The sequence below is a fragment of the Acanthochromis polyacanthus genome, chromosome 2, assembly GCF_021347895.1.
Source record: "Acanthochromis polyacanthus isolate Apoly-LR-REF ecotype Palm Island chromosome 2, KAUST_Apoly_ChrSc, whole genome shotgun sequence".
Taxonomy (NCBI): Eukaryota; Metazoa; Chordata; class Actinopteri; family Pomacentridae; genus Acanthochromis; species Acanthochromis polyacanthus.
The window spans coordinates 45,263,781-45,335,869 of record NC_067114.1 but is presented as its reverse complement, the minus strand read 5'-3'; the positions used below and the strand labels follow the sequence as shown (position 1 = coordinate 45,335,869).

General features: G+C 35.0%; 1 protein-coding gene across 1 annotated transcript; it reads left to right on the top strand.

The window, feature by feature from the left end:
• Positions 1-24,165: 24,165 nt before the first annotated feature.
• Positions 24,166-47,286, top strand: muc15 (mucin 15, cell surface associated). The gene is made up of 4 exons (XM_022198278.2): positions 24,166-24,343; positions 30,604-31,444; positions 36,916-37,086; positions 45,262-47,286. The coding sequence occupies exons 2-4, from the start codon at positions 30,622-30,624 to the stop codon at positions 45,375-45,377; spliced, it is 1,110 nt and encodes a 369-aa protein (XP_022053970.2). The 5' UTR covers positions 24,166-24,343; positions 30,604-30,621; the 3' UTR covers positions 45,378-47,286.
• The last annotated feature ends 24,803 nt before the right edge of the window (positions 47,287-72,089 follow it).

Here is a 72,089-nt window from a genome sequence, read left to right as displayed (position 1 = left end):
CTTCAGAACCTCTAAACCTCCAGAACCTCCAAACCTTCAGAACCTCTAAAGCTCCAGAACCTCTAAAGCTCCAGAACCTCCAAACCTTCAGAACCTCTAAACCTTCAGAACCTCTAAACCTTCAGAACCTCTAAAGCTCCAGAACCTCCAAACCTTCAGAACCTCCAAACCTCCAGAACCTCTAAAGCTCCAGTTCCATCTACAATCTTTAATGACGTTTTAAGGAAACAATCAAATTCAAAAACAGTCTTAAAGATATTTGTCATTTTAAAAATTAAGTATTATTCCTTCACTGTAAAAAAAAAGACGACAATTTTAATGGCGATTTTATGAAAAATGTAGTATTTTTTTTTACATATTTTCCCTGTCAAAATGACCGTAAAATACAGTAAAATTCTACAAATAAGTATTAATTTGCAAATAAACTATTTCATGATATATATACATAATTATATAACAAAACAAAAATAAAAATAAAAAACAGGCCAAAACTGCAAATAATGTCCAGAACAAAAATCAGCATTTACGTTAATTTTATTTTATTTTATTTTGCAAAGCTTGACTGTGATCTCCCAAAACTTTCACTGTATTTAAATCAGCAAAACTATTATTACTGAATCCTGTGCTATTATTAGTATAACTACTGTTGTTGTTGTGCATATTTATTATAAGAATTAATATGATAATAATTCTTATAATATTACAAGATACATTTCACATTGGCTGCAGTATTTTTTTTTTGGATATTAAGGACTGAAAAATAAATACACACATATTTTACCTGTTACTTTACAGATTTTTCTATTTTTTTAAATCACTGATAATAACATTTAACATTGTAATAATAACATTGAAGAATTGTTGTTCAAATATTACATTTCAATTTAGACTATATCCAGTTATTTAAAATCCTTTTTCTTGGGAATTGCTTTATATACGAAGCTAAAATTGCACAAATATCCTCATAAATATTCATATTTTATGCTACAAAAAATTCAGACAAACCAGACTTTGATAAGAAGATTTTTTTCTAAAACTGATGAAAAAAAAAATCTAAAGTGCAGAAGAAGCTGAAGCTCCCAGACCTGTGGAGCTCCGCTGTGCTTTTTCCAGCTCCAGTTTAAAGAATCGTTGACTCGTTTACATCCTTCAGTTACATAAGAGCAGAACAAAAAACCCTTCTGGGCGTCTGGCCACTGGAAGTGAGCGTCCAACATGTGGCTGCAGCTCCACACGTTCCTCAGAAGCTCGTTAAAGCGATGCAGACATTTCACTCCAGTTTTATTTGCTCTGTTCGCTCCATTCATGCTGCAGGTCTGCTTCATGTTGAACTTAAACGACACGGGAGGCCGATTTTACCCTCAGTGTTCTCACATAGAAACCGGAAATGAACAAATAAACTGTTCTGTCTGTCTGTTGGAGTTTGATTTCTGCAGATATTAAACCTTAAAATGGATTTCAGGCGACACTTTGGTGTTGAGGATGAAAATAGAAAAGTTCTCAAACAGGTCTGAAATTCTCAAAATTCAGCCAAAAATCTTTCTACAGAACTTAGTTTTGGGTTTCAAATAAGAAAACATTGGATGTTGAAGCAACATTTTTACTCAAAATGACTCAAACTGAATCTTGTTTCTGTTTTCTGGGAGGAAAACGCAGGAAAAAATCAAACTTTTGAGCTGCTGCAGGGATTTCCAGAGTGTGGATTCTTCTTTATTTATTCATTTTCTTTGCATTTCACTCTTTCTGTCCAGATTTACATGTTGCACCAACATTCTACTTATTCCGCTTCATGACAATCAAGTGCCAGAATAAGTTTTATCCAAATTTTTCTTCTTTGCAAACCCGACTGGTTTTAAAGAGTCGAATCTCTGCAGACTTCAGCTGCAAAAACACACAGAAAAGGTGATAAAAGGTGAAAAAAGCTACAAAAATGGAACAAAGTGTGCAGTGAAGCATTAAAATCTGAGTTTTGCAGAAAAAAAATCTGAGAAATAATGATTTTTGCAGTAAATACTTTATAAAAATGACCTAAATTTTGCAGTAACAGCTCCAAGGATGTTGCTCCAACATCCTAATAAAACATAAAGCTTATCTGATTTATGTTTTATTATAAAAAATGAAATTGCATTCAAATTTTTCCACTTTTCAAACCAAACTACTTTGAAAGAGTTAAATCTCTGCAGACTTCAGCTGCAAAACCACAGAAAAGGAGATAAAAGTTGAAAATAAAGCTGCAAAGTATGCAACAAACTGCAGTAAAGAATCAAAATCTGAGTTTTGCAGAAAAAGGATAAAAAAAACAAACAAGAACTTTACAGAAAAGTTTTGAAAAAAGCAGGAGTTCAGCAGAAAAATATGACTTTTGGCCATTTCTGTCCAGATTCATGTTTCACCAACATCTTACTGATTCTGTTTCATGTTTTATTAACGGCAATTAAAATTTTCCACTTTACAAGCCAAAGTGATGTAAAAGAGCTGAATGCCTGCAGACTTCAGCTGCTAAAACGTGGAAAAGGTGAAAATAAACACCTGCAATCTGCAAAAAGCTCAACCAGCTGCACAGTAGAGCACGGAAATCTGAATTTTGAAGAAAAAGTTCAGAAAAAATACTGAAGTTTTGCAGTAAAATCCTTAAAAAATATCAATCTGTCCAAATATTTCAACTTTACAAAACACATTAATGTAAATCAGCATTGACTCTCTGCAGACTTCAGCTGTAAAACACACAGAAAAGGTGATAAATCAGTGCAGTAAAGCATTAAAATGTGACTTTTATCCTTATTTAGCAGATTATTTGAATAGAAGAGAGCTGATTTGTTCTGCTGGAGTTTGAATTTCATGAAAAATATGAGTGATTACGATAAATTAATAAAATAAATTGTATCTAAATGTTTCATTTTGCAAAACAAACTCATCTGAAAAAGATTTCTGCACATTTCATCTGCAAAAACACTCAGTAAAGTGATTAAAAACAGACTTTTACACTTAATTTACAAGCTGAAGATCCGTTTTGTTCCAAAGAACCAGAAAAAATTCCATCTCAGAGTTCATTTCCATTAAAACATCTTTTCTAACCTGATTATTAAAACACTGAAGCTCTTTCTCATGTGATGAAATCATTCAAACATCTGGGAGCACATGAGCTAACCGCCGTGGTTTCAGCATCGTGAAACAAATCTTTCCCAGTTCTGCTCCAGCCGAGGTGCTGCAGACGCAACTCTTTCCGTTGAGGACCTGATTCAGATCCGGATCCAGGACCTGATCCAGATCCAGGACCTGATCCAGATCCAGATCCTCCAGGATGTTTTCCCGGACGGAGCCGGGCATGTCTGAGGATGATCTCATGTTGGAGGCTCCTGTGGAGGCGTCACAGAGCAGATCAGACCCGGTTCAGTTCCAGTAAACCTGCACTAACCGGCACTGACCTCCAGTTAGACGTGGAGGAACCAGGAACATCTCCAGACCCGCCTGGAGGCCGAACACGGACTTCATCCAACAGTCAGAGCCGTAAATCCACCACAGAGCTGTTCTGGTGTTACAGAACTCCTAAAGTCCACCGTTTAGGAGGTAATTACAGCTGAAGGAGGCTGGAGGAGGATTCTTCTACCGTCACAGGAAGGAGACCGATTTGATCCAATTTCCTCAAAGGTCTCCATGTGAAAGAAGTTCAGTTACCTCTAATAAGACCCGCATGTTTCTTGCTTTTTCACTTCTATTAAATGAGTCTCCAATTTGCATTTTAACCAAAAAATAAATAAATTCACATCATAAAAGCCACTCCAGGGTCACAAACCTTCATATTTATCATCTCATTTCTCTGCTGGAAGGAACTTTGACTCAACAAATGTGTTTTTTTTCTTCCAAAAGCTTTAAAAACATCGCTTCCTTTTAGGTTTTCTTCATATTTATTACATTTGCTCGGAGCCGTCCGTCCACATTTGCATCGTTCAAACTAATGATAAGGCCAGGGTCAGAAAATCAACAAATGTGTCGACGCACCCTCTCAGATTGGGTTCAAAGTTGATTTTTTTGTTATTTGAGAACCAAAAATTAAGTCCTGGCTGAATTTTGAGAGTTACACATTTTCCGACCTTGAAATTTTGTATTTTCACCCTCAAATAAAAGAGTAAAAAGCCATTTTAAAGGTTCAAGATCTCCAGACATAAAACTCCCACAGCCGTGAAATTTGGTAAAAATTAAAAACAGAATGGTTTCCAGTGGATTTAGGTGATTAAATGGATCCAATAGAGACAGAGTTTTGAATTATTCTACCCTGAAGATGGAAGAAAGTACAAAACGTTTAAACCAGACTGGTATTGTGTCCCTTGAAAGTTCCCATAAGTGTGTAAGGGATGGATCCATGTTTCTACTAAAATACAGTCTTTGGTTGACATTTCACCAACTTTGAGGCTCTAACATCAGTCAGACTTGATTTAGGTCAAATGTGGCAGGAAAAGTTTCCATTATTTTGCTATTTTTACTTTAAACTCGTCCAAAATGATTCAAATTTTATGTAAAATGATTCAAACTAGTCCAAAGTTTTGACAGTTTTGTCCAAAATGAGGTAAAGACTGTCCAAAGTGACTTGAAACTCATCCAGAATGACTCTATAGTAGCGAAATTTCATGAAATAAAAAATGGCGAAATAAAATTCAATCCATGAAATAAAAAAACACGAAGGGGCGCTGCTCACCACTGAGACTGATGATTTCTGACCCTCCTCGCCTACCGTAGCAAAACACTCGCTTCAAAACTGAGGAAGACGAGGTTGAGGGATTAGCTGACGCTCCTTCAAATAATTCGGTTGTGTGGACCTATTTTGGCTTCCTATGTAAACGATGAGAGAACGGTGAGAAGATTGAGGATAAAACAAAAACCGTGTGTAAAATATGCCGCTACAGTTGGCCGTATACTGCGGCGAGTACAACTAGTTCAGACATTTATAGGTCTAGACTGTTGCTCCTAGGACTGCTGTTTGTTTTCCTTTTCATTCAAGAATGTAGTTATCCTGATTATTACAACAAAGCACTTTTTTATTGAGATTTTATGTCTGTATTTACACTGTAGTCTAAATAAGGGGAAAAATTTTTTATTTTATTTTTATTTTTTTAAAGAGCATTTATTTTGTACTGGAAGGAAGAAAATGAAGAAAATGAGATTTTTGCATAACTTCCTACTGTTGGGGATTTTCTTTAATCTTTATTTTGTATTATGAGTATTTGATATCATGAGTATTTGGTATCATGACTATTTCGTATCGTGACTATTTTGTATCGTGACTATTTTGTATCATGAGTATTTTGTATCGTGAGTATTTCGTATCATGAGTATTTCATGAGTATTTCGTATCGTGACTATTTTGTATCGTGACTTTTTTGTATCGTGAGTATTTCGTATCGTGAGTATTTCATATCGTGAGTATTTCGTATCATGAGTATTTCGTATCGTGACTATTTCGTATCATGAGTATTTCATATCATGAGTATTTCGTATCGTGAGTATTTCGTATCGTGACTATTTCGTATCGTGACTATTTCGTATCATGACTATTTCGTATCATGAGTATTTCGTATCGTGACTATTTTGTATCGTGACTTTTTTGTATCGTGAGTATTTCGTATCGTGAGTATTTCATATCGTGAGTATTTCGTATCATGAGTATTTCGTATCGTGACTATTTCGTATCATGAGTATTTCATATCATGAGTATTTCGTATCGTGAGTATTTCGTATCGTGACTATTTCGTATCGTGACTATTTCGTATCGTGACTATTTCGTATCGTGAGTATTTCGTATCGTGAGTATTTCGTATCGTGACTATTTCGTATCGTGACTATTTCGTATCATGACTATTTCGTATCGTGAGTATTTCGTATCATGAGTATTTCGTATCATGAGTATTTCGTATCATGAGTGTATCGTATCGTGACTATTTCGTATCGTGAGTATTTTGTATCGTGAGTCCTGTTTCGTATTTCGTATCGTTTCGTGAGTTGACCATTTCGTTACACCCCTACTCTATAGCGTCCAAAAATAACAAGAATGAAGACTAACTGGTGCTCAAAAATGCAAAAAAGTGCAAATTTTCCAAACCAGGTTGATGTTATGTCCCCATAAAGTTCCTTTAAATGCATATCTATGGATGGATCGATATTTCCAGTAAAATACAGTGTTTGGTCGACATTTCACCAACAACGTGTAGATGTTAGTCTTAGTTAGAAGATGCTTCCATGTCGTCTTTATGTTGAAATTTAACAGCATGTCAGGCTAATTTAGCCTGAATGTTCTAATCCAGAGAAACAAACTGTTCTGGCTGCGTTCCCATTAAATCTGAGGAGTATTTCTGCAGATATTATAGTTTGAAAATGGATTTCCAGGTTTCACTTCTTGTTGAGGATGAAAATAGAAAAACTGTGAAAACACACTGAATTCTCAGAACTCAGCCTAAATCGTTCTACAGAACTTAGTTTTGGGTCTCAAGCATAAAAAATCCTGGATGTTGAAGCGACATTTTTATCCAAAACGACACAAACTGACTCTTCTTTCTGCTTTCTGGAAGGAAAACACTTTGGATTAACTTGTGTTCTTAGAAACGTTCTGGATAAATGACATTATTTTGACTTTCTCTTGCAGAAAATGCTTTGAAAAACAACTTCTGAGCTGTTAGAGGGGTTAACAGAGAGGGGCTCTTTCTGTGCAGCTGTCACACTAATTCTGCTTCATATTTTATTAATGAGAGTCAAACTCCCACATTTTTCCACTTTCAAACCAAACTAACGCAGACTTTCTATGAACATGCCACCAGAAAAAAATCTCTGCAGACTTCAGCTGCAAAAACACCCAGAAAAAGTGAAAAAAGCTGAAAATAATCTGCAGCAAGTTCAACAACCTGTTCAGTAACAATATTAGAATTTGATTTTTGAAGCAAAAATTCTGAAAAAATATCAAAGTTTTGCACAAAAGCTTTGAAAAAGCACAACTCTTCTGATTTGCAAGTTGCACCAACGTCCTCCTTATTCTCCTTTATATTTGACAATCAAATGCCAAATTCAGCTGCATTCAACCTTTTCCACTTTTCAAACCAAACTAAAGCAAAAGAGAGTTGAATCTCTGCAGACTTTAGCACCAAGAAAAGCTGATAAAAGTGCAGAACAATCTACAAAAATGGACCAAGCTGCGCATCAGAGCATTAAAATGTGAGTTTTGCAGAAAAAGCACTGAAATATTGCAGCATTTTTGCACTAAAAGCTCTTTCTGTCCAGGTTTACATCTTTCACCAACGTCCTCCTTATTGTGTTTTATCTTTTACTCATGAAAATCAAAATAAACTGCATCTAAAATTTTCCACATTCCAAACCAAACTGATGTAAAAGACCTGAATCTCTGCAGACTTCAGCTGCAAAAACACACAGAAAAGGTGAAAATAATCTGCATAAAATGCAACAATCTGTTCAGTAAAACATTAAAATCTGAGTTTTGAAGTAAAAGTTCTGAAAAAAAATCAGAATTTTGCACTAAAGCTTTGAAAACTTTAGGATTCTTACAATAAAAGCTTAGAAAACACAGAACTTTTGTTGCATTCCGTCCAGATTTACATGTGTCATCATTATTCTGTTTATTCTGTTTTATGTTTTTTTAATGACGATCAAATGTCAAAATAAATTGCATCTAAAATTCTCCACTGTTCAAACTAAATTAGTGTAAAAGAGCTGAATATTTTGCATCTTTCAGCTGCTAAAACACTTGAAAAGGCGATAAATCTGTGCAGTAAATCATTGAAATGTGACTTTTTATCCTTTATTTATCAGATTATTTAAGCAGGACGGAGCCGCTTCGCTCTGCTGGAGTTTTAATTTCAGTTTCACAGACGGCGGCTGAGAAAACGTGACGGATTCCATGAAGGACCGGATCCAAGTGAAGCTTTTCCAGCACAGATTGGAGCCGCAGCGTCCAAGAAAAGTCAAAGAACAGAAGAAGTGAACTCTTCCTGGATGAATCTGCAGGTTTCCTCTCAGAAGATCCTAAAAACCTGCTGCCTTTAATCTCTGCTGGATTCAGACGCTCCTTTCTGCTTCTTCTCATTAATATTCACACAAATAAAGACTAAATAAAACAACAAAAAGCTGCAGATTTGAATTGTGAAACATTAAAAAGTGTAAAAAGCACAGCGCTGAACGTTCCGCAGATCTTTCTACACGTTCTGCGGCCGACTAAACGATTGAAAAATGCATTTTTCTACAAACCCGTCGACAGCATTTATTCATTTAGCATTAAAAATGAATCACACAGGAATACTGTAGGGCTCTGAATTATTAAATGAAACGCCGACAGCTGCCATAAACCTGACAGATTGGATTCTAAAACGTTCTGGATCATTTCAGACGCCGTGTTGTTTTATGAATGCCACACTGCAGTCGTTCTTTTACCGAAATAAAGTGAAAGTTTGGAGGAAATACGATGATTTTTCAACGACAGATGAAGTTAAAATGAAAAGTTCTGCTGGAGAACCTTGAATCCTGATGTTAATATTGATGTTTATTTTAATATTTTTACAGATTGATCACATCTACTGACTGCAGCACGTTAAAAAAACACAAAAACTGCTTTAGAAACGGCTTGAGGAACCCGACCAAGAGCTCAGATGTTGTTAAATCCTCTCATTCTGGCTGCAGATGTTGTGGTTTTGTTCCAGACGTGACGGATGTGAGGCTGCAGGATTTATTTCCTGCTTTTCTCAGCTCCAATCCGGTCATTTTGCCCAACATCTCTGTGTTTTCTGCTCTGCTTTGGAAACCGTCCGCCACCCAAAAAGGAAAAGAACATCAGGAACTTTTTCAGCAGCAGCAGCTCGTAAACGTCGCGGCCAAACGAAACCCTGAGAGGAGCTTTAAAACAGAGGAAAACCGCCTGAACTGGTGTAAAACTGGACCTGGAGGCAGAGCAGGAGGGAAAAAGGCTCAAGAAATATAAGATTATAATAAATATACATCAGTTTAGGGAAATATCCCAATCCTACATGAAGATAGTGTTCCGTTTTCATACATTTGATTTAATTACTTGTAACTTCACCTGAATACACTGCAAGATAAATAAAATAAAAAATAAAATAAAATTCAAACAAACAAAATCTAGAAAAATATGTTGAAAATCTGACAGCAAGTGGGACAGAAAATATAGTAAAAATAAAAACAGATATTACTAAAATGCTGATAAAAACTGAAAATATAAATAGTAAATAACAGTTGATTTTTTAAAATATATTTTGCAATTTTTACTAAACAAAACAACAAATATCTGTAAAATAGTTCTATTTTTGCTGATTTTATTACAGTAAAAGTGTAACTTAGGGTCACATATTGTGTCCTGTTTTGTTCAAACTTTTAAAAAAAAAAAAAAAACCTTAAAACAACAATTTAAAAAATATTTACCATTTTTCAATCCTTCCCACATTTTTTTTAAAAATACTACCAAATATGTATAAAATATAAATTAAAAAATAGAGAAAAACAGTGTAAGTTTCCACTCAGTTAAAATCTAAATGAATAGTAAATTTCAGTGATTTTGCTGGATATTATCTGGAATTTAGCAAAGCAGGAAAAAACTACAAAATAAACATAAAAAGTTTTCAAACATTTTTATTCCTGAATATACACAATTTTAATTTCAATGACTTTAAAATATTTTTAAAAATTAAATACAGTAAGAAAAGTATAATTTATGGTCACTTATTACAGAAAAAAATAAAATAATAAACTATTATTTCTTAAAGTACAGATGTTTTATGTGGACTTTATTTACAGTTTTTGCCTGTTTATTTTTAATTATTTACATGTAAATCAATACTTTTTTCTGTGACTTTACTACTTATTGTAGTGGCAAATATCTGTAAAATAATTCTATTTTTGCTGATTTAAATACAATGAAAAATGTAATTTTATGGTCAAATATAATTAAAGAACAAATTATAATTTGAAAAAAATACAGATTTATTTTTTCTGGTAAAAATGTGCAAAACTAAAGAAATGATTAAAATTCTAGAAATGTTTAACATCTTAATAACTCACTTATATCATTTTTAGCCAAAAATAACATAATAATTGAATAAAAAATACTATAAATTAAAATTTTCCATTATTATGAACACATTAAGGTTATTTTTGGCTATTTTAGAATAAAGTTTGTGATTTTACATGTTAATTTTTCTGCTTAATTCATTATTAATTGATTCATAACCTGCTGTGTTGATTTATTGTTGCTTTTTCACATATAAAAGTCAGTTTTTATCCTTTTTTCTTGTGCTAATTATAATCTTTTAAACAAAATCCCTCACCTGCTGCTTTTTATAACCAGCGATTATTGCAGCCAAACGTCTGATTAATGTTGATTTTTGGGCGTTTAGGTCATTAAAATTTCATTTATAATTCATACTTTTGGCCGACTCTCTGTTAGCTTCTCCTGATTTCTAATTAACTTCATTTTCTCATTGAGTTCCTGAAGTTTCACAGCAGAAACGTTGAAGGGTTTGATGTTTCTTGGATGTGTGAGAGCAGAAAATCAGAGCATAAATGAAGACTTGTTTTATTTAAACAGATGTTTTTGCTGTTTTCCTGCATCCTTTGCCTGATGCTTTAGATTTTCACGCTTTTTTCTGCGCGTCTTTCTCCCCATGAGCTTCATTTTTCCACATAAAACTTACAGCCGGACATCTTATCTGCGTCTCAGATGACTTTAAACTTCAGGAAACCCTCGTGCAGATGTGAAGGTGAGTCCGTTATCAGGAGGAATCTGCTGCTGGTGAAGCTGCTGCATGATGCTGACATCTAGTGGTGGAAGGCAGCGGGCTGAAAACAGTTAAAACTAAATAAAAAGGAATAAAATAAACATCAGAACAGTCTCCACCTCCTCAGACTCTCAGCAGGATGAGTTTCTGTGATTATTCAGAGCTCATTTTAGCTCCACCAGAACACCGACGGCGGCTTATTTAACGCCTGTTTTTGCATTTTAACGCCCTAATTAAGTCAGCGTTTTCAATTATTTTTATATCCAAATAAAACTCAGTCCAGAAGAAGCCATTAAATGCAGGATTTTACGAGTTAAACTGCACTAACGAAGCTCTAAAGGCCTTAAACACCAAAAGAAATCTAATTAAACGAGTCGAAAATGCAGCAGAGATGCAGAAGAGCCTGATTTTCTGTAAAAATGTGAACATTTTAGACATTTCTGCAGATGAATTTGGGGTTTGTTGATGTTTACTGACAAAAGAATCCATTAAAATCAGTCATTCATGCACACAGTTGTTACAATAATTTTAAATACTGTAGAAAAATAGATTTAATTACTGATTTTACTTTTTTTATTTAATCTCAAGGAGATGTTTGACATTTTGCGTGATGGTTTCATACTTTTTTTTCTTTTAACTTGTGCTAGAACCCAGAATTTGTCAGAATTTGTCCAAAATGACTCAAAACTTTTCCCAAATTAATATGAATTTAATGAAAACGACTTCAATTTGGCCAAAATGACTCAAAATATGTCCAAAATTATTCAGAGGTTGTCTAAAACAGCTTTAAATTTGGCAAAAAGAAAAAATTAAAATGACTCCAAATGTGTTTAATATGACTTGAAATTTGTCTAAAATTGATCAGATTTTGTCCAAAACTACAAAATCTGGACAGAATGACTCATAACTCATCCAAAATGAATAAAATTGTGTTAAAAATGACTCAGATTTGTCCAAAATTACTCGAAACATGTCCAAAATTAATCCAATTTTGTCAAAATTTAATCCAAATTAGTCCAAAATGACTTAAAATCTGGGAAAAATTAACAGCAATTCGTCCAAAATGACTCAAAATTTTTCCAAAATGTCTTGTAACTCATCCAAAATGAATAAAATTGTGTTTAAAATTACTTAAATTTGTCCAAAATGACTCGAAACTTGTCCAAAACTACTTAAAATCTGGCCAAAATGAAGCAAAACGTGTTTAAAATGAATCAGAAATCATCAAAAATTACTTACATTTTTCCAAAAATAATCAAAACATGTCCAAAGTTTATCGGAATTTGACCAAAATGACTTAAAATCTGGCCAAAATAGCTCTTAACTCTTCCAAAATTAATAAAACTGTGTTCAAAATGTCTTAGATTTCTTCAAAATTACACAAAGCTTGTCCAAGATTAACATCCATTGGTCCAAAATATTTTAGAATTTGGCAGAAAATAATTCAAACTTGTTTAAAATGACTCAAAATTTGTGCAAAACGACTTAAAATCTGGTGAAAATGACTCATAAATCATCGAAAAAAATAACAAAGTGAAACAGTTTTAATCTGAAAGAGAAGTTGTACATTTTGGAGGATGTCAGAAGCAGATTTATTGATATATTTGAGTAAAACCTGCAGATGTCATTCCTGGTTCAGTTTTGCTGCTTGTTCCTGAGATTTCTGACATTTCAGACGTTTTTGTGTCACTTCAAACCCTCAGAAGTGACACAAACTATTCTATCAGTAGGAGGACCTGAAAGAAGCTGGAACAGAAATACTGATTTTTAAAAGCAGCTTTTAGTCTCCAGGACGTCTTTCTTGGTTTATTTCTCTCTCGGTTCATAAAGGAGTCGTCAGTCAGAGGAGATGAAGAATCGTGGCGTTGAGAAAAGAAAAGAATAAATCTGCTTTTTCTGCCTCTTCTGGAGGAACTTAGCGGTGATTCAGCTGTTTTATATGAGCAACGGATTAAAAAAGGTCATTTTTACACGAGGTTTTATGGATCAGTGGAGTTTTTCTGCTTCATTCTGCTGTTTTTATGGCTGCGGTTGAGTTTAATCCTCTAATAAACTCTAATAACTCAGATTTAAACCAGGAAAACTGTGAGCAGGAAGTCAAGAAAATAAAAGTCTGCAGCTTCCAGGACAGATTTTATTCTTCTCTGAGGAATTCCACATGATAAGTTTCAAAAATAACAGAAATAAAATAAATAAATAAATAAATTACTATTTTTATTTTTTTATTAAACAAAACAAGAAATATCTGTAAAAATACATTATTTTTTCTTATTTTAATCCTTTTAAACTATAATTTATGTTCACATTTTATGAAAAAAACAAATTGCTATTAAAAATACAGATTAATGATTTAGAAATTATGAACAGTTTGTCCATAAAATTTTTTTAGTAATAAAACAAACCTGCAAAACAATATTACAAAAAATATATTTTACAATTTTAAATTTTTTAGTAAACAGAACAACTATCTGTAAAAGTACTATATTTTATGCTAATATTAATACAGTAAAACTGCAATTTTATGGTCACATATTGTGAAAAAAACATGGTTAAAAATACAAAAAATATAACAATATATCAGTACAAAAAAAACAAAAAATAAATTGGGAGATTGCAAAAATAAAAAAAACCTGAGAAAATCTGTAAATAATAGTTTTTGAAAAAATATTTATTATTTTTCCGCTTTACTAAACAAAACAATAAATATGTAAAATTACAATATTTTTTGCTGATTTTATTTTCACAAGACTCTAATTTTAATTTTCACATATTGTGAAAAAAACCGAACTACTATTTGTAAAAAAATAAAATAAAATACAGGTTGTTGATTTAGTCATTATGTACAGTTTTGTGTTTTTTATCTTTGAAAAATTAAAAAATCATTGTTGAATAAATTATCATTTAAATTTTGTTTTCAGTAAACAGAACCATACATATCTGTAAAATTATTTTTTTTTTCAATTATTTTTTTTGCTGATTTTAAAACAATGAAACTACAATTTTATGGCCACATATTGTGCAAAAACACATTTTATTATTTATAAAAAAATACAGATTGTTGATTTAGACTTTATGTACATTTTTATCTGTTTTTTAAAATTATAAATCTGTAAATTATAAAAAATATTTAGCATTTTTCAACCATTATATATTATTTTTCTGTCAAATACCAGCAAATATCTATAAAATAAATTTGAATATTTTAATTCAAATAAGCAATAATTTGAATTAAAATCAAATATTGACACCAAACCCTATAATCTTATAAATGTTTAAACTAAATCCATTATTTTGATGGTGGACATAATTATGTTGCATCAACTTAATATTGTGAACAGTTTAGTTTAAAATTTAATTTAAATTGAGAAAACTTCATGAAATTGATCTGAAACCTTCATTTTTCTTCTGCTAACGTTGCTAATTCTCTAAAATCCAACCAGAACTCCAAAAACTTCTACAAACTGACTGAAGACAAACAGGAAGTTGGATGAAAACTCTTCTGGCTGCAGGAAACTGAGCTTTACTGACTCGCCTTGGCGGCCATTTTGGCTCTTTAAGGAGCCAATCAGATCGTCCGCCAGTCGACCAGTCACCTCTTTGGTTTGGCTTCAGTAGCACAAAGTAAACAACAGACGGAGCCGTTTGGTTTTTATGGGATCTAAAGCCTCCAGGATTAGTCCACGTCGTGTTTCTAGTCACATATTTCAGCTTTAATTCACTTTAATTTAACAAATGTTTGTTTTTTCTGCAGATTAACTGTAAAAGTTTCTTCATTTCTGGCTCCAGAGCTGCAGATTTAGAGAAAATAAATCCAATAAAGTCAGACTGATTATCTCATCTGCTCCTTATGTCCAGCTTTACTGGACTTTCTGATAAACATAAGCAGAGAAATATTAAAGTTTTACAAATTTAAAATATCAGCATCAGTTGACATAGGCAGAAAAATATGAGCATAAAATGTCCTAATGTGCATTATGATCATAGGAAAATAAAATATAAGTATACAGAGAAATAAATGATAATAGAGTTATAGGAAAGGAAACAAAGGAGAGTTTGATTTTCTGTAAAAAAAAAAAAAAAAAAGCATTTTTAGCTATTTCTGTCAATAAATTAGCTGTTTTCTTCATGTTTAATTACAAAAATCTGTTAAAATCAGTCATATTTGTGAATATTTTAGGCATTTCTGCCACTAAATTAGCGGTTTTATTGATGTTTAATTACAATAATAAAAAAAAAAAAGAACCACATATGCACGCAGTTGTTATAATAATTTAAAATACTGCAGAAAAATAGGTTTAGTTACTGATTTCAGCTTTTATTTAATCTAAAAGAAATCCAAATGTAATAATATATCTGAACTAAAGCCTGCAGATTTCAAAGGAAACTTTAAAAATATTTGTATCTATTGTATATTTGACTAATTATTATCTATATTATGTACAATCCTCCAGTTACTTAAAGCCTACATACATCTTTACATACATTATGTCATTTATATGTCACATATTCTTATATTTCTATGTATTTATTGCATTTATACTCAGTATTGTTATATTTTTGTACATTTAGAGGAATATCTAGACGTTCTATATGTGAAACTAAATTCTATAATATAACTGCGCATTTATAGCGTCTAAACTTTTTTTTATCTGTAACACATCCCATATAAATAGTCTCTATTATTTGAATTTCCAGCTGTATTTCTGCTAATTTTATCTGTTTTTTTCCCATCATTTCTATCTGTTCCTCAGAGACGATTCTTTTTTAATTAACTTCAAGCAGCTTTTCTTTTTCTTTTTATCCACTTTTCTCGGTCCTCGCTGTAAAAATTCATCTTTTATTGACGTCCTGACGGCTGCAGGAAGCTTCAGATGTTAAAGTTGGTCCCTGATGAGGCTCTGAGTGAGGAAACAGCAGAAAGAAGCAGCTGCTGAAGGGTTAAAGCTGACAGATATTCACTTCTGGGTCCAGGAGGAGATCATTCAGCTCCTCAGAGCTGCACAGACTCACAGAAACGCTCCAATCACTGCTTCTTTGTGGGTCTGAGGAGGCGGCATTAATGCTTTTTGAGGCTGTAGTCAGAAAAACTGAAGGCTCTGGAATATTTAAACCACTTCCTGTCTGGAAAAAATTAAAAGAATCAACCATATTTATGAAGGAAAACGCATAAAAAGTACATTATCGGTGTTTTTTATTTGTAATAAATGATTACGTTTTTAAATAAATACATAAGTAACTGTTACGGCCACCAGTATTGGTGTGCCGTCTTGTTTTGAGGTGGTGTTTTGTAGGGCCTTTGTTTGGGAGTAATTTGTGTGTGGGTTCAGCTGGGGCTTTTTGCAGAGCCTTTGGAACCCCAGCTGTCAGCTGTTTCAGCTGACGACCGAGCTGATGACGACCTGCACTCCAGTCTGGTTCTCCCCGCCCTCCGGCCGTCCTGATTGGGCCACCCTCCAGCTCCTCCTCCTCCTCCTCCTCCTCCAACCAATCAGAGGCAGCCAGGCACCACACCTGCTCCCTATAAAGTGCCACCATGCCATTAGTCTTGGTGGCTGATACTCTGACCAGTCCACCCTGGTGCCTCTCTGCACTGTGGCTCTGTATTGTGGTTCTGTGTGGTCTTTTGGTCTGGAAGTACTTGTGGTGGGTGCTACAGACATCTTTGACCTTCTGGTGGCTTTAGTTTAGTGTGGAGCCCTATGTGTCAGTGGAGACTGAGGCTCCAGTTCGTAGTTTGCCAACTATGTGTAGAAGCCACTTCGTATTTTGAGCTTTTGTGAACTGTGCTCAGTATGTACTCTTATTCACAGGCACCAGTTTTGTTTAGTTTGTTTTGTACACCTTTTGTATTAGTTTTTGTTCCTGGTGGTGGGTGTTGCTTCTGTAGTTCGGTTTGGCTAGGGAGTTTAGTTGTTTTCTTTGTGTTTAGCTCAGTTTCAAACTCTGTTAGCCTTCGTTATGTTTTATTCCGTTCTTTGTGTTGGCAACACTCACCAGTCTTTGTGTTTTATTGTCACTTTTCTGTTCCTTTTACTACTAAGCAATAAATCCCTTAACCTAAACCAACACCATCTGGTTGTTTTGTTGCATCCAGCCAACCCCTAGCGGTTGGATCGTAACAAGATACAGAGCCACAGTGCAAAGAGGCACCAGGGTGGACTGGTCAAAGTACCAGCCACCAGACTGTCTCCAGTCTGGCTTGTTACGATCCAACCTCTAGGGGTTGGCTGGATGCAACAAAAGGCACCAGCCTTTTGTTGCAAATACATTTATGTATTCATGTTTTTATGTATTTATTCAATTATTTATGTAGATATGTAGTTTCTTCTGTATTTATTTACCCACTTACCTATTTGTTTATTCAATTATTTACCTATATATTTATTTATTCATTCATTTATCTATTTACTTATGTATTTATTTATCCATTTATTTACTTACCTACATATTTATTTATTCATTCATTTATTTATTTACTTATATATTTATTTAGCCATTTATTTACTTTCTTACCTATATATTTTTATTCATTCTTTTATTTATTTACTTATATATTTATTCATCAATTTATTTACTTATGTACCTATTTTGAATAAAATCTATTTATGTATTTATTCATTTATTTATGTAGATATGTAGTTTTTATGTATTTATTTAATCATTTGCCTATTTATTTATTCAATTATTTACCTATATATTTATTTACTCATTAATTTATTTAGTTGTTTATGTATTTATTTACTTTTTTAAACTTAATTATCTATTTATATATTTATTTCCTTACTTAACTATTGAATTTGTTTATTTATGTAGGTAGATATGTAGTTGTTTATGTATTTGTTTACATTTTCATTTATTTATTTACTTACATATGACATAATTTTAAAGAAATTCAACTTGAATTTTCCCATTTTTCCACCTTACCTGGTCGCTTTGCCCAAAACTAAACTGCACAACACGTTTTAATCAATAAACTGACTGTTATCGCTCTTTTTTTTTACCTGTAAACCTGCTACAAAATAGAAAAAAATGACTATTTGGACACACTGACAGCAGTAAAACTGAATTTTTTCACTTTTTCTGGAACTAAAATACCATTTAAAAGGGATAAAGTCAACAGAATCCAAAAAAAAAAGTGAAAAATAAAGGTCATTTGCTACAATATTTGACTTCAACTACAGCTAAAATGCACTTTTTACAGTTTTACCTGCAATTTTACAACATTTTCTATCAGTTTTTTTTTTGAAAATTGAACCTAAATTCTGCACACGAGTCGACTGTTGGTCGTATTACAGCTGAAAATGTCCAGAAATTCAAACCAATTTTCACTAATTTACTTAAATTATTTGGTTTTAAATCAACAAAAGCAGTAATATGAGTTTAAATTAAACATGATATTAAATTGATGCAACATTTTTATGTGAACAGAAGCCTTGAAAATAAAGTTTGCAGCTTTAAAGGTTTATCTAATTCAGTAAATTAGATTTTTATTCTGGATAAAGCAGCTTTGAGTGACTCTTCAGGGTGTAAATTAAAACTCTGATTTTTTATCTTAATGTGTTTTTAGAGACGGCTCTGATTCCCTGATTTTTTAATTACATGTTTTCACCTCAGACGGATTCTTCTTTTTCCTCTTCTGGAGGAAAATTTCATTTTCACTGAGAGTCAGAAACCATTAAAACCTCCTCTGAGGGAAATTATGCTTTTTTATGATCCGCTGAGGAAATAAACGAGAACGAAGCAGTTTTTCTATTTTCATTACGTCTCTAAAGATTCAAACTGAGGATCAGAATCTGCAACAAACAGGAAAAAACACAAACTAGTGCTGGAGGAAAACCTTTTAAAGCACAAACACGCAACTTTAACTCACATTTATAGAGAGGAAAATAGAAAATAAAAGAAAAAAAACGATTTAAACTGATTGAAAAGTCACATAATCTGAAAGCAGAAGGACAAATGTGCATCATGGGAGCTTTTATTTAAAATGAATTAACCTCAAAGTGACAAAAGCGGCTCAGAAGATGCTTTAAATCACTGTCAGGCTGTTTATATTTGACCTTTTTTATTTTATTTTTCCCTCCCTCATTATTAATTATGAGCTTGGAAATCAGATCTCTGAAATCTCAAACAGTTACGGAGTGAAAATAAGACAATTAGGTGATTTTTTTCTTCAATTTTTGCCTCCAAAACTGTTTTAAAATTATATTATTTATATATTTTCCTTTACAGTCAACATGTTAATTGTTTTCCTGTAATTTTATCAGATCTTATCTGTTATTCAACAGAATATAAAAATTGAAATAATGTACTTTTATTTCTTTTTTTGAGATGAGGGCATTTTCTTCATTTGTTTAAGTTTTTATTTATTTATCAATCACAGTCAATATGTAAATTAATTTTAAAAAAATCTGTAATTTTAACAGGTTATGTAAATAATATATTATTTTGGGGGGATTTTACTAGTTATTGTCTGATATTTAAGAAAACTGATCAAATCTGTATCGTATCCATCAAAAAATGTGAAATAAATTGATCTTTTGCTGATTTAAATGAGAAATTTGCAGCTGTGAAGTGAAAATCTCACATTTTTGAAGCTTTTTCTCCCGTTTTAAGCAGCAAATCTTCAGAAATATTCGTCTCCAGTGTTAAAAACGGACATTCTCCTGTGATAAAATAAACATGCGTGTTGAACATAAAGAGTCTGAACTCTGCAGTTTGTCTGACAACGAGAAAATCTGGTTTCCTGACATGAAACGGAATTTATGCAGAAACATGTGAAGCTCGAATGAATAAATTCAGATTTCTGGCACACATGAATGAAGCAGATTTATTAACGTCCTTCCTCTGCTCTCATTATTCCCTCTGTGAGACTTTTATATTCCGTCTAAACGAACAAAGATCCAGACTGGATGCGTTTAGCTTTAAATCTTCTTTTTCTGCTTCTTTATGCAGTAAAACGCAGCAGAGGAGGATCTGCAGCTTCATCTGGCTTCAATAAAACGCTCTAACATGACATGTTCTGGAAGAATCCAATGTGCACGTCATCGGCTTCCACGTGTGAAACGTTTTCTGGCTCCAGAATGAAGCTGAAGAACCACAGCCTCCGACAGAATCAGGAAAATGAGCGAAACCAGATGTGGAGGATGAAGTTTGTCGTGTTTTAAGTGGTTAAAACTCATTTAGGGAATCAAAGTCATGCATTTTGATAAAAATCTGCAGCGGAATTAGAAATCTGTCACCTTGGACCAAACCCAGTCTTCATCTAAAGATTAATTAGTAAACTAAGTAGAATATTAAAACTATATTAATACAACAAATTTTGAAACCTAAACTGTAAAACACTGTTAAACCCAATACAGTAAAAAAGTGTAAAAATCTGCTGATGACGGTACAACAGAAGGAAGGAACAAATGTCGTAAAAATGGTGGAACAAGGATGGAAAAAATGTAAAAAAATCTACAAAAAAATGCTAATATCAATCAATCAGACTGAAGTTGAATCAGTAGAAAATACACGACAAAATAGAGAAAAACAGATCATTTTTATTGTTATTATGATCTCAAGTAAACAACAAAAAATAAGTTTTCAGAAAATTTATAAAAATGGCGTTATCTGTTTTTGCAAATAAACTCTTCAATTATAGATGCATGTAGATAAATATCTGAGGTTCGACAATCGGTGAACTTTCCCGGTCCTCCTGCTACTCAACGCCTCAAAGACAAAGGAAATGATCATAGATTTCCACAGATCCAAACCCCCTCTTCATCCAGTGAACACTTGTGGCGTGGACATGGAGATGGTGACATCATATAAATATTTAGGTGTCCACCATGATAATAAGTTGGACTGGTCTACAAACGTAGACTTCATCTACAAAAAGGGCCAGAGTCGACTTTATAGCCTCAGAAGACTTCGATCACTAGACATGTGCAGTAAGATGCTGCAGATGTTTTATCAGTCTGTGGTAGCAAGTGTCCTGTTTTATGCTGCAGTCTGCTGGGAGGCAGCATAAAACAGAAGGATGCAAGGCGTCTGAACAAACTGATTAAAAAGCTGCTCTGTGGTTGGAATCACAATGAACACGTTGGAGGATGAGGTGGAGAGACGGGCACTGAGCAAGATGGAGGCCATTCTGACAAACATGGATCATCCACTTCACATCTGCCTCAATGAACAACGTAACATCAGTGGACGGCTCCTATCCGAAGACCAAGACCGAAAGATTTAGGAAATCTTTTCATGCCATCAGCAGTCAGGCTATTCAATTCAAAAATAAACAGAGAAGGACCCTGACAATGGAATTTCCTTAGCCTAGCCACGCTAGACCCATGTTCTGAAGGCACAAGGGTCTAGGCACACTCGACAGGGAGGGAGGCGGGCTAAAAGGTTGTCTATCAAATCACTCTGCAGCAATTGGGTAGGTACACAACCAGTCAGCACAACGAATAGGCTCCTAGAGCGCCGGAAATCAGAGGATGTGGTAGTTCGGTGAAGCCTTATTTATACAGTCAATGGGTGAAGCTCAAGTATATTACAGACATGTTAACAGAAAGATTATTCAGAGTCGGTGCTAATGGAGCTCAACGACTGTTGTCGTTTTTGTTGTCGACCCTGGCAGAGAATTAAATTCGTTGCCGTGGGTTGTCTAGCGCGGCTAGGCTAGTTGTTTCCGGTTGTTTCTGTCAGAATCGTCGCGCCTCTGTCGTCACTTAGTTACGCCCGCCTTCTGACTCTACACTTCATGGTGATTGGTCCGGCCAGTTTTAGGAGAATCCAGCCTCGAGCCTTATGGAGGGTAACTAGACCCACCCTGGCAGAGAATTAAATTCATTGTCATGGGTTGTCTAGCGCGGCTAGGCTAGAATTTCCCTTCAGGGATGAATAAAGTGATTCTATCCTATTCTATCCATATTCTATTTTTATAAATTTACATGCCCACGTGACATTGTAGAGACGTGTCAACCAAGACAGTTCATCAATGTCCAGAGCCTTCAGCATCTCAGGGAGGATCTCGTCTACATCTGGAGCCACCGAGGAGCTTCTTAAGGACCTCATTAACCTCAGATAAGAACGAAGATTCCCCTGAGTCTTCATTCTCTGCCTCCTCTACAGAAGATGTGTTTACCGGGTTCAGGAGCTCCTCAAAGTTCTCCTTCCACCTCCCAACAATATCCTCAGTAAAGGTCAACAGTTCTCCACCAGACTGTAAACAGCCTGAGCAAAGCCCTGACTGCCCTTCCTGAGGCGTCAGACCATTTGCATCGAGGCAAACCAAAAGTCCTCCTCCATCGCCTCTCTGAACTCCTCCCACACCAGCAGGTTCTTGGGTTGACAGTGACCAGTGATCTTCAGACCACAGCTCCTAACAGCTGCTTCTGCAATGGAGGTTTTGAACATGGACCACTCAGACTCCATGACCCCAACCTCCCCCAGGATGCAGGAGAAGCTCTTCAGGAGGTGGGAGTTTAAACCCCACAGACAGGTCCTCCACCAGACGTCTCTTTATTGTGATTTTTGACTTTTAATAACTGAACCAGACATCTTATAGTGGTCACTGCAGGCTGTGTAACGTGTGTTAAATCTTGTCGCTGCCTTTTGATCCTGAAGCTTTATTTATAAAGCATTTATGGAAGACCTCAGACGGCTAACTTTTCACAGTTCATCCTCAGTTCAGGGTTTCTATTATTCAGGTCCTGATGAGGCCATATGATCCGTCAGAGTCCAACGAGGGTTTTACTGCAGCTAAAGGTCACCTGGACGGAGACGACAAACACCTTTCACCTGCTCAGATTCACGTTCACGTAGCTAGAAAAGATAAATTATAATGATCTGAACCTGGACAGAGCAGGTTGTCCTAATATTTGATGCAGAATTGTGGATTTTACTTCTTTCTTTCTCCCATAAGATCTGCAGTTTGATGGCTTTTTTTTTTTACCTGTTACTTCTAGAACATGATGTTTTTTTTTGTTTTTTTTTTGCTTTTTCTATGTTTTTTGCTGTATTTTCTACTTATATACAATCTGTGCAATATTAATACTTCTCTCAGTATTTCTATTTGTCAAAAAAAAATCCTGTAATACCACTGATGTGCAATACTGTTACTTCTAGAGCTAGAACTCATGTGTATGATGGTTTTGTTTTGCATTTTTGCACAAAATTCCTTAAATGTTTGTACCATCTAACTGCACATTTCCTCACTGGGGGATTATTAAAGACTCATCTTATCTTTCTTCTTAAAATAAAATAAAATTAAAATGTAATTAAATTAAAATACAATGACCAAAAATAAAATAACATAAAAATAAAACAGAAGAAAATAAAGGAAAAGAAAAATGAACCTAAATTAAAATAAAATAAAATAATTAAAAATGAAAATTAATTTAACTTAAAATAAAATGAATCAAGATAAAATTAAAATAAAAATGTAAAAATTGAATCTAAATAAAATAAAGTGAAATAATGTAAAAATAAAAAACTAAAGCAAAATATAAATAAATAAAATAAGATAAAAATAAAAGAAAAAATTCAGAAAAACCAAATTAAATTAAAATAAAGGGAAATGAGATAAAAGTAAAATACAAATAAAATATAAGAAGAAAATTTAATAAAATTAAAATAAAGTGTATTGAGACAAAGATAAAAATACAAGAAAAACTGAAGTTAAACAAAATGAAAACAAAATAAATTTAAAAACTAAATAAGATAAAAATTAAATTAAATTAAAGCAAAAATAAATTAAGTTAAATTAAAATAAAGTGAAATAAGATCACAAAGAAAATAAGAATTTAAGAAAAATTTATGGAAATTACTAAATTAACTTAAAATAAATAAAATATAACTAGAATAAGATAAAAGTAAAATAAAATCAAAATGTTACTAAATTAAATTTAAATTAAAGTGAAATAATGTAAAATATAGAAAAAAATCAACAGAGTGACAGTCTGGTTTGCTTTTAAGGCGTCAACGGAAATGTGTGACATCAGAAGGTGTTGATAACAGTTAAATGGCATTAAGTGGTTTTGTTTTGGTTTTCTTTGCTCCGGTTCTCTGATGACGTGATGGAAACTCTCCCTCTTGGGTTACAACAGCAGAACGAGCCACACCTCGTCCTCCGGTGTCGCCTCACCTGCTCAGGTGAATCCTTCATGACTCACTTCACGAGGAATGAAACGAAAAAAAACCCGAAAACAAAAACACTCCGGCTCGTCTGGCGTCAGACCGGTAGCCTGATCCGGAGAGGAGACAAAGGCGTGGACGAAACCTGAGCCTCCTGCCCGTTACCACGGCGACCACCTGGCTGGAAAGAACAGGCTCCGCCCACCGAGGGGGGAAATTCACAGACCTGGCAACCCGGCAGCAGCCTGGCAACCAGAAATGGACGCAATCGACCGGTTTAGGTGAAAATAAGGAGCAGGGACGAAGTGATCGAGCTGTTTGTGCCTCACCTGGGCGTGTTCAGGTGCAGCAGCAGGTCCAGCAGGTTCTCCTCCTCCCTCTGCTGCTGGCCGCTCACAGACGAGCTCAGAGTCCTGAACACCTGTTCTCACCTGTCTGACAAGAAGGTAAGGAAGCTGGATTTAGTCCTTTACACGATCTCAGGGAAGGTTTGAGGGTATTTTTCACCTCCTACATGTGTTTTAATGAGATTTAAGATGCTGGCATATTAATAAATAATTAAAAAAACACATTTCAAGGGAAAATATTTGCGTATCCAGATAAGCATGGAAGGCTTTGATGCACATACGTCTTTTTCAGGACTAAAAATAGAGCATCACAAACAGAAAAGCTTCTTTTTTTCAATGTAAAAACAACCAAAACATCACAACAGGTGAAGAGTATTCAGCAATTTAATTTATTTTTTTTCATTGTTTTGTTAAATTACAAATAACTAGTACAAAAAAAAGCAAAAATGGACTTAATTTGCTTGTTAACGAGGCCAACGCTTAAAAATGATCCAAAACTACCTCATTTATTTGATAAATAGAATCATTTTAAGGAAGATTTTAGTGTGAAGTCTTTTTTTTCAGGACTAAAAATAGAACATCACAATCAGAAAAGCTTCTGTTTCTATTTTTGCAGTAATTTGTTGTTATTTTTCGACATTTTCACTCTTTTCTTTTGTTAAATTACAGATATTAACTAGTAAAAAAGAATTTAAAAAGTATTAATTTGCTCATTACTGAGACCAAAATGACCTAATTTTAAGGGAAATATTTAAATAGAAAGTCATTTTTTCACTTAATTTAACAAATTTATCACAACTTGAAAAGACCTAAACTGCAGCTCTACCTGTCAGATTTGATGTTTTGTGTCTTAAAAATAAAGCATCAGAAACAGAAAAGCTCCTGTTCTCTGTGTAAATAGGAAGAAAATTTGCTGCTCGATGCCAAATCACCACAACAACAAACGACATAACTTTAATTTGAAGTTGTTTTCAGCAATTTACTGTTATTTGTTGTTAAATTATGGATAATATTGATTAAAAATAAAGCAAAAAGATCTTTATTTGCTCGTTGATGAAGCCAAAACTTAAAAATGAGCCAAAATTACCTCACTTATTTTACAAATAATCTTATTTTAAGGGAAATATTTGAGTAAAAAGTGATTTTTTTCGCTAAATTCATCTTTTTCAAGACTAAAAACAGAGCATCAGAAACAGAAAAGCTTCTATTTTCAATGTAGAAAGAAAGAAAGCTTACCACTCTGTCATTTTTTCAGTAATTTGCTGTTATTTTTCTACATTTTCGCTCTTTTTTGGTTAAATTACAAATAATTGCTTGTAATGTAAGTATTAATTTGCTCGTTAATGAGGAAAACATTTGAAAAAAGGCCAAATTTAACATAATACTCTCAAAACTTCATACTCTCAGGGAATGTTTGAGGCAGAAAATTGATAGGAAAGGTTTATTTTTGACCCTACATGTGTTTTCATAAGATTTAAGTGTTTGTAATGTTAAAAGAAAATCACAAATATCCTCATTTTGAAGGAAATATTTCAGAATAAAGTCATTATTTATCCTCCATTTGGCCACTTCAACATGAATAACTAAAAAAAAAAGATTTAAGCTGCTGCTGCTGCTTTATTTTAATAACTATTTAAAAAAAATCAAAATAAAGCGGAGGAAAATGTAGAATATTGATCTCTGAGGTTTTAGACTCGAAGTGTAAAAAGCAGAAAATGTAAATAATCAGCATGAAACTTTGGGTTTTTGACACAGATATTATAATTTTTATGACACATGCATATGGGAAAAAAAATATTTATTTATTTTTCTTTCATGTATTTTAGTCATGTATTGTAAAAACTGATTTTACAAACTTTACAACGGTCCTTGAACTACTCGTCTGTGATGTGACACACGTAGAAAAAAAACACTTTTTTCTACATGTCTCATGTAAAAATTCACCTAAAATAAACTGTCCAAACCAACCAGATTCTGTAAAAAACAAAAAATTCTGCGATCCTCGACCCAACTGACAAAACATTCTCCGTCTATCTGTGACCAACATTCATGTGATGAAAATTCAGGGAGTTTTCAGTTGAACTGCAGGAAGTATTTACACAAAACAGAGAGGAATCAAATATAGAAACCAGGACGTGATGAACAACTTCAAACTCTATGACACTGATGCAGTGAAAGTAATAACCTGGAGAATTAATTTAATTTAATTCAATGTATTCTAATCACAAACTATAAAAGCTGAAAAAATACATTTACAACGGTCTTTGAACTACTCGTCTGTAGTACCATCATGTCAGGAAAATTAACAAAATGTACTTTTTTATGTGTGTCATTTAAAAATTCACCTAAAATAAAGCCTTTCAACCAACCAGATTCTGTAAAAAACAAAAAATTCTGCATTCTTTGACGCAAATGTGAAAATATGAGTGATTTAACTGTGACCAACAGTCATGTGATGAAAATTTAAAGAGTTTTCAGTTAAACTGCAGGCAGAGAGAAGATAAATATTGAAAGCAGCAGTGAAATAATAAACCAGAGTTATGAAATGAAGATCTAATTTCAGTCATAAAGTGGATTTTGCCTGCGGGTTGAAATAAACACAAACCTTCCTCCAACATCTCCACAGTTTGAGGCTAGAAAATCATCCAAAGGGTTTATTAATAATCATTCAATCTCCATCAGGTGTGAGGATCTGACAGAAGTAAACCAAACAAACCAGTCATTGCTGAACCAGTCCAACAGGTTCTGCTTTCATTTGTGTCTCTGAATATAGAAATAATCCAAGTTATGCAAACACCAGACTGTTTCTAAACAGGAACCTGTGAGCTGCAATTCAGATCTGTGGTTTCATTTCAAACCGTCTGCTGTAAAAATCTCTCATCTGTCTGGAGTTTGAGTAAAAAAAACTGCAGAAAATGTTTATTTCTGACCGTTAGTGTCTGGATCCGCCTCGACTTTATAGAAAAACGCATAAATATCCCCACAAACGCTCAAAAAGTCTGAAGGAAACACAAATAAAACAACCTGGAAACACCTTTAAACACCAGAAACACATTTATGTCGTTAATGTTTTTCCTTTAATATTAAATACTGGACTTTAAATGCACTGTAAAAAATAATCTGTAAAACAAATAAAAAACAAACACAAAAATCTGACAGCAAAGACGGAAAAAACCCCCCAAAAAATACTATTAAATTTTACCTCTAAAATAATATTGTTGGGTTTTTTTTAGTTTATTTTTTTAGCTAATTTAAATACAGTAAAAAACTGCAATTCTATGGCCACACATTGGAAAATAATAAAAAACCATTTGTGAAGAAAAAAAAAAGTTAAAAATACTGAATTTTAAGGCGGATATTTTTAGACTGAACAAAGCATCACAGATGAGCAGTTAAAGGACTGTGGGAAAGTTGAAAACCTTGTGATTTTTTCTATTTTTACAGTTTCTAGCTCTGATTAACGGCATAATTTTGGCATTTTTTCAAACATTTACAGGACTTTCTGTAGTTGTTCACAGGGTTAAACAGGAGATGGTTTCTCTTTAAATCTATTTTCAGTGAGAGTTAGTGTAATTAAACGTGTTTAAAAGATAAAAGCAGGTCAGTATTCGAACAGGTGAAACCAGAAACACGAAGCCCTGCAGGTTTGTGTGTTCAGACGTCGTTATCTCCGTAAACTGAAGCTGCTGCTCTGATTCCAAGCAGCAGAACAAAGAACGTTTCCCTGCAGGAGTCTGAGGACCGAAGCCGAGGGCAGAACAACAAGCTCTGGGGTAAATTCAAGAAGTCAGGAAGAGTCTGGACCGAACAGCAGACGGTGTGTTCAGGCGTCAGATAGAAAGAGGTTTTTCTTATTCCAGGAAGGCGGTGAAAAGACTTTCATTAGAATTCAGGAAGCTTTTGTTGTCTTTACATTTCCACAAACGTAAATATCAAGAAAATGTCAAAAGCTGACATTCAGAAAACTCTACAAAAGTGTGAAATTAAGCAAATAAAGAACAGAAAAAAAAAAACTTGCAGTCATTATAGTTCACAATAATGTGAATAAAACATAATTATATTCACTCTTTTGTGCTTATTTCCGGATTGTTGACTTTGATTAGCTGGATAATTGGTCCAATCAAATGTAATTTTGAGATAATTGGCATGGACTAAGTATGGACTACACTCTAAAAAAATGTTTTTAAGAAAACAAATGATAAAAACCTGGCAACAAGGATGTCACAAAAAAAGTAAATTAAAACCAGGTGGAATACTGTAGCATTCTGAAATTAAAAATGAAGAAAATAACAACAAATATCTGTAAAATTCAGATTTTTTTTTGCCAATTTAAATGCATTAAAAATGTATAATTTTACAGTCACACATTGTAAAAAATTCATATTTAGAAAGAAACAAAATTTCCTTTAAAAAAAGGCAGAATAGTGTCACGTTCATTAACTAAAAATGGTGAAATTGATGACAAATAAATGTAAAAGAATATATATTTTTTGATAATTAAAATGCAGTGAAGCTAAACTTTTACAGTCACGTTGTAAAAAAATATATTCATGAAGAAAAATAAAATTTTGTTAAAAAAAGGTAGAATACTGTAGCGTTCAGAAACTAAAAATGCAGAAAACATCAACAAAAAACACACAAAAAATTCATGTTTATAAAGGAAAGTTAATCTTTTTTGACAAAAAGGCAGAACACCGTACCATTCAGACACTAAAAATATGGAAAATATCCTTTTTTGTGAATTTAAATGCAGTAAAACTGTATAATTTTACAATCACACATTGTAAAAAAATTAATATTTATAAAGAAAAAAATCTGTTAAAAAGGAAGAATACTGTCGCGTTCTGCACCTAAAAATGTGGAAAGAAATGACAAATATGTGTAAATTAATGCTTTTTTGCTAATTTAGATGCAGTAAAACTACAATTTTACTTTGGAATTCACATATTATAAAATAACCAACTAATAATAATAAAAACACAGACTGTTGACGTGAGCATTGATTCCAGTTTTTCTGGCAAACAGAGCATTGTTAGCTATCATCAGGCACCATGACAAAGACTCATGCGGTGGTTAATGACCTCTGACCACAACTCGTGTTTAAACAGGGATTGGTGTAGTTTTTAACTTAAAATAGTCTCAAAGGGACTATTTTAGCATGCAGGGAGGCGAGAAATGTCATTAAAATGCATAATTCACTGGAAAATAACTGGCATCTGCTCAGTTTCTAGTTGTTTTTCCTGAAATGACAACTTTAAATCGCAGAATATTAGAGGACAGCAGCGTAAAATAAGCAGAAATCTACATTCTGTCTTTTAGACTTTATCTTATGAGATGCAAAAACAACATGACAATAAAACAAAAAACAATCCCACTAAAAAAGGCCTGATATGATAAGTAAGTTTTGCCCAAATTAGCATCAACTGCGCCTTGTTAAATACATTCGAAATCCAATAAAAAACAGTGACAACCCTTCATGTTCTCTCTTGTTCTGGAGCTCTCAACTGTTTTACATGGTCTCCACAAAGAGCAGAGGTTTGTTTAGCTATCAAAAGTGTGGATGTTTAAGTTTACAATCATTTTGTGCAGTTTTATGACTTCTTTTTTTTATTATTCATTTATTTGATAGAGACAACACATATTAATGAACATATAAATATGTAAATATGTCAGATTATAGCCACAGGCTAATTTCCATCTGTTGTCCCTAGACAGGCTGGTGGAATGGTCACATTAAACAGTAATGTAAGGAAAAAAAAACGTAAAAGAAATCAAAAACATAGAACACAACTAACATTATACACTTGGATCACAAACAGAGACCGAGTGAAAGAGGACACAGGAAGGACAGGAGAGGACAAAGGGAGAAAAAGGAAAAAAGAACCAAAAAGGGCAGGGAGAACAAAAGCCATAGGACAAAAACTAAAAGGAAAACATTAACTAGTTGAAGATCGTCAGAGCGTGAGCAGTTCCCAACCACAAAGGCAGTAGTGACATTGATCAGTTCATAAATTCATCACAAACACTAAATTTCAATAAGTTAATCATTTATCATTTACATTTGAGACAAAATTCTAAAACTTTAAATTATAAAGTACAGTAGTGCATTGCACATTCTTGGTTCATTTTCATGAAGCAAATTTAACTCAAAGTCTACTTACTTTCCTTCTTTGGAGCTTTTGACAAGCTTAGTCTTTAAACCTATGACGGAAACCTGTAAGAGAACGAGGATAAAAGTCCTAAAGGTGGTTGTAATCAAGGGAAGTTGGAGCAAATTTGGTGAGAATGTGAACAATTTATGTACGATAGATTCTACCTATTTGTAGAGGTAATACAAAGTTTTGTCTCTTGAATTTCAGATTTAAACCCGACGGAAAATGCAGCTTCTAAAAACCACAGCGGTCCTCCTCCTGCTCGTCCAAACCTTCCACCTGGCCTCTCTGCAACACTCAACCGACTCTCCGGGTCGTACGATCGATAAAAGCTGGTGGCGTGATCGCCCCAAGAATGAAATTCCCAAAGAAAACGCAGACAGTGATCAGGGAAACGATGCCGATTACAGCGGAATAGCGTCCGGCTCCATGGCGACGAACAGCGAAGAGGAGCGGAACATCGCCGGAGAAGCAAACGAAACAGAATCCGACGTAACGACTGCCTCGCCTCACGTGTTCCACAACGGCACACAAAAGAAGCACAAACACCATAAAACCACTGTTTCTCCGACTATGATGGCTTCAAACGCCACAAACTGGAACCACTCGGTAGACGCAAAGGAAGTTAACTCGACAGCGACGCCACAAAACTCCACCGGATCTCCAGATGTGCCGTCGACCACCACGCAAAACTCCACGACAGAGTTAGCTAACGGCACAGGAAGCGTCAACGCAACATCTGCACCGACCCCAGCAGCACCGGATGTCAACGTGACGACAACGAATTCATCGTCAGCGGAGTTTCCTCCGAACACGTCAGATAAGAACTCAACTACTGCTACGAACACAACTGGAAATGAGACGACCAACGCAAACCCTAACGCACCCGAACATACAACAACCACAAACCCCGACGTACCCGAAGATGCAACGAGCGCTGCCAATCCGAACACGTCTAAAAATGCGACATCTGAAGCTCCAGTCCCGCCTGAGAAATCCAACAACACCGACAAAAGTGCTGGAGGTTCAGGAAGCAGCTCAGAGAGAGGTAAGAACTTCGATGGTTTCGGGTTTTTCAGTATTTTCTTGTGTCCAGAAAACTAAATAAATCCTTCATTTATGGAGAAACATCGTGAAAAATTGAAGTCTGTATTTTATAGCCTTTTTTTAAAATCTGATTTTACGAGCCACGATTATGTTCCCTCAAACTCAGGATTCAAGTCCACATGGAAACAAGGTGCACAGTTTACCTGAGCAGAGAGAGTTTTCTCGTGTACGGTAACAAAAGGGGGTCAAAATATTTCAGAGATTACACCTGAAAGTGTTTTTGAGCAACGATGGAAGGACTTCTTGATTGAATCTCATTGATCGTCCTGCTTTGGTGAAAGACATTGACTTTTATGATTTCTATAAACTTTAAATTAAAGTTTGTCTCTTTAAACTGGTGTTCTAACTTAAGAAAAAGTACGGAAAAAGGCAAGACCTTCGATGGTTTCAGGTACCAAGATATCTTCTTGTGTTTCTTCCTTAAATTTATAGAGAAATATGAGGAAAAAACTAAAGTTTGTGAGAAATTTCAAGAGAAATTCTTGGTATATGACGACAAAACAGGGTCAAAATACTTCAGAGATTACACTAGAAAGTGTTTGAGTGACAATCAAAGGACTTTTTTGATTGAATCTCATTGATCTTCTTGTTTTGGTGAAAGAAGTTGACTTTTGTGGATTCTAACAACTCGAAATTACAGTTTGTCTCTTTAAACTGGTGTTCTAACTTCAGAAAAAGTGCGATAAGAGGTAAGAACTTTGAGGGTTTCAGGTTTTACAATATCTCGTTTTTATTATTGCCTTAATTTATAGTGAAAAAGGAGGAAAAAGTAAAGTTTGTGCGGAATTCAAAGACAATTTTCTCATATACGGTGACAAAACAGGACCAAAATACCTCAGACATCACCCTGGAAAGTGTTTCTGAGCAACAGTCGAAGGACTTTTTCAATTGAATCTCATTGATCTTCCTGCTTTGGTGAAAGACGTTGACTTCTGTGGATTTTACCAACTGAAAATTAAAGTCTGTCCCTTTAAACTGGTGTTCTATATTCAGAGAAAGTCTATAAAGAGGAAAGAATTTTGACGGTCAATCAGATGATTTAAGTGCATCTAACTTAAACCAGATGCATTAATTTTAGTTGTTAACGTAGTTTGGATAAATGTAATGTCACCAAAAGAAGCATTTCTTTAAAGCTGGTCAAACTGTTCAGTTTTTTCAGTGTAGCATCAGGGCAGCTTTATTTCAAGGAAAATGTAATTAAAGCTTCTGTTTTTCCAACTTAATTTAGGTTATTTAACCTTAAATCATCTGTTCAGACATCTCTGATTTGCTTTAAAGTTTTATAGCATTAGATATGGAGTTTTCAAAAAGCATCTGTGAAATTCTCGTTGTAAAAAATGAATATTTAAAACATAAAAAAATAGAGTATATCACCATTTTATGTCCCTTTTTACACCTAGAATATCACAGATGCTTTTTGAAATATCCGTATTTTATACTATAAACATTTCAAGAAAATCAGAGCTGGCTGAATAGATAATCTAAGTTTAACCCCAATTAAGTTGGAAAAAACAAACCTTTTTCTGTAAAATACAGCCACAGAAATGCTAATTTGAGAGGAATTAAATGCATCTAATTTAAAGCAGCTGCATTAAAATTAGTTGTTAACTCACTTTGGATGAACTTGTTGGTAAAACTGGTCAATCTATTCAGTTTCTTCAGTGTAAACGGACACTTATTGCTAAAGTTATATCACCGTTTTGTCTTTTTTACGCCCTTTCCCTGGCCCACATTCACCTCCGTCTATTTTCCCACTAGCGGAGGACAAACGGCCCTTCATTCACAGGAAAAGGTCGGCTTGGGTTTCAGCCGCTATCGATGTGGAATCCATTACAGCGGCACAATGAGACTCTGTTTTAGCCGCAAAGAAACACCTGAGAGAGAAGCCGAAGGGTCGAGGTCAGAGATACCGAGACTGGAAAAAGGGCTGCAAATCAACCAAACGTTTGATATCCGTCTGCTCAGAAAGCTGCTTCCCCTGCAGAAATATGTGGCGCCTTTGGAGAGCTGCTGCTGGATTAAAATAATACCGTGGACGGATGTGACAGCTAACGCTAACAGACGACGGCAGTAAACACAAGGGAGGAGGAAAAATGAAATAAAAAACAGCTCCACACTTATCACGACAGGCCCAGCGTGTTCTCAGAAACACCGACTGCTGGCTGCAGATAAACACCGAGGCTATAAATATGAGGAAATAAAAATAGCCGCCAGCTCCAGGTGTTGACCCCAGTCGACTACAGTGAATCCTGCAGCGACATGCTAACATCACCAACTCCATCTTAGCCTAACGAGCTAAGATGATGCTAATTTAGCGCTAATTAGCAGCAATTAGTGTACAACAGAAATGGGTGGAAATGTAATTCGTGCTGCAGGTATAAACGAAAATATCACCAATGTTTGTGAAAAAGGCACCGTAAAGCATCAAATGCACAAATATAATTCAGCAAAAATACCCAAAATATAGAAATATGTTGAATTCTAACTCATCCAATGTCTTTCTTCTGTCTGAAAACGAGCTAAACAAGCCACGAAAGACAAGAAAGACAGAAATGAATGGTCATTTTTGATTATTTCTGTCTAAATCTCATGTTCAAGATTATTTATGTACCTTGAAATGATTCCAATGAAACAAAAATTTAAAAAATAAAAGAAACTTCTTTCCCAAATAAGATGTTTTTTACACTATTACATGAATGAAATGACATAAACAAGCAACAAAAGACCATTAGACATTGGGTTAGATGTGTTTTCTTTTATGAACTTTGACTTTTTTATATTTTTAAAACTACTTTCGGTGTAAATCTAAAGTCCAACATTATTTATACCTTGAAATTATCACAATTGCATTTAAAAAATAGCTTCTATTGCACATTTTGCATTTAAAAATATATTATAATAATGTTGTTATGAATAAAAAAATAATAGTTTTCACTGTTACTGTCATAAAAAGTGTCAAAAAACCTAAAATTATTACAAGTTTATGAGAAAATGCAGCTTTTACAAGGGAGATTTCACCATTATATTCAAAAAATGACATAAAAGAGTAATAAAAGATGGCAAAACACAGTGTTAGGAAAGTATTAATTATTTTTTATTATTTTCTTGTTATTTTAAAAATATTTTTTGTATAAAAACCATGCCTAAAATTATCCAAAACCCAAGAAATTACCCCAAATTACTGAGAAAATGCTGCTTTTTCTCATTTAAAGTGGTTCTGGTGGTTTTCACTAATACATAAACTAAATTTTGTAAACAAGTGAAAGACGAGCTATTTTAATGATACATTTGGACTTTCTGTGTATTTTAATAACATTTTGTGTTTAAATCTCATGTCCAAGATTATTAATATTCCTTGAGAATCTCACAAATATTTGAAAAAATACAGATTTGATATAAGTTAAAATGGTTCTGGTAGTTTACTACCATTTACACAAAGGAAATCATACATTTTTAATATTTTTGATGCAAATATCCTGTCCAAGATTATTTATATCCCTTGAAATTATCACACATGTTCAAAAAATGCAGCTTCTGTAGTATTTACAGTAGTTCTGGTAGTTTTCACAGTTTTATAAATGAAATTACACGAGCATAAAACGAGAGAGAGAGATGTCAATGATAAACTTTGACAGTTTTATATTTTTAAAATATTTTTGGTGCAAATCTGATATGCAAGATTATTTATGCACCTCAAAATTATCTCAAAATGTTTGTAAAAGTGCAGCACTGAAAATAATTCTGGTAGTTTTCACTAACCTGGGACTAAAGACAGACATTGCATTAATGATAAATTTGAACCATTTTTATGTTCTTTGTAAGCATTTTTGGTGTAAAACCATGCCTAAAATGATCCAAACCCCTAGAAACTATCTCAAATTATTGATAAAATGCTGTTTATTTCCCATTTAAAGTGGCTCTGGTTGTTCCCATCATGTTCGAGAACGTTCTAATGAACCATAAACTGATGACAAGTTGACTGCAAATCATTCCTAAAACCTGCTACGCATCGCTGCTGCTCACAAGATGGAAAAAGACATTAAAGTCGTCTCCAAGTGTTTTCAAGTGTTTGTGGTCACAGTTCAAAGCAGAATGAAGAAGTACAAGGAGTTCCACAGTGTAGGAAAACAAACGTAAACCCTGTACCGACAAGAAGAATCCAAGGATCAGAACCAAGAGATTCCTGACGGTTGTTAGCAGTTCTGGTAGCAACAAGGCAAAGAGGACTCATTTCTGCACAAAGAAGAAAGTTTCTAGTTGTCAAATCTGTGGTTGGATGGAATGAAAATGGAGTCTTTTGGACACAAGAAGCTTCTAACCCATCCATCCACACAGTAAAAAGTTTTAGTGGGAATGTGATGCTTTGGAGGTGTTTTAAGTATTAAGGATAATTTGAAGAATTTTGGACTAGACATTTTAAGTAGAAATGTTAATAAAATCCCAAAACACAGAAAAAATTCCTGAAAATCTGTCAAGAATCGTTTTTAACGTGTCGACCACAACTTCTCACCATCTTCTCGTCATTCGTTTATGTCAGTTTCAGCCAAAAGAAGATCATCAGTGAAATAAAAACTCATTAGAAATCAAAATTTACAATTGTATACTAATAATTTAGAGCTTAACTATAAATACCATCTTCATGGTGGCGCTCCATCCATAGAAAACACTTTAAAGGTAATATTGATCTATTTGAACCTTTTGTTGAAAATATATCAAATATTCACGAGATAAAAACTGACTCGAAAGTTCTCTCTACTGTTTTTTCTCGATTCTAAGCCAGCATTCAAAGGAAAACCTCATAAAACGACCAAAAACTCTCTTAATGTGTATTTTCCAGTGATGTTTAAAAACCACAGCAGAAGAAAATGGAAATAAACTTCATGAAAAACGTCTTTCTGCTCAGATTAAGGGTGAAATCGATCCAATCAAGTGAGTAATTTGTAGATAAATGGAATTATTTACACAAATCCTGATCAAATGTTGTATTTCTGAGGACGATTCTGTTACTTGTTCAAACCAAACAGGAAGAAGAAGAAAGTTGTGAAGGACAAACTTTAAACCCAATTAACACACTGACTGATGACAATGTGATCTTCTTCATGAATGACTCTTTATCTTTTCACACCTGTGCAGCTGCAGTGACAGATGTTATCGCCTGGTTAGCTCTGCGCTACATTTAAAGAACTCCTTTAGATCCGTGAGAAACTTAATGAGTCAGACGACGAACTTAGCCTTCAAAGGTTCAAATCTATTCCAGAAATGATCACGTTTTCACCTTGTTAAGTGCATTAATGATCGGGAGATGTTCTAACACTGCTGATTTCAAAAACTAGCCGTAATCAGAGGACAGCTAGCCCTGAGAGATGGCGGCTGATTTAAATCGTTGACTGATTATTTATCGCTTTGATGAAGGTGTGGCGTCGGACCCCAACAAGAGCACGAGGCAGGGAGCGTGGGGCGCCATCCTGGGGATCGCCGTGGCCGTGGCCCTGGTGGGGCTGGTGGCCTACGTCATCCTGAAGAAGAGGCACCAGAAGGCCTTTTCTCACAGGAAACTGGTCGAGGACTTCCCTGCAGATCCAGGTACGTTAGCATTTAGCTGCTCTACAGAAACAGAATGCTTGATTTGATGTAAAGACATCCAACTTCTGTGGAAATCAGGCTTTTTTTGGCTCGTTAGCGTGATTGTAAGGAGTTTTTAGGGGCAAAATAATGCAAAAATAACAATTTGAATCAGTATTTTTGAGCGAAGACTTCATTAAACCTACTTTAGTCAGAGGAATTAGCTTAGTTGTCTACAATCAAGTATTTTTAAATGTTAGTTCAAGCTTTACGTCAACTATAAAAAATGTGAGGCTAAATTACACATTGTAACACTCCCGTTGTCTTCATCTACGGGCACCAAAAATATTGTTCCCTTGTCTGAAAAAAAATCCCAAAATTTGGCAAAAAAATTTCAGAAAATTTGCAAAACCTTCAGGAAGAAAATTCCAATAATTCCTTAAAAAAATTAGTAAAAATCTTCCAAAAAAATCCTAAAAATATCTAAAGTGATTACATATATATCAGTAAAACTTCTAATATTTTCATATTTTTAATATCCAGCGAATTTCACGGGATTTTGGTTGATTTTTTGTGAACGTTCTTAAAGAAACTTCTTTATTTTTAACATTTCTTTTGTTCCACCCAAAAATGTTCAAAAATTTCTCAAAAAATGTTGAAAATCTGGAAATTTCACTATGAAAATATTATTTTTCTCCACATTTTCAAGCTTTAAAACGGGTCAATTTGATTCTTTTGGCCACTTTTTAGGGTGCGGAGCCGAACATTTCCACGGTAAAACTGCAGCATGCCGACATGAAAATGAATTCAGAACTAAATTTAAAGAATTTATTGACTTTCTGCATCATTATTCTTCTTTTGGTGGGTGAAGCTGAACTACATCCAGTTAATTTAAGGCAAGAATTGATTATTTTCATTAAAAAAAACATCTAAATATGTAAATCTGGAACACAGAAGTGAGGAGCTTATATATATATATATATAAATTAAAAACAAATACAACTCCCCTATTATTATTAGTGCATAAAGTATTTCCCTCTAGTTCTTCACTGCTGGGAAATAAGCTGATGTACATGTGGAGCTGTGAGCTGGATTAAAGGAACTCGGGTTAATTAGAGCGCTGCAGGGCTGCTGCAGGCTTCAGGTAACTTTCTACAACGTCCAGACACCAGAGAACGATATCGATCCGCTTACAGAACCCACAGCACCGAGAAAATAAACGCATTTACAACAAACTGTCCTCTGCTTTTATAGCTCCTACATCCACAGCTCTTATCCTGCTTTAATGAGGCAGCCATCCCATAATAAGGCAGCCCCGGCACGCAGAATGGGATCACGCACGATGACAGTTTCCCTCCACTCCGCCTCACTTAACCTTGTTAAGCTGCAGCATAATTAAACGGCAGCAGGTTCACTCAGGAGGTTTCAGAGGTTCGTAATTAGCTGCAGTACATCACAAAAAAAAAGATTTAAAAAACCTGCAAACACTGGAAAAATACGGTGTTTTTAATGGTAATTTAATGTTCATTCACAGGTTTCCTCTGGTATGTTAAATTACAGATAATAGCTACAAAATTAAATGTTAATTCTATAAAAAAACAGACCAAAATTGTAAATAAAATCAGTATTTTTGGAAAAGCTATGCTGCTTTTTTCATTTAACATAATCATAGTTTTATACTGTTTTAAATCAACAACAAAAAATTATATATTTGCTGGTGAAAATGTGTCTTTTATGTATGTAATATGTTTTTAATGTGTTATTGTTGTATAAATTACAGATTACATTCAGTAAATCACAGCTAATATTCATAATTTACACGTTAATTGTAAAAAAAAGGTGCCAAATCTGTAAATAATTTCCACATTAAATTTGTATTTTGACAAAGAGTAATGTGTTGCGTTACCATGTTTGACCATAAAATTATGTAGTTTTTTTTTACTGCATTTAAATAAGAAAAAAATCTAATTTTTCTAAAATTATTATTATCATTGGAGTTGTTTTTATTTATTTATTTAAAATTTTTAATGTATTAAAATAAGCAGAAATGTAATTATTCTACATTATTATTATTATTGCAGTTATTATTTGTTCTGAGCATTTTATTCGGTCTAATTTCACTTCCATGGAGGCAGTTTTTCTTCTGTTCGAAGCATCAGAAGCATCTGACTTACGCTGGGAGCCATAATGAAGGGGAAAAGTTAGTGAATGTAGCACAATCCAAGGTGGAGTACAACCAGAGAATGGAAACAAAGCCGTCTGATAGCACCGCGTGACGACATGTTCTTCCTCTGCGCTTGCCTGCTAGTTCCACATAACCGGCTGAAACGCAACAATGTACGTCATAAACCGATGACCCGCCTGTCAGCGGTTACGACATAGCGACAAAATGCCATACGTCATAAACCGATGATCCACCTGTCAGCGGTTACGACATAACGACAAAATGCCATGTCGTAAACCGATGTCCCGCCTGTTAGCGGTTACGACATAATGGCGAAACAGCATACTTTGTAAAGCGATGACCCGCCTGTTAGCAGTTACAACATAGCGACACAATGCCATATGTCGTAAACCGATGACCCGCCTGTTAGCGGTTACGACATAATGACGAAACGGCATACTTTGTAAAGCGATCACCCACCTGTGACAGCTTACGACGTAGCGACGAAACGGTGTACGTTGTTAACCGACGACCCACCCGTAACCAGCTCCGATGTAGCGACAAACCGAGGACTACCTGTACAGGGAAAGTTGTTTTGATTGTTCAGGAAAGGCCGTAGATCTATCTCTCCCTTCCTGCCTTTCCTTTTTACTCCAGCTCATCTCCCTCTACATCTCTTCCTCCGTCTCATGGAGAGCTCAGTGAGATCAAGAAGCTCCTGTTGGCAGTAAATATCTGGCTGGCTCCGTTGCTCCGCAGGTAGAACTCCACTGAGCGACGCTAGCAACGGTCTTTACCGCTCCATTCCTCACTACTCACTTCTCCAAGATAATCAAAAAAGTAGAAAAAAACCCCACTTAAATCGTCAACAACTCTGAAAAATGTTTGGCATCAAGAGAAACACACACCTAACTTAAAAACACAGGCCTAGAAAACTGCCGTAACACGCTGCCACATCACCGCTGACCTCCTGTTTTCTTTCCAACTTGAAAAAATGTGTTTATATCAGCAAAAAATATCAATATTTCACAGATAATTGCCATTATTTATGAGAAAAAATATGTAGACTGAGGCCTGAAAGAATATTAACTGTTGTTTTAAAGATTTTTACCGGTTTGGTAAATTGCAGGTGATATGACGTAAAATCTCAGAAAAGTAAAAGATAAATAAATAAATAAATATATTAGCGGTAATTTTGATTATTTGACCAGTTATTTAGTATTACATCATGTTTTTTTTTTTTGGCAGCCTTACTGACTCTATATAATAAAATCACAAAAAAATATTAATTCACAGTAAATTGATTGTGAAAAAGTCAGTTAAAAATATAAATATTTAAAATGTATATGTCATTTTCTTCCCTATTTGCATAGTTTTTGATCATTATAGTGTCCCATCATTTAAAAAAATGTTTGCGGCATTTTACTGCCAGATTTTCACAGTTTTTCTAGAGTTTTCTTTTGTTTTTTTACAGTGTTCTGCATATTTATCATGAGTCACATTCCAACCTAAATGCTCCTTTTTATGCAAATTTTCTCAAACAGCAGAAAAACAAGAGGAGAAATGATTAGAAAAAGCTGTTCTCTAATGTACACTGACAGTCATTAAAAACTTTGAGACCATATTTTTCAACATAATTTTTATTTTGAAGCCCAAACTGGATTTTCTTCATATGAATCATTTGTTTAGCATATTGGCATACGGAAACAAAAATCGAAAGTTTCAAGAATGATTTCAAAATAAAGAATTTCACAAAAGAAAACGGCACCTGCCAAACACAAAGTCACAACAGTCAATACCGAGTATGGCCTCCATTTGCTTGGATGCAGGCAGCAATCCGTCGGCGCATGCTTTGGACCAGGCTTCTGATTGTGGGTTGGGAACAGCCCATACGCCTGGCTACATCACTGTAGCTCAAACCGGCCTCCACCATACCCAGTGCCCGGAGACGTTGTTCATGTGATAGACGTGGCATGATGCTGTTCACTGGACTAACAATGGTGGCCTTTTTTGGGCCTTTATATAGGCCTTCAAACCCATTCTCACATTGTGCAGATACTCACTGAGTATTGCTTGGTGTGTATTTGGTTCACTTTTGCAAAGTGACCAACCCATGTGCAATGAATCATGACAAAATGACAACTCATCATTATCTCAACTACCAGGGCACTAGATCATCAGTAAATCCACAATGAATAATTACAACCCCCCTACAAGTAGAAATCTGAGTACATTTCTACCTCAAAGTTTCTATTGACTGTCAGTATATTTATTCTCTTTATGCAGAGCAGAACTTCAACAATTCAGATTAACGAATAAAAATGCAGCACTAAAAGCTGTTGGCCGTGTACCAGTAAAGTGACACCATGAGAAAATATTTAAATTATGTCCTGGAGACGCCCACAAAAAAAATGAAGATGAAAGACTTGTAAGAGGAAAAACAACTGTAACCTGTAATTACTGAATGCGTTACCATTTAATAAGTCAATAACTCCGCTCATATTACCGTCTGTGGGTCATTAGGTTCATCTGTTGCTGCTTTTTTTGTGTGTTTCTATGCTTCTGTTGGCTAAACGATTCAAAAAACACACAAATAAATCTTAGTTAGACACTTAAAGGTTAAAAGATCCTCCCAAAAACCTGTTTTTGTCACTTTCACTGATAGAAATCTTCATTACAACCTGCAGTTTACTACAAGCTGAGGCAGTTTTACCAAAAAAACACCAAACTACAGCTTAGTTTCACGCTTTTCAAATTTAAACAAAAACACTCGATGCACTATTTTAATTCACTTTAACACAATGTCAGCACAGTTCTTTACTGTATTTAAATCAGAATTTTTTTTAAAAATTCTGTAAAAATCAGGTATATTAATGATTGAAAAAATCTGAAATAATTTTAAAGTGGTTTTGGTTAAATTACAGATGATAAACAATAAGATCACAGAAATAAAAATTAATTTATATATTAATCTATTAAAAAAAGACTCAAACTGTAAATAAATAAAATACGTGTATTTTAACAAATACTAATTCATTCTTTTTTGCAATTTTAGTGTATTTAAATCAGCAAAAAAAATCTATATTTTACGGATATTTGTCGTAAAAATTATGTATTTTAAACATAAAAAAGTTGAATCATTTTTAAAGTGATATTTTACAGATTTTCCCAGTTTAAATTGCAGATGACAAACAATAAAATCACAGAAGTAAACACTAATTTACATGTTAATCTTGCAAAAGAAAAACAGGCCAAAACCATAAATAAATAAATGTTTCTATATTTGCCACATACCATTTCATTCTTCTACAACATTTAACATAATCACAGTTTTTTACTCTATCTGAATCAGCAGAAAATCATTAATTTAATACTATTTGCTGTAAAAATAATTTATATTAAGGATTAAAAAATGTTTTTTGTGTGTTTGTATGCTCCTGTTGGCTGAACTGCTCAAGAAAACATACAAATAAACCTAAATTATAGACTTAGATGTTAAAAGATCCTCCCAAAAACCTGTTTTTTTTCCACTTTGACTGATACAAATTTTTATTACAACCTGCAGTTTGCTACAAGTCGAGCCAGTTTTACCAAAAAAAAACAAAACTACAGCTTCACCTTGAGCTTTTTAAAGGAAAAAAAACACTCCACACTCTATTTAATTCAATTTAACACAACCTGAGCCTGTTGAAAAACCTGCTGGGGTTCATTATTTTCATCCTCCTGGTGAAATGGAGTCCAAATTTCCTCGCTGTGGTTGGAAATCCTGCCCGTGTGTTCAGTTTAGTTTACGTTCGATTCGTCTTGTGACTAATCTCAGTTAGCCGGAGCGATTTTCTACATTCAGACTCCCAGAAAAAGCTCGGCGGTGCTTTCAGGTGCAGAAGGAAGCAATCATTCAGTGGGGATATAATCACGACACATGCAGGAAAAGAGCTTTGTACTATTGATTCTCTTTTATGTTCGCTCAAAATAACAGAGGTCTTTGTTTTTAGGGGAAGTTTTACAGTAAAAGCTTCAGTGCAGAGTCTAAATATATCAATAAGACGTCTGTGTTTGGGGATAAAAACATCACAGCTCAGAAAAACAACAAACTGTGTTTCCCAAAATTACTTTCCTATACAGCTAAAGTGCGTTCTCATTTAGAAAAATGGATTTTCTCGATGAAAATTACGTTTTTTTTGTGTGTTTTTTTGGCCTCCAATCCAGTCTGAATCATTTAATATTTAATATCTGTCAATTATGAGTCCTTATGTGATGCTGATTTCCTGGATAAATAAAATTCTCAGAAAATTCTTGTTTATTTTTGCAGGGAAAGCGCACAATAAAAAGTTAACAATTAAAATCAGCATTAGCTAGCTAGCTAGCTAGCTGCTAGCCTAAATCTGGGTTATTCCACCTTAAATAATCAGGGTCCTTCCACCCAAACATCTCTGATTTGCTTCAAACAGATTTATTTATCAAAAACTATGAGTATTTTAAATGGTAGCTGTAAATTTTTAGATTGATATATCCTATGCTTTTAAAAATAATTTATTTTTAAGAGTTGCCAATTGACCCAATAATTACTAGAGATGTCCCAATCTAGTCCTTTTTCTTTTTCTTCTTCTTCTTCTTCTTATTATCTACCAATGTGGAGTCCTAATTTGGTATTTTTCTCCAAAACAATTGACTTTTTACTAATTTTTCATTGTGTATTTTTGTAATTAGCTGCACCAGAATTAGCTCCCGGCTAATTTGCATCTGAATTTTTCACTTTAATCTTTTGCCCAAACATCTCTGATTTGCTGAAAACCTTTTTAAATCAGAAATTCTGGACATTTGAAATAGTATCTGTGAAATTTTTGCTTAATTTATTAAATATTTTCCAAGATAATATTTTTAAAAGCCACCTCTCGACCTCCTTTCAGCATTTTTTTTGTGTGCATTGAAATCTGAGTCTGTTTGAGCAACAATATCTGAGGAACTATTAAAGATAAACGCTTGAAATTTTCACAGATACTTCTCATCATGTTAGTAATTGAGAATATGCAATATTGGACAAGTGGCTTAAATATTCTCCAATTAGGGCTGAGTTGATATGAAAAAAATGATGAATGAAATCAAAACTGTCATGGAAAGTCTCATCTTTGAGCTCATATTAACAACAAAAAAGAAAATATAGAAGTCATTTAGTCATATTTTCTGATCCATATGTAGCTGCATGTCACAATACTACAACTAGTTTTTGTGATCAAATATTTAATATTAATTATTCTATATGTTTTATATTATTGTGACATTCGTTGTGGGAGTTTAGCTAGCAATGGGCACCATGACAAAGACTTCTGTCGTGCTTAATGACCTCCGACCAGAGCTTATATGTTTAAGACAAACTGGGATTGACCAAGATCTGTTCCTAGTGCCCAGTGGTGTAAAGAAGGTGCTTTTCTTGCCCAAATCATGTCCACGGACTAAAACAGAGATGTCAGAACAGGATAAATATCCACGGATAACACAAGAAAATGCTTCAAAATCAGCATCCCTGGTGTCTTGTCACCAATTGTCCTCTCTCAGTTTGACATCTGTGTGACAGCAGATGTAACCCAAGGATTTGGCAGGAAGCTGAGGCACCAAAAATAGCCAAGTTTGGGCTAAAATCCAACCTTTTCACAACATGTTTGAAGCTTCCTGTCCCATCAAATCCATTAATTAGTTGGAACAGAAGCAAAAAATGTATTAAATGACATAGATGTGATAAGTAATAACAGTTTCTGATACGTCAAACAAATTTAATCGGACAGAAAATGTATTTCCCTCAAAACCTAATTGTGCATAGTTGAGAATGCAGTTTAGCTGTTCAGGAACATAAATCCTGGAAAACTGGGCTGAAAAAATATTGTCAAAAATACAGGATAGGACCTCTGACAGCAAACCTAATCAAATTTCCATCCTTAATGGCTTCTTTTCTGCATATTACAGCGTCATAATGACATATTTTCAATGAAAATCCCATGGTACCAATCATTAATGTGAATTTGTCTCCTTTTCAGTCCACAGATTAGACAACAACGAACCTCTGGACCTGAACTATGGCGGCTCGGCTTATTACAACCCAGCACTCCAAGGAGACAGCATCCAGATGAGCAACATCCCCGGACGCCCCTGAAACCGGAAAAAAAACCCTCCAAGACCAAAGTCACGAACTCCCTCGAAAGAAAGTCGGCCAATAACGGCGATTATTGGCCATCGATAGACGATTTATAAAGTGGAGTTTCTGTAAATAAGACTGTTTGAAAGGGACATGTGTGGGTGGGAATTACAAAAAAGGTTTATCTAGGTCTGACATGTCAGATTTGTGTCGATCAGATTTACTATGAAGGCAATTTATGTGAAGTACTCTGCAACAGCCAAAACCAACCGTCAGCCATTTTACGTGCGGTGCCAAAGGGAACCAAATGAAGCCTTTAACTAATGAAGGACGCACTTTGCAGTCAATGAAGGATGTTAAAATGTAATATTTGTCATCTGATTTTAATTATTTTTGCCAGTCTGTTAAAAACAAACATTAACAGAGCAGAATAAGACTCTACAAAAGCCGGCAATCAATCAGTATGCAGCGTGATTATGAAAAATAACATATTTGAGGTTCAGTATTTCCAGAAATTTAACTCCTACAGTCTACAAGTTTGGTGAAAACACAAACAAAAACACCTCCAGTAGATCCAAATGAATAAATGCCAGCAGCAGAGGATGCATTTTAAATGATTGGCTCTTAAAAATGGATAAAAGTGCCAAATTTTTAATCAAGAATGGTATTGTGTCCCCATAAAGTTCCAGTAAGAATGTATACAGTACAGATGGATCCAAATTCCTACTGAAAATACAGGCTTTGGTCGGCATTTCACCAATTTTTGAGGCTCTAACATCAGTAGAATTTAACAAGTGGCAAATATGGCAAGACAAGGTTCCAGTTTTTACCATTTTTGACTTGAATCCTGCCCAAAATCAAAACAAAGACTAATAACTGGCCCTTAAATATGGAAAAAGGGCATATCTTTTGAACTTCGGTTGGTATTTTGACTCTAGAAAGTTCCTTTAAGTGTATATATATGAATGGATCCTTATTGATTTTAACAACAAACACATTAACGAAGCAGAATACAACTCTAGAAGTGCTGTTCAGAAGCCACAACGAACAATAACTTCATCCACATCGACAGACGGCTGCTGCTCCGGCGTCAGGACGAAAATAAGAAGTTAAATTTTAAACTTTCAGACATTCGACAGCTGGAGTCGGAGAGCTCGAACCGTCAAAACCAAACAGTGGGTTTGTTTTGGAGGTGGAGGGAGGCTGTTTTGTTATTCATAGACTTAAGCTTGTTGGTATTCAGGAAGGGAGTTGTGTATTTGGTCTTTGCACCACTCAGTAGCAACAACTATATCACCGTAACGTACTGCTTAAATCTTCTGACCTCCAGGTGTCCGAACACGGATTTGAGTTTTCTCGTAGCGACGGCGTGCACCTCGGAGAGCGACTTAGTGTTTACCTGCTGCGTACCTTAGAGCACAAACTTTTTTATTATTCCTTTTCTTGTTTTATTCTCCTAGAAGTTTGGCTTGATTGACAACCTTCGGGAAGAAAACGTGTCTCCTGAGTTTGGGGCGAGGGATTAACCGTGTTCCGCAATAAAATACTCTTTCCTGTTTTTCTGTGCTGCAAAAAAAACGTATTTATATCTGCATGTGTACCCAAAACACGTCTTTCACTCTTCATTACCTGAGTGAAGCCGGCAATCAATCAATATGCAGCATGATTATGATTGGTACGTGCCTCGGCTCGGCTTCAAAAACTCTGATTTTCCCTCTTTCTGTTGGTGGTTGTGCAGCAGCACGCCGACTTCCTTCCGTCGCTCTAATTTCAGACATCAATCAGAGCACAGGAAGCTTGTTTTTGTTGTTTTTGAAAGATCCCCATGATTTCTGCTGGAATAATGCAGGGCAAAGGGATAATAGGAGATGCTGCTTGTAAAATGAGATGAAACTTGCCTTAATAAACAAACAAACAAACAAAAAAACACCCCTGAAAGATGTTTTCTTTGTTTTGTGATGTCATAATAAAGTCTGGAAAACACCAAGCACATTTATGGTAGATGATGGGCCACAAACAGAGACTTAAAGTTTTTGGGTTACATTCTTGATGTTGAATTTTCTCCAGAAACTCAAAGACACAAAATAGTTTGCAGCAGTTTCAAGTGAGTAAATGGCTCCAACAGAGGAAAATTTAATATTACCAGCCCTTAAAAATGGAAAAAAAGAGCACATTTTCCAAACAAATGTGGTACTGTGTCCCTAGAAAGTTCCTATAAGTCTTTATATATCTATGCATGGATCCATATTTCTATAAAATATAGTCTTTGGTCGACATTTCACCAACTTTATAGGCTCTAACATCAGTAGAATCTCAGTTATGGCAAGAACAGCAAGACAAGGTTCACGATTTTGGATATTCTGTCTTGATGACAATAATGAATATTTGTTGGCTCTCGAAAATGGAAAAAAGTGCAAGATTTCTCAATCAAGATAAGGTTTTATGTCTACAGAAAGTTCCTGTAAGTGTACATGTATGTATGGATCTATATTTCCTGTTAAAGATACAGTCTTTGGCCAACATTTCACCATCTTTTGAGGCTCTAGCATCAGTAGAATTTGATTTATGGCAAATATGGCAAGACAAGGTTCCAGTTTTTAGATATTTTGACATAAAATCTGTCCAAATGACAATAACGACGAATTATTGACCATTGAAAATGGTGCAGGGTTTCTCAATACAGAGTGGTATTGTATTGTGTTCCCATGAAGTTCCTGTAAGTATTTATATGGATGGATCCATATTTCTACTAAAATACAGTCTTTGGTCGACATTTCACCAACATCAGTAGAATCCAACTATATATTGGTTTTCTTACTGGTCTAGATGTTGGTGTTCAAAGAGGTCTAGATGTTGATGTTCATAGAGGTCTAGATGTTGGTTTTCATAGAGGTCTAGATGTTCATAGAGGTCTAGATGTTGGTGTTTTGATAGCGGTGCAGATGTTGGTGTTCATAGAGGTCTAGATGTTGGTTTTCATAGAGGTGCAGATGTTGGTGTTCATAGAGGTCTAGATGTTGGTGTTCATAGAGGTCTAGATGTTGGTGTTCATAGAGGTCTAGATGTCCACAGAGGTCTAGATGTTGGTGTTCACAGAGATCTAGATGTTGGTTTTCATAGAGGTCTAGATGTTCATAGAGGTCTAGATGTTGGTGTTTTGATAGCGGTGCAGATGTTGGTGTTCATAGAGGTCTAGATGTTGGTTTTCATAGAGGTGCAGATGTTGGTGTTCATAGAGGTCTAGATGTTGGTGTTCATAGAGGTCTAGATGTTGATGTTCATGGAGGTCTAGATGTTGGTTTTCATAGAGGTCTAGATGTCCATAGAGGTCTAGATGTTGGTGTACAAAGAGGTCTAGATGTTGATGTTCATGGAGGTCTAGATGTTGGTTTTCATAGAGGTCTAGATGTTCATAGAGGTCAAGATGTTGGTGTTTTGATAGCGGTGCAGATGTTGGTGTTCATAGAGGTCTAGATGTTGGTTTTCATAGAGGTGCAGATGTTGGTGTTCATAGAGGTCTAGATGTTGGTGTTCATAGAGGTCTAGATGTCCATAGAGGTCTAGATGTTGGTGTTCACAGAGATCTAGATGTTGGTTTTCATAGAGGTCTAGATGTTGGTTTTCATAGAGGTGCAGATGTTGGTTAGATGCACAGAGTTACAAGTTGCTTCCATGTTGTCAGTTTCATATTTTGGGGGTTTATCTCGTAAATTGGGCACCATGATAAAAACTTCTCTGATGCTTAATGACCTCCGTCCAGCACACACATGTGAAATAAGAGCACAAGTTTAACAAAATACGAGGCTTAATAAATATTCTCATACAGATACTTGAAATGAACACTTAACAGAGAAACATGATAATTCAACACATGTAATTTTTTCCATTTTCGATGGCCAAAAAATGAAAAAGTGTCATCTGCTGGTTCCGTTGTCTGATTTAGCTCTGCTGGAAACTATTTTGTCTATGGATCCACCAATTTTAATGTATGTGTGGGTTGTGTTTCTGGAGATATTGAAGCATTATTACACTTATCAAGCCACAAAAACTGCTAAGGTGAATATATGAATGAAATAAAGCAGTACAATGCATGCATATGTGCTAAATAGGCTGCAAAAAACATGCAAATGCACACTTATTAAAAACATTCTCTATTTGAGACAGGCCAGTGCCTGTTTTTAATACAACCAGAGCAGTTTCTGATTGTTTGGCAGCGAGCTCCAATCAATTAACCATAATGAAGAATGTACATATTCTGTTGGAGGGTATTGGCAGGTTAATTCCCACTTCCAGCTGAGCCAAATTAATTAAAATCAAATTAAATGATCGCTATCTCAATTGACGCCATGTCAATTTTTTCTTTGGCATTGACTGAATTAATTCCCCGCCGATGGCTTTAACCTACGAGCCTGTTGCAATAACCCAAATCGATGAGTGTTTATCAGATGAGCCTCTACAGCGGTGAGACGGTCAGTGGTGGTTTTTAATTAACACCAGGTCTCTTCATCCAACCACAAGTTTGTCTAGATGAGCTTTTGTACTTCGGGACCAAAGTGGCACATTTATTCATTTTTAAAAGGTGAAAGCATCTGTTGGTGATTTCAGAGCGTCGCCATGGTTACAAGCTGCCATACTTATTTCAGTATTCAGTTCAGTTCAGCGTTCCTCGCAACACAGTTAATCACTGTAGTTAAAGCCAAGCAGAAAATAGAATTCACAGATGCCAAGGGCTCCTGGCATTTGCCTTCACCAACTTGGTCAAAACTGCAAATACCAGGAAGAAATTTAACTTTTAGTTCTTCTACTGCAGTGAAATGTCACTTACATAAGACATCTTTTGCAATTTGTGTGTGGCAGGGCAACAAAACAGACTTTTATTCATGTATATTTGCTATTTGGAACCCAAATTTATGTTCTGTGAAATAGTTTGGCTGAATTTTGAGAACATCACATTTTCAGAAACTTTTTCTATTCTGAATTGTTCAAAAAACCTCAACAACACTCATTTGAGGTTCAATATCTTTAGAAATTTAACTCACACAGTCTTCAGGATTTGTGAAAACACAAACAAAAATACCTCCAGTAGATCCAAATGAATAAATGGCAGCAGCAGAGGACACATTTTAAAATATTGGCTCTTAAAAATGGAAAAAAGTGCCAATTTTTTAGTCAAAAATGGCATTGTGTCCCCATAAAGTTCCTGTCAGTGTATATACTATATGTATATGTATATATATATATATATATATATGTACACACTCACACATATATGGATAGATCTGTATTTCTACTAAAATACAATATTTGCTCTGCATTTCACCAACTTTTGAGGCTCTAACATCAGTAGAATCTGATGTGTGGAATGTTTTACAAGACAAAGCTCCATTTTTGTTCCATTTTTGACTTAAAATCTGACCAAAATTACAATAAAGAATATTTATCCTTAAAAAATAAGGAAAGAGTACAGAATTTTCTATTTCATTTATTATGGCTCTAGAAAGTTCCTGTAGGTGTATATATATATATATATGGCCAATAGCCTTAAAACTTGCCCAACTTAAAAAATTGTCCACAATGACAATAACACATAACTATTGGCCCCTAAATATGAAAAAGCACAACATTTCTTCATCAGTAGTGGCTTTGTGTCTCCATAAAGTTCCTGCAAGTGTATATATATCTATGGATGGATCCATATTTCTACTAAAGTACAGTCTTTGGTCGACATTTCATCAACTTTTGAGGCTCCAACATCAGTAGAATCTGATGTGTGGAAATATTTAGATGTTTAGACTAAATGTTGATGTGTACTCATTGGTAGGAAACAGAACCTGGTGTTCATAGAGGTCTAGATGTTCACAGAGGTCTAGATGTTCATAGAGGTCTAGATGTTGGTGTTCATAGAGGTCTAGATGTTCACAGAGGTCTAGATGTTCATAGAGGTCTAGATGTTGGTGTTCATGCAGGTCTAGATGTTCATAGAGGTCTAGATGTTGGTGGTAGATGTTTGCAATGTTTGTGGGAATTAAATATCTGGAGATATTGAGCCCTTAAATTTGGCTTTCCAGGTTAAAAAAATAAATAAATTTCTCAAGTGTATAAAATAAAAAATCCCCAAATTCAGCTGAAGAAGTTTTAAAAATCCTAGTTTTTAAAACATAACAAAATCAGAGACAGCGCAGCTCCGTATTTCTTGACTTCTGTTTGAATTGACACTGACTGACGTATCTTTGCACAGTTTAAAGCTCAGCATATTCAATGTCGGAATAAATCAGGTGTGACAGCAGTAAAATGGATTAAGTAGCTCCATTTTCCAGGCGAACACAAACTTATAACACCGTGAAGGGTCGTCTTTTAAATGTGAAAACTGTGACGACGACAAAATGGCATGCAGGAACAGTTTGACATGCAGTATTTATAATAAAATCCTGAAAAATATCCGCAGGAATCCTTCACGGGTGAAACACAACACGTTCCTGAGGGATTTTTAAACAGTAGCTCCTACGTAACTCCATATACTGTGAGTTCTGTAGGTACAAAGTATGAAAAAGAGATACAATCAACTAAAATACAGTCTTTGGTTGACATTTCACCAACTTTTGAGGCTCTAACATTAGTTGAATTTGATTTCTGGCAAATATGGGAAGACAAGGTCCCATTTTTCTGCCATTTTTGACTTGAAACCTGACCAAAATCATAATAAAGAATAATAACTAAACTAAAAAAATCAAAAAAGCTGATTTTTTTTAAAACTTAGTTTGGTATTTTGTCTCTAGAAAGTTCCTGTAAGTGTGTTTATATCGATGGATCCATATTTCCTAGCAAAAATACAGACTTTGGTTGATATTTTACCAACTTCTGAGGCTCTAACATCAGTAGAATCTGATGCTTCTGCAATTATAGCAAGACCGGTTCCAAGTTTTGGATATTTTGACTTGAAATCTGTCCAAAATCACTCAAAATATGTCAGAAAGGGCAATAACGAATGACTACTGGCCTTTGAAAATGGAAAACGACGCAAAATTTCTCAATCCAATGAGAGTGGTATCGTGTCTCCATTAAGTTCCTGTAAGTTTATTTATATAGATGGATCCATGTTTCCTACCAAAAATGCAGACTTTGGTTGACGTTTTACCAACTTTTGAGGCCCTAACATCAGTAAAAGTTGATGTGTGGAAAGTTCGAGACAAGAGTTCAGTTTTTAAATCTGTACAAAATCATTCAAAATGAGTCCAAAATGACAAGAATGATTAATTATTGGCCCTTGAAAATGGGGGAAAAAAGCACTAAATCTTAAGCTACGGTGGAATTGTGGCCCCATAAAGTTCCTGTAAGTGTATCTATACGGATGGATTCATATTTTCTACCAAAAATACAGTCTTTGGTAGACATTTCACCAACTTTAAGGCTCTACCATCAATAGAATTTGGTTTATGGCAAGTGTAACAAGACAAGGTTCCAGTTTTTAGATATTTCGACTTATCTGTCCAGAGTCACTCAAAATACAAGTAATTCTTTGACTTTGAAAATGTAAAAATAGTGCAAGACTTCTCAAACAAAGGTGGTATTGTGTCCCCATAGAGTTTCTCTAAGTGTATATGTATCTATATCTATCTATCTCTCTATCTCTCTATCTATCTATCTATCTATATATATATATATATATATATATATATATATATATATATATATGTGTGGATGGATCCATGTTTCTACTAAAATACAGTCTTTGGTTGACATTTCACCAACTTTTGAGGCGCTAACATCAGTAGAATCTGATATGTGGAAAGTTTTCTATGACTCCAGTTTTTAGATATTTTGACTTGAAATCTGTTCAAAATCCCTCAAAATTAGTCCAAAATGACAATAACAAATAATTATTGGCCTTTAAAAATGGAAGGAAGTGCAAGATTTCTTGAACAACGGTCTTATTATATCCCCATAGAGTCCCTGTGAATGTTTATATATATGGATGAATCCATATTTGATCCATTATGACTCGTAATGCTGTGCTGTTTGCTTGCTATGCGGGAATGTGACATGCCGCTGTCAGAAGTGCACCATGGGAGATGACAGTGCTTCTCCTAGCAACGCTGCTTTCGACTGTCAGTGCCGCCGGGGGATCCGACCCACTCCCACCAGAGACTCCCAGCTCAGACACAAATACATCCAAAAGTGCAGAAGAAAATCTGCTTCAAAATCTGACATTTCCTCACCTAAAGGAACCTGTAACGGCCTGATGTTGCTGCTGCTGGCATGAAAACAGTCCCTGACACGACTTAGCATCAAAGGAATCTGTTTAAGTGTCTCTAAACTGATCCTAATGGAGAACACATGATGGAAAAAGCACGTCAGTGTTTGGAATAAGAGCTTAAACACTCTTGGTTTTACCCGGCGACGTGCAGGAATCTGCAGGACGAGGTGGCATATGGAGGCTGATGTGCAGCTGCTGTTTTCAGGCTGCCAAAAGCCGACTCATGAATCCACAGAGACGGATTCTGGTGGAGAGGAAGGAACAGCTTGAACCGCAGACTGACAAAACATTCAGTCGACAGTACCTGGCGTGCTCAGGAAATATTGATGTCTTTATTTTGGCAAATTTGTGTCACAGTATGGGAACAAAATGTGAATATTAAATTTAATAAAACTGAAGTCCCTTTAGCAGTTGTTCATTAAACTGAAATATTTAAACCACTGAAATGAATAGTCGAGCTAAATTACTCATAATTGCACTTTTAACTCATGTTTCTGTCAAACTTTTGATGCTTTTATTTGGTTGGTTTGTCTGACTCTTATTTTCCTTTGTAGCATGAAGGTGAAATTTTTCATTACATCATTTAATATGCAAAATTTGTGTAGATACAAAAAATCAGATGATTCTGCACTGAAAAAAACTGTAAAAATATATGTACATTTTAACTCTTCTTTAGCAAACAATCGCTAGTCACTAACAAATAATTCCGCTCCATATTTCCTTCTAACACTGTATTCTGTCATATTTAACATTTTTATGTGTACTGGTTTAATCTGTGAGCTTCACAGGTTTTTGTCCATGTAGCAGAGTGTAATTAGCTGCTAAGTTAATGTAGTCACCTCCTGTCTTTGCATCTGAGCTTAAACCTGGATTTGCAGTTCTTTTATAGGTATTTGTAGAAAGTGAAATGAACTGTTTCTCGCTGCTTTCTTTATGCTAAGGTAAGCTAATCACCTCCTGCCTCTGCATCTGAGCTTAAAGGTGGATTTGTAGCTCTTTTACAGGTGTTTGTAGGTGGATTTTCATCCCTGACAGACAGCAAAATTAGCTGTTTTTACCTGCTTTTTATATGCTAAGCTAAGCTAATCACCTCCTACCTTTGCATCTGAGCTTGAAGGTGGATTTGTAGTTCTTTTACAGGTTTTAGTTGTGTGCAAAATTAGCTGTTTCTGTTTTCTTTATGCTAATGCTAAGCTAAGCTAATCACCTCCTGGATTCCCATCTGAGTTTAAACATGGATTTGTAGTTCTTTTATAGGTGTTTGTAGACTGCGAAATCAACTTTTTCTACCTGTTTTCTTTATGCTAAGCTAAGCTAATCACCTTCTGGTTTTCCACCTGAGCTTAAATGTAGATTTGTAGGTGTTTGCAGGTGAATTTTCATCCATGTAGGAGAGCAAAATTAGGTGTTTCTGTCTGCTTTCTTTATGCTAAGCTAAGCTAATCACCTCCTGGTTTTGCACCTGAGCTTAAATGTGGATATGTAGTTCTTTTTTTTGTTACAGGTGTTTGGTGAATTTTCATCCATGTTTCTACTGTTTTCTTTCTGCTAAGCTTGACTAATCACCTCCAGACTAAAGGTGAATTTGTTGATGTAAGGATTCTGGGAATTCAGTCAGCACAGAAGTTTAAGGAGATGGATATTGATGGATCAAGCTCAAGCTATGGTAATTGGTTGATTTTTTTAAAAACTTGAACTGCCAAAAAAGAAGCAACAACAGCAGAACATAAAGACTACTTGTGACTGCAGACACATCAGAGCTGTCAGTCTTCTTTGTCCTCAATGACTGTATTTTCTGCACCAGAGGCAAAAATAAAGGACTAGAATCAGCACTAACAGCAACAAGAGTAGGCGAGCTTTCCAGTTTTTCCACATATTTCTGACACATCGTTTGCAATATTACTTTTCTCAAATTGTTCGTGAAATATTAGGTTCTGTATCATGTGTAGACTTTCATTTTGTACATGCAATATGTAATTTCTCAGGTGCAATATTTCAGTTTCAAGTGTGATATAACTTATCTCAGTATAATCTGCAGCATTACTTTTTACTGTTCTTTGCTATTTTATTTCAGTTAATATGTGGTAATTGCATCTTAATGCTTTTTCTACTTTTTAGGCACTGTATCTCTTATTTTAGGTCATTTTTATGCTTCTGAGGAATATCTGGCACAATCATTTCCTTCTGAATGAATGAAGCCGAGCTTAGGCTATCTTATTTTTTTTTTACCTTAATAAGCTTGCTTAGCTTAGCTTCATTTAACTTAGCTTAGCTCATCTTATCTTATTTTGTGTCATATTTAGCTTAATCAGATTGCTTAGCTTAGTTTAGCTCATCTTTGATTATCTTACCTTCTTTTGTCTTCTTTTTTTGCTCTCATCTTATTTGCATCTTATCTTACTGAGCTAAAGTCACTTGCTCAGTTTAACTTAGTTTAGCTCATCTTACCTTATCTCACTTTAGCTTATCTTTGGTTATTTTATTTCGTCTTAATTTTTTTAGCTTCACTACTTTGCTTATCTTTTCTTTATTTAGCTTATGTTTGGTTATCTTACATTATTTTATTTTTTCTTATCTTATTTTTTTATCTTACTCAGCTTAATTAGCTTGTTTAGCTTAGCTTAGTTAAGCTTATCTTAGGTTATCTTAATTTGCCTTATTTTTATCTCATCTAAGCTAGCTTAGATTAGTGTGCTTAGCTTGTCCTAGCTTAGTTCAGCTTTGTTTACCCAAGGTTCACACATCTTATCTTAGTTTAGCTTACGTGTGGTTATCTTATCTTGTTTCAACCTTATGTTGTTTGCCTCTTATCTTACTTAGTTTAAGTAGCTTGCTTAGCTTATCTTAGCTTAGTTTAGCTTAGCTCATCTTATCTTGGCTTGTCTTTGGTTATCTTATTTTGGCTTATCTTATTTGCATCTTATCTTACTTAGCTTCATTATCTTGCTTTGGTTAGCTTAGCTTATCGTAGTTTAACTTTGCTTAGCTTATCTCGGCTTAGTTAATCTTATCTCACTTTGTTTAATATTATTTTTCTCTTATTTTTTTCTTACTTCACTTAGACTAACTTGCTCAGCTTATCTTAACGTAGTTTAGCTCATCTTAGCTTAGATCTTATCTTGTTTTTATCTTACTCTTTTTTGCCTTTTCTTATCTTCGCTCATGCTATCTTATCTGATCTTATCTTATCCCTAAAGCAGTTAAGTCTGCATCCACACAGTAGCGCATTTCACATAATTGTACAGCAAAGCAGCATTAAGAAATAGGATAATACAGAATAATGACAATAAAGTTATGGCAATTGTTTTCCTAAGAGTGAGAAAACTTGCAGATTTGATGCAGAAGAATCAAAAATGATCTGATTCTGTCTTAATAAAGCAAAGTAACTTTCAGGTAAACAGGCAATCAGTTGGGTGTATTATTCCTAGAAGTATGTCAAAGCAACATATTTCCTTGTTTTGCATTTCAAGAAACTACACCTGCAGGCCAGGCTGTTGTGACATTAAACACATTCCTGTGGTTGTACTTTTTGAAAAACTAACTGGATAGCCGATGACAGAGGAGCAGTGAGAAATGAGGCCAAACAGCAGGTTAACATTCAGTCTGCAGCTCAGACATCAGCCGAGCGTCTGACAGGCCACAGCGATCCGAGTCGGGTCACTGGGGTGGATCTGAAAGGTCGACGTCCTCCTCCGACGGATCCGTTCAGTCCGAGATAAACAAATATGAAAGGTTTCCAAATATACAGGCGAGACAGGGGAGATATTTGCATAGACAGGCGGGGAATATTGAAGCGTTTTGTTTCAGATATGCAAACCGGGAAGCCTGTAAACTCATCGCATTCAAAGCACGGTGCACTTTTCATTTTTTCTTTTGGACAAAGTACAGTTTCCGCTACAGGCACAGTTCCCAGATACAGAAGAGTTTGACTTTGGAATTTACTTTACTGACACAAAACCTGTGTTGAACAAAAATGCACACAAATAAAATGCAGCCCAAAATCCAGGATTAACACAACAGCTGAGGAGGAATAAACATGAGCCTACTGCAAAATAAAGGTATTATAATGCACATTTGCAGCTATATTAGCCTAAACATGACAACATTAGCCATTACATGAGCCTAAACAAGTCATGTTAGTTGCTACATTAGACCAAATACATAAATGTAACAGTACTACTTTAGGCTAAACACCCTAATTTAGCAGCTGTGTATGACCAAACATGAAAAATTTGCAGCTACGTTACTATTCACATAAATTTAGCAGGTATATTCTAAATATAACAACATTAGCCCTAAACAAGTCGTTTTAGCTGCTACGTTAGACCAAATATGTTAAGACAACAGCTACTTACTCTAAAGTTTAACAGCTATTTAAGACTAGACATGTTAGTTTAGCAGCTATGCTACTAAAAACATAAAGTTAGCTGCTATATTAGCCTAAACATTAAAACATTAGCCCTAGACAAGTCACGATAGCTACTACATTAGATCAAATACGTAAAGCCAAGAGCTACTTTAGGCTAAACAGCTAAATTTAGCAGCTATGTACGACTAAACATGTTAGATTCACAGTTACGCTTCTAAAAACACAAAGTTAGCTGCTATATTAGCATAAATATTACAATTTTAGCCCTAAACAAGTCACATTAGCTGCTGTGTTAAAGGCAACAGCTACTTTTGACTAAACACCTAAATTTAGCAGCTACATATGACTAAACAAGTAAAATTAGCAGCTAAACGCATAAAGTTACGAGCTATATTAGACTAAATATGACAACATTAGCCATTACATGAGCCTATACAAGTGACGTTAGCTGCTATGTTAGACCAAATACATAAATGTAACAGCTACTTTTTGCTAAACACCTAAATTTAGCAGCTATTTATGACTTAGCATGTAAAATTAGCGGCTATATTATAGAAGTTCACTGCTATATTAGCCTAAACATTACAACATCAGCACTAAACAAGTCACATTAGCTGCTACATTCGACCATATACATAGAGGCAAAAGCTACTTCAGCCTAAACACCTAAATTTAGCATTAAATGTGTAAATTTAGCAGCTGTGTTACTAAACACATAAAGCTAGCAGCTATACTACCCTAAACATTACAACATTAGCCATTACAAGAAGTCATGCTAGCTGTTACGCTAGACCAAATACAAAAATGCAACAGCTACTTTAGGCTAACACCTAAATTTAGCAGATATTTATGACTAAAGATGTAAAATTATCAGCTATGTTACTAAACACATAAAGTTAGCAGCATTAATTCCATTAATACAAATGTAGAATAGTGTCAAATTGTTACTCCTCTGCTGCTGGAGTAATCCACTCATTAAGCCCACATACACTACCACTGATTAAACATCATCATAATATAATATCTACAAAAAAATTAAAGCTAGATCAGTAATGTTAACATTCTGTAGGATTTGTTGAATCTTAATTGCAGTATTTAAACACTAGAGGATGAAAAGTGAATTAGATGAGAGCAGCAATTATCTAATTTAACCAACGGAGTACGGCAGAGGAGCAAATCTAAAGGCTTTCTGATCTTTTACAAACTGCTGCTGCAAAAATAGTACAGTTCTCTTGTCCTACTACGTTGGATTTAGTTATTTTTAAAAGTTAACACTTGACTACAAGTTCACCTATTTAGTATTTATTAACACTATGATGTTTGGCTCCTTCCAAAAGAAAACCACTGGTGCAAAAAAAATGAATAAAGACTAAAAGATATACATTTTAAACTGGTTTTGTTAATTGGGGATTCATTTTCTCAAACACCATGACATTTTAGTCCATGAAGTGGTCAGAAAAAAACAGGAAAATGCACAGATTTCTATTAAGTAAGGTAACACAGACTCATTGATTTTACTGTTAGCAGATCAATCATATTTACTGTTGTGTGTTTGTCACCTCCAGAGACTCATTCTGAGCCTGGTAAAACCCTGTAAACATTAAACTGTTGATATCCCCCTATAATGGAGATGTAACTGCATTCTAATGGTTTTTATTCAATGGCGGTGGTAAAAGTCGTCTCTTACTATAGCAGTATCTTTTTATATATAATTTCCACTCATTGGTGCCAACAATCGTTTTAAGAAATGCATTAATAAATACTTAAATCTGCTTACAATATAATATGTTATTGCATTTTAAGTGTTTGTATGCTACCTATAAATGCAGAACTGTTGAACTTTAGGTAAAGTGTTGCCTAAACTATTCAAGCTGAATAGATTTCTTAGAAGGTTTAAGGTGGGAAAAGTTATTCTGTGGATTTTCTGAGGCCACCGTGTTACCTACTAATAAAAGCGATGAACAGATCTGCTTAACCAACTTAATTTAATTCATCCGGGTGTGCAGGATTTTTAAGGTTAGAGAAATCAAAACTTAAATGAAGACATGAAATGCAAACAGACTGTAGAGAGCAAAATTAGCTGTTTCTACTTGTTTTTACTTGTTTTCTTTCATGGATTTGTAGTTTTTTTTATAGGTGTTTGTAGACTGCGAAATCAACTTTTTCTACCTGTTTTCTTTATGCTAAGCTAAGCTAATCACCTCCTGGTTTTTCACCTGAGCCTAAACGTAGATTTGTAGGTGTTTGCAGATGAAATTTGATCCATGTAGGATAGCAAAAAGTAAGTGTTCTACCTGCTATCTTCATGCTAAGCTAAGCTAATCACCTCCTGGTTTTTCACCTGCGGTTAAACATAGATTTGTAGGTGTTTGCAGGTGAATTTTCATCCATGTAACAGAGCAAAATTAGGTGTTTCTGTCTGCTTCCTTTATGCTAGGCTAAGCTAATCACCTCTGCAGCTGAGCTAAATTGTGGATTTGTAATTCTTTTACAGGTTTTAGTAGGTGGATTTTCACCAATGTGGAGAGCGAAATTAGCTGTTTCTACCTGCATTCTTTATGCTAAGCTAATCACCTCCTGCCTCTCCATCTGAGCTTGAACGTGGTTTTGTAGTTCATTTACAAATGTTTGTAGGTGAATTTTCATCCATGTAGAAGACAAAATTAGCTTTTTCTAACTGCTTTCTTTGTTAAGCTAAGCTAAGCTAGTCACCCCCTGGTTTTTTAACTGCCCTGAAATATGTGGATTTGTAGTTCTTTTACAAGTGTTTGTAGAGAGCGAAATTAGCTGTTTCTACCTGCATTCTTTATGCTAAGCTAAGCTAATCACCTCCTGCTTCTGCATCTGAGCTTAAATGTGGTTTTGTAGTTCATTTACAAACGTTTGTAGGTGAATCTTCACCCATGTGGAGAGCAAAACTAGCTGTTTCCACTGCCTTTCTTGATGCTAAGCTAATCACCTCCTGGTTTTGCACCTGAGCTTATAAGTGGATTTGTAGTTCTTTTACAGATGTTTGTAGCTGAATCTTCATCCAAACAAAGAACATCATGGGAAATGTCACAAATCAATACATTAAAGAGGCAGTGTGAAGCTTAAATAATAACATACATAAAATAGAAACCTTCCTCCAGGCCCTATGTAAAGTTTTTAGATTCTTTAAGTGACACGTTTCGACCCAGTATTTTCAGGTCCAACCATAAGAGTAGCTATTCTAAAATTATCCGGACTTAAAGGCGACCAGATAATGGGAACAAGTCCTGAATGTAGCATTAAAGAGACTTTGGACAAGCGTAATTGCAAAGATATTAAAGAAACCGAGCCAAGAGCGGACGTCTAAATAAAAGTAGCCGATTGGCTGCTCTACAAGAAGAGAGCGAGTCGGTGCGCCGGCCAACTCTTGCATAAAAGGTACAGTGATAAGTGAGCTTTCAATCGGGTATAAAGCTGTAAGGCTGCATAAGAACGTCTCGCAGCCAAAGATAAAGACATAATGCTTTCATCAGAGCCCTTGTAATCAATCAGGCAGAAAGAGACACGGTAATGGGCAGAAATGTGTCCTCGTTTTCGCTCCGTGGGAACATCATTACAGTGGATTTACCTGCTCTCAGGACAGATTGGATCGCATTTCACACAAAAGAAATTTAATAAGGTCAAAGGCTAGCTGGAGAAGGATTCATTGCAGATACTTAAGGTGGACTGGTTGAGGTCTGGACGCCTCGAGGCACGAGTGTTCTGCTCAGGAGATAAGCTGGTGTAGATCTAACAGAGAGAACAGGAAGTGCTCTGTGTAAAATCCCACTTTCATAACTTTGAAACACAGCTAAAAGAAAAGATAATATTACACATTACATGCATTCACCAGAGCTGCAGAAAATGATCTATAAATAAGGTTAAAATGGAGTTAAATCTGCAGAATTTGTAAATACACAACCGATTGGGAACATATTTGCTGCATCATTGACAAAAATGACAGCTAAAATGACTCCTGCAGCTCGAGGCACGAGTATCCCGCAAAAGAGATAAACTTGAGGAGATCTAATTAATGAGAATATGAAGAGTTGTGGAATTTTTTTTTGCTTTAATGACTATAAAAAGAAGCTAAAAGAAGAGATAATGTTGTACATTAAGTGCATTCACCAGGACTGCAGAAAATTATCCCTAAAAGATGCTAAAGTGGCTTCACATATCCAGAATTTGCAGATAGGCAACTGAAAACTTACCGTAAAAAAAAAAAAGACAAATACTGCACTGCTAAAATGACTCCTGCAGCTCGAGGCCCAAGTATTAAACAGTGGAGATTAGCTTGAGTGGATCTAACCAATGAGAGCATGAAGTATTTTGTAAAAACTTGAGCTTTAATGGCTTTAAAAAGAAGCTGAAAGAAGAGATAATATTTCAAAATCAGATCGGTAGAAAAAATGATCAATAAAAGATACTAAAATGGATTCATACCCACAGAATTTGCAGATAGGCAAGTGATTTATTAACAAATATCAAAGCATGCAGCTAAAATGACTCCTGCAGCTCGAGGCACGAGTGTTAAGCAAAGGAGATAAGCTTGAGCAGATTTAACCAATAAGAACGCAAAGTGATTTCCTTATAATCAAACTTTTATGACTTAAAGAAGAAGCTAAAAGAACAGATAATATTGCACTTCACATGCATTCACCAGAGCTGCAGAAAAAATGATCTACAAATGATGCTGGATGAATGGAGTAAAATCTGCAGAACTTGCCAATACACAACTGATTTGGAACATGTTTTGCTTTATAATTAAAAAAAAAGAAAAGACAACACCACACAGCTAAACCGACTACTACGAGTGGTCTGCAAAGGAGACAAGCATGGCTCAGTGGTAGAGTGGCCGTCTTGTAACTGGAAGGTTGCTGGTTCGATCCTCAGCCCGTCAAGCTCATGTTGAGGTGTCCCTGAACACTGAACCTCTAATTGCTCCTGATGGGTCGTGGTTAGCGCCTTGCATGGCAGCTTCCGCCATCAGTGTGTGAATGTGTGAATGTGACGTATCACTTCAGATAAATACAAGCTGGGGCAGATTTAACCAATAAGAATATGAAGTGCTTTGCAAAAAATCCAACTTTCAGAACTTTAAAAAGAATAGACAATATTGCACTTTACATACATTCACCAGAGCTGCAGAAACATGATCTTATAAAGGATGTTAAAGTGGCTTCATATCTGCAGAATTTCCAAATTGGCACCTGATTTGGAACATACACCCCCTGATAAAAGTCTTGATACGCGTTCTCATTGATTTGAATGAGAGCCCGTCTCAAAACTTTTGACGGGGGGTGTATTTTGCCATAGAATTTGAAAAATGAGGCGAGGAGACAAGCTGTGGCAAATAAAATGTGTTTTGCTTAAAATCTAACGTTTATGACTTTAATTATCTTAAATTATCTTTAAAATATCCATAAAGATGCTAAAATGGCTTCATATCTATCAGAATGTGCAAATATTTGCAATTTTACTAACCAACATGTGACATATTACGCCTGTACACTCTATAATTTGTACAATAACTGCTCCAATATGTAGAGGAAATATCGCACATTACATGCATTCACCACAGCTACAGACAAAATGATCTATAAAGAATGTTAAAATGGATTTATAGCTGCAGAATGTGCAAATATTTGCAACATTATGAGCTAATATGTGCAATATTACTCCTGTACACTCTATAATAAGTACAATAACTGCTCAATATGTAGAGGAAATATCACACATTACATGCATTCACCAGAGCTGTGGAAAAATTCTGCATAAAGAATGTTAAAGTGGCTTCATATCTGCAGAAATGGCAACTGATTTGGAACATGTTTCGCCATAGAATGTGAAAAGTGCCAAATAGAACACAGCTAAAACGTGTCCCGTGCTTTGAAAAAAAGAGAAAAAAATTTAACTTTTGTGGCTCAAAAACAAGCAAAAAAAGAGATAATGTTTGGATTTTACATGCATTCACTACAACTGTAGAAAAAAACAATCTATAAATGATGTTAGAAAGGAATTAAATCTGCAGAATTTGCAAATATTTGTTATATTATGAGCCAACATGTGCAATATTACTCCTGTACAGTGTATAATACATGCAATAACTACTGCACATATTTATTATTTCCATATTTCTTTAATAGAGTGTTTTTAATAATGCCTGCTTGTTTATTTCTTATAAAGTGTGTTTGTCTTTAGCTTCTCCCTCGCCGCTGCTCTGACTTTTATTCTTTACCTTTTTTTTTACGAAGCTGACAAACATGTAATATTTAATTTTAAAAAAGCACCACACAGCTAAGATTCCTCCTAACAGAACTGTCTGTCTATTTACAGTAGAGCTCTGAGAGAAAAGCCAAAATATAGCTCCTGTGAACAGCTTGTGGAGCCTAATCCCGGTGTTTTGCGGACAGATGTTTGCACTGTGGGCTTAAACGTCCAATATTTACATCATTATTGCTTGGATTATCCTCAATAAAAATCTCCGTTTCCCAGCGAGTCCAGTGCCAACAGCAATCTGGAGGAAGTGGTGCTGCTGTTTACGGAGGATTATGTGGAGGAGATCTGAGGAAACAGGTGGTGCAAAGATATGAAAACAGCAGAGGATGGAGGGAAGACTCTGCTTTTTATTGTCATTCAGATGGTCACAGTCTGCACTTGTCAAGATAATTAGATCAGAAAAACTTGAGGAAAATGAATGATTTTTTTTGATATCGTGTTATATAAGTAACACAAATGTCATATGAAACAGCTTCATTGAGACTGTAAAAAAGATCTGTATAACAACAATACACATCTGGCAGGAAGAGTCAGAAAAATATGTAAAAAAATGTAAATAAAAGTAGAATATTGACTGACTTGAATACAGTAAAACTCTCAATTATGTACACTGTAAAAGAAACAGATGTGGTTGTGGATTTTTTTAAATCGTCAAAATGTAAATCTATCCTATTCTTGGATTTTACTAGATACTAGCTGGGTTTCCATTACAGTTTTTCGCAAAATAAAAGCAATATTTCTAAAATTTCGACAAAGTATATTTGCGCTTTGAACGTGTTTCCATTGAAGGTTTGTTAGAGTTGAATTTGTAAATACATTTATCATAATCGAGCCTTAGAGCATTAACTGTGTGTGCATAGTATTTTATAGAATACCACTCACTCACTTCTATCTGCACACATCTCTCTCTCTCACTCCCTCGTCTCCACATCCCAGTATATTTCCACTCTTTCAGCTTAGCACACCCCCTTGTGTAACTCGAGCTATTTCTTATCTTATGCCATGTCTTCATTTCTGCTCGTGTATAAAATAAACCTTGTATGGGAGCAGTCTTTGTAGCTCGCACTAATATGTCTTGTTACACTGTGCTGTGTTGCCCTTGCAAGTAAAAGTTACAGTCTCCGTGTCTTTCTGGTTCGGTGAAGATCTTCTTATGTTATGTGGGAGCTCTCAGCGGAGCTTCTCTCTGACAAGGTTGTTCTGGCCAGAAGCATCGTAACTCTCGTAAAATATCATCCCGCGAGATTTCACTGCAGGAAGATGGACGCTTCTATCTCCTTCTAACACTCTGCATTCCTCTGCTGTTTGCTGTCTAGTATGGCAGTGATGTTTTTCTCAAGAATAATGGCAAGAAAAGTCTCGGTCTCCTCTTCTGTCCACACGTACCGCTCCATGTTTACTCCGAGAGAACTGGTCATGTGACCAGGTATGTCACGTCCGGTGACGTATAATTGCGGAAAAAGTGTTTCCATTGCGCTTTTGCGATATTTTTCAATATCGAAACGTCTGAAAAACCACCTCATGAGAGCGTAAAAACTTTTTTGCGATATTTTAGTCGAAATTCAGTTGTTTCCATTCCCAGTTTTTTTTATTGCCCTATTCACATTTTGCGCATATCTAAGGGTAATGGAAACGCAGCTACTGTCTGAAATCTAACAATTCGCAAATATTGGTAAAATAACAGGTAAAAATGTATTCACCTTTCTTTCCCACCATTTTTCAATACTCAATATAGTAGTACAAATTTTTTTAACTGTAAATAGTAATTTTTTATCATATATTATGTTCAGATTTTAATAAACTTTTTAAAAATGTAGTTTCATGGTCAAATGTTTCACAACGACACTATTTTTTACTGTTTTTAAAATTCTGCACTATTTTCTGTATCAAATTTGTTCCATTTTTGAGTCAAAAACTGCCTCGGACTGGGCTCAAAGCATCTCTCTTTTATGTCTATTTGAGTCTAATGTTAAAGAATGTGGTGATTTTCAGAGTCAGAGCATTGTGGGGTTTTGGCTAGTAAAGGGGCACCAGGACAAAGACTTCTGTGCTCCTTAATGACCTCCACCAAGCTGGAATCAACTAGGACAGCAGCAGGACATGTAACTGTTGCTTTTTTTTACCCTAGTGATGTGTCTGCGGCTTTAAACAGCATTATTAGTGCCAAATAAATGCTTAAATCTGTTGTATTGATTGATAACACTGCATTTAATTCAGAAAATTATTGAAATTTGGCTGTAACCGAAGGACCAAGCTGGACTCAGGATATTTCTATTTACTGTCTATTGACTTTGCAGCGACGACAAACAGGTATAATATCAAAGAATGTGGGGAATTTTAGAGTCACGGAGCATTGTGGGGTTTTGACTAGTAAAGGGGCACCATGACAAAGACTTCTGTGTTGCTTAATGACCTCCACCAAGCTGAAATCAACCAGGACAGCAGTGGTGTGTACAATAGTTGCTTTAGTGGCCCAAATTTAAAATCTGTGGCTAAAAACAGCATTTTAGTGTCAAATGAATCCTTGATTTGTTGTATTGATTGATAATACTGAATTTATTAAGACAATGATTGGAATTCGGACCTAAACGGAGGACCGGGCTGGGTTCAGGACATCTCTATTTACTGTCTATTGACTCGCAGCAAAGACAAATGGGCGTAATGTCAAAGAATGCTGTGATCTGCAGACTCAGGAAGTCCACAAGTGAAATCCTAATCAGCGAAGGCAGCCGAATGCGATAACTCAGGATTAAATTGGACGTATTTAAAAGCTGGGCACTGAGAGCGGAGCGCTTACAGGTCGACAGAGTATTTAAATGAGGCCAAAGCGGCTGCTTTGGAGGAACTCCAGCTGCTGAAACGCTGCAAAACAGCCTGATTAGAAGAAGTAAGTCGTTCCAATCAACAGCCATTCTCGTCCAGTTGATCTGATGTAAAACGCTGCTGGTCTGCAGCGAGACAAATGAATTACGTCTCCTTCTGCATGATCATAACAAACAAATGAATAATTATCTTTCAGTGCATTCTGGGTTGGTTCCATTCTGAATGCTTGAAGCCCTCAGGGAGGAGACGACCACAGATAACCTGAGCAGATATTCAGTCTGAGCTGATATTCAGTCCGTCTCCTCGGGCATAAAACACGTCTTTATCATTTATTTACCTAAACTTCAGCTCGCATGCAAAGAAGAAAAGCAATTACTGGTTATTCTACCTTCATATCCTCCTCTTTATGCTCTAAAATACTGAGATTTAAACTGAATTATTAACCTCAGCAGCAGAAGATAACAACAGTTTCATCTAAAAGCTCATTCAGCTGCACTTTCACCTTAAGTTCAGTTTCATGAACTATTAAAGTCAACACAGAAAAAGTTCTTTAAGGAATCTTACAGATACTTTGGGAGATTAAATGTCCTTTGAAGGCTGCAGACAGGAAATGGTTAGCTTAGCTTAGTATAAAAACCGTCAACAGTTCTAGAATCTAGAATTTGTCAGATTAATCTCTATAAATAAATATTAGGATAAGTTTTGTAATTTGCATTGACTGCTACTTTAAATGTGCTGTACATATATATAAAAAAAATGTTAAATGACCTATTAAAGTCATCACAGAAGATATTCTTTAAGGAATCTCCTAACATTTTGGAATGTTAAATGTCCTTTAAATGTCAAGCTGCAGACAGGGGATGTTAGCTTAGCTTAGCTGAGCATAAGGACAGGAAACTGTTTTTAAACGTAGAATTTGTCAGATAAGTCTCTATAAATAAATATTAGCTCAAGTTCTTTAATTTCTGATATGACAGAGTAAGCTTTATTATTATTTATTTCTTATTCTCCATGTTTAATACCGCTGTGAGGTCTTAAAATGTATTATTACAGTCTGGTTAAATTGTATTTTGCATGTTTTTGTATTATTTAAATGCATCTTTGAAGTATTTCTGATTCAGATTCAGGTAAAAGTACAAGCAAAATAACACTATAAAGTCTGAACTACTATCTTTAACCTCGGTAGGTTAATTTAAATCAGAATTTTTACTGAAAAGGACTTTGGCGCATCGGCTATTATTTTAAATGTGCTGTATGTATTTTAAAAAAAGTCAGAAGGACTTGTTAAAATCAACATAGAAGAAGTTCTTTACAGAGTCTTGGACATGTTGGGAGATTTTATGTCCTTTAAATGTCACTCTGCAGACAGATGTTAGCTTAGCTTAGCATAAAGACTGGAAACAGGAGGTATAGCTGGTCTGGTTTAGCCTAAAAATAACAAAAGGTGCCAACTAGTGGAATATTTATAGAATTCGTGACTTCCCAAAAGCCAAGAATTTGACAAACAAAACAGAAAACAGCCAATTGTTGTTTTTAGATTTTAAATTTATATATATATATATATATATATATATATATATATATACATGTGCGAGAAGAAACATGTAAAAAGATGATGAGAGATGGAAAAAATGAACAAAAAATATACAAATTTCTGTGGATGGTGGAAATAATAATATTGCACATACTGATGGTGATGCATAGAAATACTGATAGAGCAGTATTAATCCTGCACAGATTTTATTATATGTAGAAAAACTGACATTGTAGGATTTGTGATTTATGGATGAAAAAGAGTAATAGCATGATCATAGATGATTCAAATCTCCAGATCTGTCACTAAACGCAGCCTGAAGTCTGATGGTTTCTTCACTGTTTTGATCGTTTTGTCTGTCGGTGTTGATTGAGATAAAAATGTGTTTAATATCTGAGAGAGAATAAATATTAAGCAGCGGATAAAAGCAGCTCTACGGAGACCTCCGGCTACTTTAAACGTGTTGAAGCGACTCATTTACACCTTGAAATGAATCCGTTCACCGCTGAGACTCGCTGCTCTTTTCTTCTTCTCTCCTCTTTTTTATTTTCACCAGATAAACGTGACGCAGAATGAAACAACAGATGGTTGGTGGCCCTCCTCAGCAGTAAAATGTTGTTTCTCTGGATGCAGATGCAAACACCCACACAGCCGTAAACACACAAACAGCCAGATCTGATGCTGCAGAACTGCAACGATGGCAGAAAAAACTCGCCTCCAGTCCTCTTCATCTTCGCTCGTCTCCTCGGCAGCACAGCTGAGGCCTCGATCCCACGTCTGCGCTGCTGCAGGAAATGGTTTTTACATCTCTGGGCCAACTTAAAGTGCAGTTTGCATCGCTGCTCTGCAACTTTAAAACATGATTAAGATGAATAAGCCGCTCAGGGAGGAAAATACAGGCAGAGTCACACTTCGGTTTGGGTTAAACAAGGACGTAGAGCATTTGTGATGAAAAATCTAAAAAATAATACAATACACAATGAAATACAAAATATTAAAACAATTTAAATATAAAAAACACAATAAAATGTAAAAATATTTCATGATTAAAAACATAAAATTGTGTAAAATGCAAATAAACACACCAAATACTGATAAAAATATAAAAAATGTAAAATAATTTGTTATCAAAAATGTACTCAAGTGCAAAATGCAAAATGAAGCATAAAATATTTTATGTTTAAACATATACAAAAGTGAAAAAAACTTCATAATGTAAAATTTGTTAAAGAAAAATACACAATAATGTGTAAAATATTTGATTAAAATGTAATAAATATAAATGCATAATAACATGCAAACAGTTTTTTTAGATGAAAAATTTACCTGAGGGTAAAATACACAATAAAGTGTAAAATATTTCATGATTAAAAATGTATTAAAGAACAAAACACACCTTGAAGTGGCAAATGCTGAAATCTACTGCAGTAAAAACATGAAGTGAACCGAGGAAATGCTTCAAAGACCAGAGCAGCGAGTGCAAGTAGCAGCAACTTAGCAGAGTTAGCTAACATATTAGCCTCCTCATAGCATCCTCAGTCAGATTCAAACTGCATTAATTCACTAATTCCTCCCGATAATCAAGTATTTAGTTGACCAAACGGCAGCAGAAACTCAGATTCTTCATATTTACCACATTTCTGAGCGTCATATTCAGCCTGATCTGCATTTCTGTGTTTTAGAACCAAAAGAATTATATTTTCTCTCTGTTCTGACGGAAGCAGCACAGCTCAGCACCTCTACTGAAACAGAAAACTCGCTGGGGAAAATGTGGAGCAAAAGTAATCAATTATCTCACCTCCTCCCCTCCCTGATTATTTAAGGGAATTAACTATCGATCAGCTGCGTGAGTCAGCGGGACAGGAAGCAGCAGCTAGCCGCTAAGCTAGCCGCTCAGCTAGAAGTTAGCAGCAGCCACTTCCTGCCTGGCTGGGGAGCGATGCAGGAATTAACGGCTGCTAACGACGTAAGGGAGGGAGGAGGCCACAAATCAAGAGCAGCAAATGTGGGGGAGGCCTTCAAGTCTCAGACCATATGGTGGAGCTGCTGCAGAGCTCAGCTTCATTATCGCCTCCATCAGCTGGAGGTGGAGCAGAGACCGGACGCTTTTAGACTCCAAAAGAAACTCTGTGGTGTTAAATAACACAGTTTCATGCAAAAAACCCTCAGAAGATCTAAACAAAATGTCCAGACAAGCTGCTGGGAATCTACTAGGATTATTATTATTATTATTATTACATACAAATACAAGCATTTTTTGCTCCTTATTTCTTTATAAATTTGCACATTAATTCCTTAATTTTCTTAAACACCTCAATTCCAATGGAGCTAGGATGTCATGTAATATTTAAATGAAAAACAGAATACAAGGATTTGCAAATCTTTTATACCCATATTCAATCGAACACAAAGACAAGATATTTAAAGGGGAACTTCGGTTTTTTTCAACCTGGGATCTGTTTCCATATGTAATTTCATACATGTGAGTGATGGAGAAATGAATTTTAGACATAGCTCCAGTATTTAGCCAGGCAGGCAGCTTAGCAGCTCAACTAGCAGCTCAGCTAGCGAAAAGTATGGGGCAATTACCCCCCTGCGTCAAAGTCCGCCCTAACGTGCTTTTTTCCCCCACACTGAGCAGCTCGGATAGTCTCAATGAGTGTCCCACAACATACTAGAGATGAGAAGTGAACGAAAACGAGAGCTCGCGCCAAACTGGTGTTTTGGCGCGAGCTCTCGCGCGATTTCGGAACGAGATTTGCTTTCTACCGTCCTGAGATTTGGATACAGACCACAACAAAGAGCGATCGCCAGGTAATGTGGAGGTTTTCGTTCACTTCTCTTCTCTAGTATGTTGTGGGACACTCGTTGAGACAATACTAATACTGATAATGCAAATTATTATTATTAATTATTTTTAGTGTACTGCTGACTGCTTGTTTCACCGTTATTATTATTTTATTGCTGATTGATCCTTACTAATTTTTTTTAAATTTCACATTTCTTTAAATTTGCCAATTTAAAAACTCTAAAATAAGGTGGAAAACTAGTCGGAATAACTTAATTTTGATGAATAATTAACTAAAAACCTCGTGTTTATGCTGCCAATCATTAAGTAGCGTAAAAGAATTGCATGTTTGCAAAATAAAAATCCAAATTTAATGATTTAGATCAACTTTTTAAAAAAAATCTAAAATTATGATATATGTTGATTTATTTGATTGATTGACAATTTAAATTTTTAAAGTCAAAACTTGAAATTATGGTAGTTAAGTCCATAAAACTTTTTAAAAATTCAAATAATGTAGATATACTGGCTAGAATAATAGATTTTTTTAAAATGAATAATCAACTTAAAAAATTGTGTTTATGCTGCCAATCATTAAAGCTGCTGTCCGGAGTTTGAATCGCAGCGTCTCCCAAAACACTGGTGGTCCCTCCCTCTGATTTCGCCCCTTTATT

Bases quoted from the DNA above. Each gene is read 5' to 3' on its own strand.
- muc15 (XM_022198278.2), top strand. From the start codon at position 30,622: ATGCAGCTTCTAAAAACCACAGCGGTCCTCCTCCTGCTCGTCCAAACC. The intron at 31,445-36,915 runs GTAAGAACTTCG...GCTTTGATGAAG, and splicing joins AGGAAGCAGCTCAGAGAGAG to GTGTGGCGTCGGACCCCAAC. The intron at 37,087-45,261 runs GTACGTTAGCAT...TCTCCTTTTCAG, and splicing joins GGACTTCCCTGCAGATCCAG to TCCACAGATTAGACAACAAC.